The 64,863-nt window shown below is 39.0% G+C and overlaps 3 protein-coding genes across 4 annotated transcripts; 2 read left to right on the top strand and 1 right to left on the bottom strand.

The window, feature by feature from the left end:
• The first annotated feature begins 7,581 nt into the window (after positions 1-7,581).
• On the top strand, positions 7,582-17,775 carry LOC107100266 (DNA topoisomerase 1-like). The gene is made up of 21 exons (XM_015398694.1): positions 7,582-7,732; positions 8,139-8,163; positions 9,659-9,755; positions 9,837-9,948; positions 10,435-10,487; positions 10,580-10,669; positions 10,751-10,823; positions 10,928-11,019; positions 11,103-11,218; positions 11,307-11,428; positions 11,526-11,648; positions 12,483-12,670; positions 12,749-12,893; positions 12,978-13,121; positions 13,233-13,418; positions 13,506-13,574; positions 13,666-13,780; positions 13,927-14,054; positions 16,267-16,361; positions 16,476-16,625; positions 16,754-17,775. The coding sequence occupies exons 1-21, from the start codon at positions 7,700-7,702 to the stop codon at positions 16,854-16,856; spliced, it is 2,259 nt and encodes a 752-aa protein (XP_015254180.1). The 5' UTR covers positions 7,582-7,699; the 3' UTR covers positions 16,857-17,775.
• A 2,162-nt stretch (positions 17,776-19,937) lies between these two features.
• On the bottom strand, positions 19,938-41,654 carry LOC107100253 (zinc fingers and homeoboxes protein 3-like). Of its 2 annotated transcripts, XM_015398675.1 has the most exons (3): positions 41,351-41,654; positions 21,451-24,286; positions 19,938-20,427 (listed from the first exon to the last, which is right to left on the bottom strand). In XM_015398675.1, exons 2-3 carry the CDS (start codon positions 24,102-24,104, stop codon positions 20,394-20,396), a joined length of 2,688 nt encoding a protein of 895 aa, XP_015254161.1. In that variant the 5' UTR covers positions 24,105-24,286; positions 41,351-41,654; the 3' UTR covers positions 19,938-20,393. The 2 variants fall into 2 exon arrangements, with proteins under 2 accessions (XP_015254161.1, XP_015254168.1); XM_015398682.1 differs by lacking the exon at positions 19,938-20,427 and having other exon boundaries at positions 21,447-24,286.
• A 3,343-nt stretch (positions 41,655-44,997) lies between these two features.
• On the top strand, positions 44,998-51,523 carry fam83d (family with sequence similarity 83 member D). The gene is made up of 4 exons (XM_015398267.1): positions 44,998-45,589; positions 49,779-49,946; positions 50,045-50,169; positions 50,332-51,523. Exons 1-4 carry the CDS (start codon positions 45,107-45,109, stop codon positions 51,137-51,139), a joined length of 1,584 nt encoding a protein of 527 aa, XP_015253753.1. The 5' UTR covers positions 44,998-45,106; the 3' UTR covers positions 51,140-51,523.
• Positions 51,524-64,863: the final 13,340 nt, after the last annotated feature.

The raw sequence follows: 64,863 nt of genomic DNA, 5'->3' as shown, positions 1-64,863 counted from the left end.
AGAGAACTTTCCCAACACTGTATATATATATATATATATATATATATATATATATATATATGCATGCAGATAATTATGGAAACTCTAATAATAACAATCTGTGGACTTGTCTCTATGCATTAATGTTGATGTATCCAATGAACTGTTCTGTTTATACTGTATGTCCACATTATTTTTAAAATTTGATGCAAGCCCTGTTGTAGATATGGCACTAGAGATATGATATGGACTGTCAGAGATCAACCCACTTGGCAGCAGGGAAAGAAATAGCCTTCAAGTCTGTGTGCTGTGCAGAAGTCAACGATGCTCCTGTTATATAAGCTCTAAAGCGATGCCAAATTAACCAGAGCGTCCGTGTAAACTTCTTGGAAGTAGAACAACAAGAAACAGTTTTTTTTATTAGCGATCATTTCCTCTCCCTGGGCTTGTGCATCCGTTCCGGGGTTTTTTTTATCCACCATCCACCTGTACGGTTCTCTTTGACCACCAAGACAGGCTGCTTTAGAGCTTGAGCGACATCTACATGGATTCTTTGAAAGCTTCCAAGATCAAGGAGAACAAAACTGCCAGGAACTAGAGTTAAATAGAACAACCAGCACAGAAAAAGGGAGGGAGAAGGGAGGTCTTGTGTAACACCCTGTGCAGGATGTTAAATGACTAAAAAGCAATGGGCGGGGGGGCATTTAATTATAAATGGAAATAAAATGCTGTAAATCTTCATAGAACTGTGGTAGAGGCTGATGGCGGTCAACATTACAGCCAATCTGAAGAAACTTCTTACTAGAACAGATTTTTTCTACAACAGTATCATAAAATAAGGCCCGTGCACCATGTTTTTTTCTCACACAATGTTTACATGTAATCACTGTTGCACTGTATAAAACTTAATTTTGTTTTGTATACACTCTGTGTATACAAAACGACAATAAAAGTTGTTTAAGTCTAAGTCTAACAATACATTTGGAAAGCTCTGCATTTAATAATTGAATTCTTTTTTGTGTGTTTTGTATTGTAACTTTAAGCATCTCACATTTTTTTGTTTTTTTTTAATCTTTTTTTTCATCTTGCATAATTCATCGTTACAACAGGTTTTCTATTTGAAGCCAAGTTTAACAAATTAAAATGTCTCATCTGGGAGCTGATAATTATTTTTCACCTTCTGTCTAAGTGGTAGTTTAAAAATTATACAATTTTCACGTACTAATAAAAACTTGAAATTTGATTAAGGGTTTTGGATCTTTTCCATCCTTTCCTGTTAAGCTAGTGCTTTATGGCACTTTGTTTCTGCTCATCATCTATGCACTGCTGATTAGAACATCCCCACAGAGAGAGCCGTACGGCCATTCATTCAGGTTTCAATGGCAATGACGCAGATCCCTGTCTTGTTTGGTGGGCCGTGGCCCAGGCATGTTCTCTTGGACTAAGGCCCTCATGCCTCAACACACCAACAGTCTGGCACTCACACAAAACAGAACAGCTGAGACACAGGAGGAGCCCCCAGTGTGCCAGCAGAGCTCCAAAAGACATAAGAGTGTTTTTAATGTCATAAATCACTAAAAAACAAAAGTGAATTTTAATATTTTAATTTTCAAGTCAAGTTCTTTGAGCTGCATGAAGCACATAAAGATTATTTACATACGTGTTGTTGTTCTACAATACCCAAGGTATGGTGTTTTAACCAAAACGTTCAATTCCAAAGACTGCTGATACCCAGGATTAAACCAGGGACCTTTCCGAACTCAGCTATTAGTTCTCTGCTTCCTTCTTGTGGACAGTATTATGTTTGCATCACCAATAATGACACATTTAAAAAAATATTTTTTTAAAAACGGTACAGTTGTCCAGTCCCTTTAACAGACATAAGGACAAACCGTTTGAATTTGTTTTCTTTTTTTTTTATGCAAAACTAATTTAAGAAAATTCACCTTTTGTATACATGTTAATTAGATATGTATGGAGTTTAGACCACTTTAACTGCATTATTGAGATTGGAGACGGAAAAAATAAGTAATAATAACAATGTCTGGAAGGGTTGGTTCCAAAACAGACCTGACTTGGTATGAAGCATGTGAGCTGCTGAGAGGTAAGGGTTATTTTGTGGAGGTATTGAAGTGGAATAAGCAAGAAAACCATAAAGTATATATAACGCACCCTGGTTCGATGCTAAATGTTCAGTGATTATTTTTTCATTTTGAACCTTTTGTTAGATCAGTTTGAATTTAGTCTTTAGTTATTAGGAATGTTGGTCATCTTATGAGTATGTGCATTTATGGACAGTCAACTTTGACTTAAGTTTCTTAGATCTAAAGTTTCTTATGTATATATGACTTGTAAGATTTATAATGTGGAAAACACAATAAAATACTAATAAAAAAAGATTACAAACTCTTATCATTGTTCTTTCTTATCTTTATGTCACAGTGAGTAAGGGACAAGGGGGGGGGGGGGTGAGGAAGTGGGTTTACTGGATAAATAAAGTTGGGTGTCATCCACATAACAGTGAAAGTGAATGTTGAATAGATGCTGGGCTGGCACATTTCCTTGCTACACCCAAGTTTTCATTTAAAGCTGCACCATGGGACCCACCATACCACGTCATTGTAAACTGACAGAAAGATAAAATAACTTTATGTGAAACACTTTAAAATATTATAGCATATGATAACAGAAATATCTGAAAAGACACTTACAGATACCAACGTCAGGCTTTACAGGTTTCTTCACTGATAGCGACTGCCCTGCTGTTACTGGTTGTAACGTGGATGGTGTGGATGACTCAGGGACCACAGGGGCCAAATTGGAAGGCTAGAGTTTTACGGGAAGGGAAATTTATTTAAAAAATAAACAATATACTGTCAATCCATTATAGTTTTATGAAACATGTTTTAACCTTTTTTCATATGAAAACAACACTGGCATGTCTGTGTCCCCCCAAAAAGACATGTTTTCTCCCTTTGTTGCAGTGGACACTTCTCAATCTGTTAAATATGACAGTGAATCATAACAAGCTGTTCTCACTAAATATGGCCTGACCTTGCTGTGTTTATATACTGTACATTTTAAACACCTTCTGGTACAGGTCATGCTAATACTTCTGATCAGATGGTGGTCTGTTTCCAGCTGCAGAAGGCCAGAACCCCTGCGTGGCAAATCTATGCAAATGAACCATCCATTCATCGTCACTCATAGCCCTCTGTTTCTAGTGCTTGGAAGTCATCTTCCAATAGAAGATAAGAGTGTGGCAAAACACAAAATTTAAAAAGAGTTATGACAATTTAAAACTGAGTAGTTAATCTGTTCCATACATTTATTCCACATATGCCATCTTTATGTTTTTGAACAGGGATGGAGGAAGGAATAATGTGATTTGTGTGGGTATGATAATATGACATAACACCATGACAATCAGATTATTGCTCACTAATTTGATTACATAGGGTTGCAATTTCCCTACATCTTATTGATGAAATAGCAAATATTACACTTTTATTACACGTCTCTCTGTGAGTGTGCACTCATCAAAATGTGAACATGTTCCACTCAGAAATGTTATGACTTTGTCCCAGCTCAGGTAAACACTCTAGGGAAAACCTCTTCCCCACCACAGCAGACCTAAAATGTTAAAGACTTTACAGCACGATCTCTGCCTCAAATCTTGTGGCCAAATCTATAGGCAACTGATTAACATTAACTCTATGCTTAGATGGACAAGCAAAATCATTTTACCTCACTTGTGCCCAAATAGTGGTACAGTACAAGACGGGCTAGGTCAGGTAATATGTCAGCTCAACTAAACATAACACCGTCATTGTTTCATGCCTTGTGAAGTTTTAACTTTATAATCTCTAAAACACTGGAAACCACATAACCGCTGGTGATGCTTCACCAGGTTGATGGAAAGTTTTTGAAAAAGATGGATAGTGAATGATTGTGAAGCAAAGTTAAGGACACATATTTTTTGGAAATATACTTCTTTGATTGGCTGTGAAGGTTACAGGGCAAAGCTGGAAATACTGGATTGGCTCTTCTGCAGAGACCATTTATTGGATTATGCTTTTCTGATTGTTTGTTCAAAATGGAAAGATGGAAATAGTGACTTCTCTGCTTCCCTCTTGTGGACAGAATTATGTTTGCATCATCAATAATTACACTAAATAAGATATTTTAAAAAAAAGGTACAGTTGTCAAGCCCCATTAACAGACATAAGGACAAACCATTTGATTTTGTATTTTTTATGCAAAACTACTTGAAGAAAATTCACCTTTGTATACATGTTAATTAGTTATGTATAGAGTTTAGACCAGTTTCAATTATTTTGACAATTTCAGTCCAGGTTGGTAAGAATTTCTTTAGAAATATGAGTAAAGATAGAGGTTAGAAATGCAAAAACTTCCATTGATATTTTTTTTCTTCTGTTAACTGTTTGATGCCCACTATTGGGGCCCCCTAGAACATGGTTTTAACACAGGCCGATGTAAAGGGTGTTAAAAAAAAGTCAGGGTGATTACACCTCATATACCTTTGATAACGTTTACTAATTCAACACATGTTTTCATTTGGATTTTTTTCCTAATCAACACATGTTCAAACTTGTTCATAAAAGGTTAATAATCTACATACACCTGCACTAATTGCATAATTCTTATTTGCAAGAAACCACACATGTTGTGTAGCCATCATTGAAACAAGTGATCAGATATCATGACAGAAGCTGTTTTTTAAAGTTATTGATGGAATTTAATGCGTTTTCTGGGAGTGAACCTGCTTTTGACAATGCAATTAAACCTTTCAAAAGGTTGGGGCATTTTAAGTGTAATTTGCATTTTTAGAATATGTTTGGGGTAGATTTCTCTGTTGGAAAACCCAGTTGGACCAGTTTGATCATTTTTGATCTAAGGTTAACTTAGATAACCAGGAGTCAACAAGGCAAGGCACTTTTTGAGGTGTTCCTGAGTATCCTATCCCCCTTCCTCTTGTTCCATTGGGACAATGATCCTAAACAGACATCAGAACTTGCTTTCAAAAGAAAACATCAGATTAATTACCTATTTGAAAATGCCTTGACCTCATCCTTACCAAAAATTGGCAGGGTTAATTAATTTAGCTACGTATATGTAGTTTAAAATTAGAGATTTAATTGTGAATAAGCCAAAATACTCATTCGATTTCAAATTCTGTTATTTAGGACAATAAGTTAGAAAAGGGAATCCAGAATCAACATGGCCAAACATCATAACAGTTATAATTGAAGCCTATAAATCAATGATGAAAACAAAGAGTAATTTCCAAATTATATAAAACTTTGGAGGGCATGAAAGCAAGATGGCAAAGGGAAGCAAATATTGAGGTACTAGAGGAGGACTGGGAGAGGATTAATGAGTATCAATGGAAAACCACATATTCATTATTTTGGAGAGAGTATGGCTTGAAAAACACTATAAGATTCTTTGCTTCTCTAGCACAGAGAAAATATGGGGATACCCAGTACTGGCGATCCTTTTGTGCTGGAAACGCACATCCCTTTCATATATTCGGGTGTTGCCCGTTAATAAAGCAATATTGGATTGAAATAATCAGAGTAATTGAAGAGGATATAACAATTAAAATTCCCTTTCACTTTGAAAATAACTATCTAGGGAATATTGATAGAACAAATCTAAAAAGAGCTGGGAGGACAACGACATTTTGAGAATACTACCTCTGGCTCCTAGAAAAACAATAACCATAAGATGGCATAATAATTTTGTACCTACAGTGGAAGAATGGATTGATATCAAATATTTATGTCATGGAGAAATTAACTGCATCAATAAGATTGGAGTAATCGTAATAAGGTCTGGAAGGGTTCCAATACAGACCTGACTTGGTATGAAGCCTGTGAGCTGTTGAGAGGTAAGGGTTATTTTGTTAGAGGTATTGAAGTGGAATAAGCAAGAAAACCATAAAGTATATTTATAACACACCCTGGTTTGATACTAAATGTCAAGTGATAATTCTTTATTTTGAACCTTTTGTTAGGTCAGTTTGAATTTAGTCTTTAGTTATTAAGAATGTTGGTCATCTTATGAGTATGTGCATTTATGGACAGTCAACTTAGACTAAAGTTTCTTAGTTTTAAAGTTTCTTATGTGTGTGTGACTTGTAAGATTTATAATGTTGAAAAGACAATAAAATACTAATAAAAAAAAGATTACAAACTCTTATCATTGTTCTTTCTTATCTTTATATCACATGATTGTCGTTCTAATGGGGAGTGGTGGCCTAGTGGTTAGGACATACTGTAGAGCTTGGAATCTGGAGGTACTGAGTCAGAGCCCCACACAGGCTGCCACTCTGGATCTCTGAGCAAGGCCCTAAATTCCACATTGTTCCCCGGACGCCCCTCAATGACAGCCCACTGCTCCCCAAGGGGATTGGTTAAATGCAGAGGTAAATTTCAATAAAGTTCAATTATTTATTGTTCTTTGCAAAAACAACATTTTATTTGGATCCACAAAATGTGAAGAGGTGAATGCTGATTTTTAAACTATTTAAATTTCTGAGCTGGATTGTAAACCAAATAAATGCAAGCAAGTGGTCTGCATTTTAAAACAGAAAATCATAAACTAGACTAAAGTAAAGAAAATGTGCTCTCCTTCTCACTTCTTAACAGATAAAAATATGCTTCATTTGTAATTTTCAACACCCAAAGATCATCAGTAATTTAAAGGAACACTTTAAACCAACAGCATAATAGTCTCCTCATATGTTGACCTATTAGGATTTCATGTTTTTTTTTAAGATTTCAAAGGTGTGTATGAGAACACCACATCAGCACCACTTTCATAAAGGCACATTATTGTTATTATTATTATTATTATTATTATTATTATGATTCACTTAAAAAAGTCACACATAGGAAATATCACGACCGAGAGTAACAGAGAGATTGCTACCACTTTTGAATTTTGATATAATAAAATGTATTTTTTTTAACGGGGGATAGAGAATCAAACTATGGTAATAACAATTTAATTCTTTTGGCCAAATTTTTCATACATAAGTGTCGATTTCAAAAAATTACCCCATCTGTCAATATTTTTATAAGTGAGATGCTTTTATTAAAAGAAGTAGGCCTACTAACCCATTGTAAAAACCCTAAAGCCCAATCAATGATGCAATATATTGAGAATTTACTTTAAAATTCAAGAGTACTTTGTTTTTTTTTTTTTGTTTTTTATTTAATTACTTTGTTCAACGATCTGTTATTTTTGTTTTATTATTGTATACAGGTTCTCTGTATGATTCTATTTTTTATATTTTACATACCCTGCTCAGCTTCCTAAGATATTCAATTTACAACTTTGTATAACTGTTTTGATATGCCTTGTAATACTTTCATTCTTCAATTAAAAAAACAAAACAAAAACAAAAAAAAAACAGAGAGATTGCTGCCGTTTTATGGCATGATCTCTGCTGAATATGTGGACTTCCTCCTCTCTCCACGAAGAGCCTCAACAGCAACACGTTTTCAGAAGAGGAGGAGCTACGTAGCTGAGTACCATTTAAACTAATGCGCATGCGCATCAGTGCACAACTGGGACTTAATCTCTTACACAACCCTACCTTTTCTTCATTCTGCTTGCATCTAGCTTGTGTGCGGATATCCACACGTTTCTCACTTTTTAAATTTGTTTTTAGCAGTACAAGGCCTAGGAAATGAGTGGGGACCATTCCCATAACGAGGACCAGGTATTGCTGTTTTATATTCTAATGTTATAGAGTGTATATGGTACAGGTTAGAGCCGTGTATGTTCTTGGTTTGACAGGGTACATTGGGTAAGAGTGGAGATCGCCTAGTAGCTAGCACAATAGCCGGCCGGCTGTGTCCCGTTAACACCTCCATTCGTTGTTTAAAGTGTCTCATATTTCCGGGGATACCCGTTAATAGCTAAACCCAGTTAAACATTTATTTTCTTTGTTAGGTAAATGTAGGGAGGGTGAAGACTAGGTAATTGTGTTGTTTATTAAAAGCTGTGATAGCCGTAGCGAGCTAGCCTAGCACTCTGGCTAACTGTCGCTCTGCTGTTGAGCAAGTTCAAAGTTGGGTAGCCGGCTAGTTAGCCTAATGTAACATACATTTTTTTTCATTTTCCAGATCGACTTCTCCTCTCGAGTCAATGGTAAGTTTCATCACACATAGCTTAAAGTTAATAAAAAAAGTTTTCGTTCCGTTCCTTCTTGTTTTAAACTCTGTTCTTGTAACGTTATCATAGTTTTCAGTAGAGGACAGAAATGGCGTCCAGAGACTAAGTCCGCTGTCTCACTCACAAGCCTCTATTGTTCAAAAGCGAGGCCTCGTTAAAGCCCTTTCGCCTGTCATTTTCCAGATTTTAATCAATATTGACACGCAGCTTGAGGTTTTTTATTAGTCAGTTCACTCAGAAGTTGATATCCGTGAGCGCTTAGCGGCACAATTCTTATCTGAAAGTGAGGGTTTGGGGGTTGAGGACTTAGTCTCTGCGCCATTTTCTTTTTTGGTGTTAGCGGCCTGAACTGAGGCTGTGAAGAGTGGATCGGTTTGGGGAGGAGAAAAGCTAAGGTTAGAGGCTAAAAATTGATTTACTAACAGTAGACATTTTCCACTTGATCTATCGTTTCCGTATTTTGCTTTTATCTTACGTGAACTCTAGGCTTTATGGTTTAAAAGTGATCTTTTTAAGTTGGAATAATACTGAAGATGTCACTACTAACTCTCTTAATTTTAGCTTTCTTTAAAGTGATTTAAGCTTTATTAAATACTCCCACAGCAATAAAGCTTAGGAACCAGACGATATGTGAAGTTTGCTTCGTTAAAAGTAATTCCTTTAAGAGTTGAGGCAATTAAACTGAATCTACCCATACACTTGAAGAGCTTTATATTATTTTTTGCTATAAGGCATGTATAATTCGTTTTTAAATGTTTGCTTGTTTAAGTCCAAATATAGACTTAAATGGCTGGATTATTAGTACGTTTTATGGTGGACAATCTAATATAGTGATTTGCATATGTTTTGAATCCCTTCTTTGGTTAAATTTAATAACAAACTGTTGTAATATTTACCTTATTTAGCTGTGTTAAGTGTATTGCTATAATACCTGGACTTTTATCCTCTCCTTTTGATACAGTTTATGAACTAGACAGCTTCCAGGGAGATCCACTGTTAAAAAGATCTGGAGTATTCATGTTAAAAAATCCTTTTTTCTTTTGTTAGATATCCTTAGACAAACTGGTAAATGCAGGGTATTTGAATGGATGTTTTGTGGTAGAAATCCCTAAAAACATATCTCGTTTAGCTGCCTGTTGGAACATGTCCGTTAATTCATACAGTCCACTAAAAGACTCTGACAGGCTTTAGGCAGTGCTGTGCTACAATGTAATAACTGTTTTATAGCTTGTACATGGAGGTTTTATAAAAAAAAATCTTTATTTTGGAATCAGTTTAAATCCTTACATTTTTTTTCACCTTTTTAATAATGGCAGTTTGACTGAATTGTAGACTGCTTCATCAGTTTCTTTCAGTGTTTCGTAAAAGCTAGTTACATTCGGCAGCAGTCAACATTTCTTCTAGAAATTGCTCATCTTTAATTTAATTGTTATGTATAATTATGAAAGTGATGCAGTATTCTTCTTTTTAGACTCTCATAAGCATAAAGACAAGTATAAAGATAAGGAGTATAAACATAAGGAACACAAGAAGGACAAGGAACGGGAGAAATTAAAGCATGGCAACAGGTAGAGCAACGGTCTCTCCCAAATTTGGTAGCAATGATGTGGTTTTTGTAGTTCAAAAGACTTATGTCTCTTTTACTTCAGTGACCACAAGGACATGGAGAAGAAATACAAGGAAAAGGAGAAAATGAAGCACAAAGATGGCAGCACAGACAAACACAAAGACAAGCACAAGGAAAAGAGAAAAGAGGAGAAGGTAAGTGAACTATATGGATGGACACTCAAGACATTTGGCCTACTATAGTTTTTTAGATTTGTTATCCAGCTTTTTTATTTTATTTTTTTATCCTATTTGTCTAAATTGGAAAAATCACCTAAACTGACACATTTTGTTTGAGAGTTGAACAATAGATGCAGTTATTGGCAAAAGACTGACTGATGTAAATCTTTAGTGCAGAGGAAGTCAGTCTGAAAAGCTTCTATAATCGAACACAACTTAAATGAAATAAAGCGTACATCAGAGGAACCTGCTGAAGCAGCTAAGTCAATCTACGTATGTTGAAGCACAGAGTCTACTAAAACATTAAGGATGTTGTGTCCTGGGGACTGAAAGACACTGCATTGCTCTGCTTCCATATTTCAAAAAAAAGTCATGCTTATAGTAGAACGACAAGGTTTCCCCCAACAAAGACTTCTGTGTTAAAATGAGGATGATGGAGGCAAACTATACTCTTCATTTCAGATGAAGTCCCTTGATGGTAAAATCAAGAAAGAAAAGGAAAACGGCTTTGCCAGGTTTGTCAGGTTTAAATCTTAGTTCCAGAATATCTGCTACATCACTCACGCAGTGACTTGACTAAGTTTTTTGTTTGTTTTTTTCTTTGCAGCCCACCACATGTGAAGTCTGAGCCAGATGATGATTACCACTCTCCTAAATATGAGAAATCTATAAAAAGAGAGAGGGACAATGATTACGAGTACGTCTCTAACATCTAAAGGCCTTCGTCCCAGTGTTGAATGGTTGGTCCTTTAGATTTCTAACGTAGTGTTTGTTTCAGAGAGGAATTCAAGCCTAAGAAGATAAAGACAGAAAACGATAAGAAGGTCAAGAAAAGGAAACAAGAGGATGAGGTGAGCCAAAGCTTTAAGAAAATTACAGGGGAAGCCTGATTGCAGTTGTGAACTATCCTCCATCTTTGGTGTATACTATAAATACTTTCACTTCCTTATTTCAGGACATTAAATCCAAAAAAACAAAAGGCAAAAAAGGAGAAGCAACTGATGGGAAGAAGAAAGCAAAGCAAGAACCAGAGGAGAAGTGGAAATGGTGCGTTAACACCAACTAGCATTCAGATTTCTTCATGCTCGTCTTCATGTTGAATAATAACTAAATGCATTATTTGAGTCCAGGTGGGAAGAAGAGAGATACACCGATGGTGTCAAATGGAAGTTCCTCGAACACAAAGGACCAGTGTTTGCCCCACCCTATGAACCCCTGCCTAGCAATGTCAAGTTTTATTATGATGGTATGTGAGTAGTCGACCCTTGATGCATATGTTCTGGTATTACATATCTAGATTACGTCATTTTATTAAAATTCAAGTCTCACTGCAGGTAAACATATGAAGCTGAGCAAAGAAGCGGAGGAAGTGGCCACCTTCTTTTCTAAGATGTTGGACCACGAGTACACTACCAAGGATATCTTCCGTAAAAATTTCTTTAAGGACTGGAGAAAGGTGAGGGGGAATATTAGCTTGGGTTAATTATAAACCACTGAGATTATTTTTTTTCTTCCTAATTTAACACTCTTTGCTTTGTCTTTGGTAAACACAGGAAATGACTTCTGAGGAAAAATCTGTAATAACAGACCTGAATAAGTGCAACTTCACTGAGATGAGCGAGTATTTTAAAGCTCAGTCTGAAGCAAGGAAAGCCATGACAAAAGAACAAAAACAGGTAAGACACTTTATAAGATTTAAGGTTAAAAAAAAAAAGAACCAGCTTGTGGCCAAGACTAGCTGTGTATTTTAACAGACTAGTTGATCAGATGTGCCTCTATTTAGGCGCCTTTCCTTCTGCAGTGACTTCAGTCTGATCTGTAGGCACTCATTAGTTACTACACTGTGCCATGTGATGAAGCTCTAGTCCAGTTGCTTTTCTTTCCTTGTGACCTTTACATGGAAAAGTTAATATTTTCAACACCAGCTTTTCTGATGATTCTCCATCATTACGGGGTCTGACTGAAAATTGACTGATTTGCCGGGAAGTGGAGTCAACAGTTATGCATGCATTAATAGAAGTCCTTTCTTCAACTGTTAAATCGTTTGATATTGCAACCATTAGCTTACGCTCGCTGCTCCTTTCCTTTTAGATTTTTACAGCTCCTCTCTCCTGTTGTCATACAGATTGCCTTTTCTAGCTGTTCACACCCTTTATCTCCTCCTTACTATACTTGTGATTAAAAGCATTAAAGTGTGTAGAAGGTCTTTGATTGTTTCATTATTTGTATATGGCCTGGACACGATGACCCCGCCTACATTAATTTGGTAATAGGCTATTATGGAAAACCATTGATGTAGAGAAGAGTTTAGCTGATCTCATACAGGGTGTATGGAGCTGGTTCCAATAAAAATTTTACCATAGTCTGTCTTTGTTTTTCACATTTAGATGATCAGTGTTATTCTGTCATAATAATCCACAGATTTTTTTTTTTATAGCATTCTAAAGTACTTCTCTGTTTGAAAAAAAACATCTTTCCAATGTTTGTTTCTATTGTATTTATTTTTAAAGAAAATAAAAGAAGAAAATGAGCGAATCCTGCAGGAGTACGGTTTCTGTATTATGGACAACCACAAGGAGCGCATCGCAAACTTCCGCATTGAGCCGCCCGGCCTGTTTCGTGGTCGAGGAGACCATCCAAAAATGGGGATGCTCAAAAGGCGCATTAGGCCTGAGGATATCATCATAAACTGTAGCAAGTGTGTGATTTTATTAATGGTTTGATGCATTGACTGCCGGGGAATGTTTGGATGCTTAGCTTGATGTCCTTGTTTTAGGGACTCAAAGTACCCCACACCTCCTCCGGGCACTAAATGGAAAGAAGTTCGCCACGACAACAAAGTGACTTGGTTGGTTTCGTGGACAGAGAACATCCAGGGCTCCACCAAGTACATTATGTTGAACCCTAGCTCCAGAATCAAGGTAGGTGCACTAAAGACCATTTCTGAAAACCCCATTCTGTTCTTCTCATAGGTTCAGAAGTTAACTCTTGTTTATTGTGTTCAGGGGGAGAAGGATTGGCAGAAGTATGAAACGGCTCGTCGACTGAAGAAGTGTGTGGACCGTCTCAGGGCACAGTACCGGGAAGATTGGAAGTCCAAGGAGATGAGAGTCAGACAAAGGGCCGTGGCGCTCTACTTCATTGACAAGGTGAGCATCAGGTTGGTTTAGAGAGTGTGAACGGTTCCTTTTCTATGTATCATAACTGCTTGATTGTTGGCATTAGTAAACGGTGTGATAACGCGTTCCTCCTTCCACCAGCTGGCTCTGAGAGCAGGAAATGAGAAAGAAGAAGGTGAAACAGCAGATACGGTGGGCTGCTGCTCCCTAAGAGTCGAACATCTCAAACTGCACCCAGAAAATGAAGGTCAGGAGTATGTGGTGGAGTTTGACTTCTTGGGTAAAGACTCGATCCGCTACTACAACAGGGTCCCTGTGGAGAAAAGGGTGAGGATGAGTCTGCTAATTTAACTGGGATTTAATTTTATCCATTGCTTGTGTTTATAACTTTTCTTCTATTTGTGTGTTTTTTAGGTTTTCAAGAACCTTCAGTTGTTCATGGAAAACAAAGAACCTGATGATGACCTTTTTGATCGTCTAAACGTAAGCCATATTTTCCCGTTCAAACCGTTTTGCTCTGGAAAACCAGGAGCTTTCATTGCAGCCATAAAGAGATGCATTGATTTTCTTGCAGACTTCTATTCTGAACAAGCACCTTCAGGAGTTGATGGATGGTCTCACTGCTAAAGTTTTCCGTACATATAACGCTTCAATAACCCTGCAGCAACAACTGAAGGAGCTCACTACTGGTGTGTAATAACGTTTTTAACACTTAAAGGATTTTGATGCTTTAATCTTTCTTTTTTTTGCATGTTAAATGGAGTGCATGCTTTCACTGTATGAGCTCTACGTTTTTGCTTTCAGCCTTCTGAGATCTCCTGTCTTATCTTTGTAGCTGACGACAACATTCCAGCTAAGATCCTGTCCTACAACCGGGCCAACAGGGCTGTGGCCATTCTGTGTAACCATCAGAGAGCCCCTCCAAAGACATTTGAGAAGTCTATGCAGAACCTGCAGGCTAAGGTAGATGTGGTTGGGAGTACCTCCCATGCTTTAAGGTTGTTTATTTAAATTTCATTTGGGCTATTTGTAGAGCACTTTTCACAGTGTATAGGGGAGATGATTAATGGCACATAGAGCATGCAGGCAAGTATAATAAAACATAAATATAAACCACAAAAATTGAAATAAAATGCAGTTAAAGACCTAAATATTGGTTAGTGATAAGAATAATGCTAATAAATGTGAATTGCTGTAAGCTAAAGGGAGCCTTGATGAAATTAAACATTTCCCTAATTTAGTTGCATCATTGCAATACTAGTGTGAATGCTACTACCTGTGCTGACCAGAGGGAAGACAATAGTTACAATCTGCAATTTGAATGCTTGGATTTGAGAGGCTTTAAGGTGACATTGACTGACGCAAGCATTTGGAAAAACTTTAGCTTTTAGTGACTCCAGTAGCTACTTGCATTATTTACATGGTTGAAAGGAGACCAGTAGGGTATTTTACTGCAAACCACTGAGGCCTGTTGCCCAGTAGTGAGAAGAGGGAACTCCCTGTTGTAGTTTATGGTTTATTTTTTTTACTTTTTTTTGTGTGTGTTTTGTTTTCTTGTACCACCTAATTTCAGCACACAGCTGCCTATCACACTGGAGAGGAAGACTGGTGTGCAGTCTGATTTCATACATACTGAACTTTAACAAACTCTACTCAGCTGGTTGTGCATGAGCTGAACTAAACTGCCATTGTGTGCAGCTAACTTTTAAATGATTAGTTTCTAACATCAGCTGTGCACTTGACTGTCCATGCTCGCAAAGTGTAAACCAATGATTTTCCCATTGCAATGCCTGAACTATATCCAGAGTAAATATTTTATGTTACAGTAAAGTTTTGGCATATTGACCTTCCTTGACTAGCTTTCATAATTCCATTTTTATTTAGTCAAATGAGTTGATCCTTGTCTTTTGATGGAAAAACTTGTGCATGCCGCATTTATAGTTTACGTTTAATAGCGAAGACATGTCAGCATTATGTCTAATATAATTTATGTAGGAAGGGTGGAGGGCTACACGGTCAGGATGCCTTATTCTGCCTATGTTGTCAAATAAAGTGAAGTCTGTAAAATGTATTAATAGTACTACTAAAACTGTTGTACTCCAGTGAAGTAGAAATTGTCTTTCACAAAATTACTTGATAAGAAAGGCTCAAACAGGCTTTCTATATTTGGATTAAATGTTTAAACGTACTTAAAATGAAATGATCAGGTAGAAATGCATATAAATATGTGCATTGTGAAATTTTAAAGACTTGAATAAGAAAAGGTAAAGAACAAAAAAGCTACAATTACACAATTTAGGCAGAATACTGTGCCACCATTCCGTTAGATAAACTAAATAGTGGATTAGAATTTAATGTGTCATTGTACTCGTATATGTGGAGGAAAAAAGGTTGTTGAATTAAGGTGTTCAATTATAATCTGATTAATAACAGACCCTATAATTAACTTGATTAAAGCTTTCGACTTGTTTCCCACTGCTAAAGTAACCACCCCTGGCAAGTTGCATTGCCATAACGCCAATAAGGGCTTTTATATCAGCGGCTTAACAGGGTGAGAAAATAAGTGGTGACAATCATTTAATATTTTAAAAAATAAAAAAATTTATGAATTGGAGGAAGGCAAGAATTATAAGAAATGATTGGGGGGGGAAATAAAGAATACAAATCCAGTGAGAAAACAATAGGTCAATTACTTTAATATAGATTAATATACTTTGTTGTATATTCATAGTGTCCTGTAAAGTAGATATGTTCTATAAAAGTGCATTAGATTAGTGTTTTTCAATATAATTGTACGAGGGATTTAATTCTTTTTATCTGTGACCCATTGTCATTTCTGTGGGAGGCCTTAAACGATAGTAGTGAAACGTGATTGACAGATCATAAGGGTCCTTTTAGACTTAAAACTTAATATAACTTGAAGACCCATAGTTTGTAATCTCTTAGATCAGTAAATCCAGCTTTCTGAAACCACTGTGTTTGGTTTTTTTCCTACTTGCTGAGATGTTGTGCTTGAAGAGTTGGTAATACAAATGGACTAGTTCAGTTACATGCATGTAGTGAGAAGCAGTTGGCTGTTACTGCACCAAAGGGGTGGGTGTCAAGGATTTTAATCTTTACCATATTTTTTTCCTCTCCTGTTGTAGTTGTAACACTGTTTTCTTTTGTTTGTCAGATCGATGCCAAGAAGGATCAGCTATGTGATGCTAAGAGAGAACTAAAGAGCGCTAAGGCTGATGCCAAAGTACGGAGAGATGAAAAATCCAAAAAGTAAGGAGCAGATGGGTTCTTCTTGATGTTTATTGCTGCAGATGTTTTTCTTTTGATACAGAGACCAAAATTGGCATAATTTTTACTAAAGCCCCTGTTGTGTCATTTCTGCAGGGCAGTAGAAACCAAGAGAAAGGCTGTTCAGAGGATAGAGGAGCAGCTGATGAAGCTGGAGGTTCAGGCAACTGATCGTGAAGAGAACAAGCAGATTGCCCTGGGGACTTCCAAACTCAACTACTTGGACCCACGCATTTCTGTGGCCTGGTAAGATCACACTGGGTTGTATTTATCTGTAAAACCAGCATAGCTGGGGTTACCGAATGTAGTTCACTTAAACTGCTTCTTTGTTGATTTAAGAAATGTTTTTTTTTTTGTTTTTTTTTCTGTTTTAGGTGTAAGAAATGGGGTGTTCCCATTGAGAAGATCTATAATAAAACTCAGCGTGAGAAATTTGCTTGGGCAATTGACATGGCTGACGAAGACTATGAATTTTAAATCCTGGTTTATTTATCAATGATGGACGTTTTTTTTATTGACTACTTGTGTTTTTTAGCCTTCATAAATTTCGCTGTGGCCAGAACCTTACGAGGAATTTTAAAGCTTGTGCAGGGAATAATGGAAGAAATGAGGCCATTTTTGTGGATATCCAGAAACCTCTGATCTAGCGTCTGGTACCGAGACTGAACTGCGTCCACAATGGAGAGTCGAGGCATAGTCCCAGTAATTTGAAGACTCCCTGACTTTTCTCTCTGTCCCTCCTCAGGGACAAAACTTGACAGTGCTTTGAATTCTGTGGTCCTATCGCTTCTGTGTTACGCAAAAAAAACCTCTAAATGCTTTGTACCATTTTATTTTTGTTCACTTGCTCTGTATTTTAGCCCGACCATGTATTATTGATATATTCTATATTTTGTTAGAGAAAGTAAAATGAAAAAGAAATCCTTAACTGCACCCACACGCCTTCGATGAAAGTGGAATCATGAGCATGTGTGTGTGTGTTTGTGTGTAACCAAGGCGCTGCAGCGGCAAAATCTGTCTGGGTGATTATTTTAAACTGGACTATGTTGATAGAGAGAGAGAGAGGGAATGTCTGCGCAGGCAAAGGGGAAATATTGCAACTATGTCAATATTTACTTAGGCAAGCAGAATGTGAATATATTATTTTACAGTTTCTATCAGGGACTTTTTCTGTTACTTCACTGTAAATGTGAACTCATCATTTTCTCTCATTTCCCTCCATGTTAGCAGCATCCTCTCAATCTCTGCATATGTATGATTTTATTTTTTTTAAGGTAGTTTAGCTGTTGTTCAAAATACTTCCAACTTCCATATCTCTTACTTGAACGTCACAGATTCAAAGTCGGTGAAGAAATGTGTTGAGGTATGTTAACTTTGCCAAAAAAAACAACAACAATAAAACTAATTGTTGAATAATAGAAGTCCCCAAGCTGTAATGAGAGCAGGCAAGTTTTGATTGTGATTAAGAATGATGTAACATTTAATGTGAAATATTGTTCAATTCCACTCTAACCCACTTATGATAGGAAAGTTGATATGAGCTGCTGTAAAGTCAACATCCTATTCATGTTTTACCTTTTGTCATAGCATTTGCTCATGGTTTTGAATTTTAAACTCATTGTAGGTTGGGAAAAAAAAAATAAAATCCTACAAATTGATATACTGTACTTGTCTTTAGTAAATCCCCTTTTTCCACTTATTTTTTTTTTTTTTTAAAGCCTGATATTTAGGTTAGGTCAGGTTAATTGTTGTAATTCTCCACCAGCTTTGCAAATCTACCTTTGGATTTGACTGTGTATAAAGACTTGATACTGTAGGCTTGCCATGATTTCTCAGTTTTAAGTTTGGATTCTGATTGGGCCACTTCTACTCAATCTTCAAGAGTCAAGTTTCTTGAAGATTGGTTGATTCTCTCCCAGGGTTGCCCTGCATTTTCCTTTTATTCTTATTTTCTTTATTTCTAAGAACTGTTTTGGTCCCACATGACCAGTGCACCTTAGATATTTCATGCCCGCCCCCTAAACTTTAAACCTCTGACATGTAGCTTAAGGTCTCTACCTAAGCTGTGGATCTCTGCAGCTCCTCCAGGGTACCAATAGGCCTTCTTGCTGCTAATAATGTAATTTTTGAAAGAGGTGCTCACTGTGCATTTAATTTGGAAGTTAAGATTTATTAATTAGAATAACTGACAACATCCTTTTCTTTCAATGTGGCACTAATGTACTACTTCAGATCTATGGCATTCAATTCCAAAATAATAAATCCTGTTTAAAGTTTCACAAACTTTAATTTTATTTTTAGGACAAACTGTATTAACCTCTTCTCGCCAGCAGATGGCTCTGCATTCCTCCACATGGCCTGTCAAGCACTCAATCGTTTCAGAAGGTGATGGAGTTTCTTCATGAATAAACAAAGACTTTTGCTGCTTGTTGAGTAATCGGTTTATTTTGTAAAGACTGAGAAGTGTAGAAAGGATGATACAACAGTGCTTTATGATCAAGACCATTTTCATAAAAGTTGAAGTGATCATTAACACCGCAAGTCCAGATTTCTTTTTTATCTCAAACCAAAAGCAATTTGTAACATCAGACACAAGTGCATACACTGCTGGTAGGAGACACTTAAATAAGAAAAAACTCCCAATTTGGATGGTATAGCACCGTTCTTTGCTATTAGCAGCTTCAGGATGCAGCTTGAGATTAATGTAGTGAATTTATGCTTCAATATAAACAAGGAAAAATTCAGAGGAGAGCCACTATCTCCTTTTGGATCTCTAGCCAACATTCTGTAAGTGTTTAGGGATCAAATGAAGATTTTCCTTTAAAACATTTCTTATTTCTGCCAGTTAGCAATAATCAATACAATTACAGCTTAAAATTGAACATCTCCAAGTGTACAGAAAGCAGCACAATATTTTTTTCACAGATAAAAGACCAACAGTGACCATCAATGCACTGGCAAGTTATTTTTATTTATTTTTTTGATGCTTTTTTTTATTTCTGGACAGCACAGTAGCTCGAAAGCAAGGTGATGAACAAACGAGTCATATAAACACACAGAGCTGAGTAAGGCAAACGGTAGCGTGACAGGCTTCTCTCTGTTCAGTTTGCAGGGCAGTGTAGTGTATTGATCTTGACAGCCGTCAATACATTTAACAGTGAAGCAGAGTGATTTCTCTTTATTTTTAAGCATCGCTGTCTTTATTAGTGCATCGTAGATAGCCTCTCGCGTATAGCTGAACTGCAAAGTGATCACCAACATTTATACAGATCTGAATAAAACATTTGATTGCATCTGGACTTACAGTGACTATAGTAGAGTAGATAGAATTGAAAACCCAACTAACAGAAGTAAAATTCAAGGCAGTGCTGAAGTACTGGTTGCTAAAAAAAAAAAAGAAAAAGTATAAAATATCACAAAAGCCAACAATAACATTTCCTTAACACATCTTTTGTTTGTCCAGTCAGCACAAACCATCTTTTTTTAGTGCAGTTTTGACCATATATATAGATATATATATATATATATATCTATATATATATATCTATATATATATATATAGATATATATATATATATATCCCTACGGCCCAGACACAATACAACTCGGCCCTATCCTAACCTAGCTTTGCTCATTCAAGTCAGTTTTCCAGTCAGTGTGCGTCTTTTCTTTCTGTCCTTTGATCCCTAGTACTGACCTCGATGTGCACCCTCCCCACACAACCACAGAGAAGCATAAAAGGCTTAAACATCACAGGACTCAAAAGGTGAGAAGTTCTTTTTCTTTCTTCGGGGGCAGGAAGTGATGGCAGATGGAAGAAGAAGAAGAAGAGGAAGAGGCAGACGAGGGGGTGGGGGGGTATTCACAGTTTCAGTCTGAGTCCAGCTACAATCACATCTGCTGTCATTATGAACACACTTTTTTTTTCTTTAGAAATAAAAAAAAAGAGAAGAAAAAAAAAATCACAGCCAGTGGAGCGGGCCAGCGTTAAAACGTCACTTCTCCGCCGCTTCATCACACCTCCAGCAGCTCCATCCTCAGGCGGTCCCTGTCAGAAACATAAACATGAACAAAACATGAGCAGAATCCCAGTAGGACGGATGGTGGCATTATTACCTAGACACGTGTTAGTGCATAGGTAAGTGGCTTTCCGAGCTTCGTCTCAAAGACATTTGTGTTGATTTATTCCCATATATTAGCATGCACGCTCAATCTATAATTCAGTGCTAGGAGCCCTACTTCTCTAAAAATAGCTTGTAAAACACAGACCTTTGATTGCTGGAGAAAGCGTCTCAGCATGAGTACCTGTACAGACTTCTTTTTTTACTGTACATCACACAGCTCCTACTACAAACAACAAGCTGTCATGCTTTTATCACCACACCTGACTTACATCAGTTTTGCTTTCTTGGCTGATAAACAGCACTGAGCTTGTAAAAGTGTCACAGTGAATGAGAAGTTTATTTTTATTTCGTACACATTGTTAAACCACTGTGTCCGATATTGTATTCCAGTATTTTCATGTATTACAATGATTTCTTCAACAATGTTTCTCACATTCAGTTTGTTTGAATTATATATTATCTTTCCAAAAGTGGTTCTGGAAAGATATTTATAAGGTGGCAATATTTTGTTATAAAGTATTGATAGTTACAAGAACAAGAATTTTGGTTCATGGTTTAGAAAAATATAATTTTACTTCTGATTTGTGCTTTTAGCCCAAACCATATTGGTTTTGGTGGTGATGGTGTATTAGCATGAAATTGTACCTGTTTATATTGATTAGTTGGTGTTTTTATTTTTTAGTGCTTCTAACTGGGCGGACAAAATATCATGGCTCTGATCCCATTTGAAAATTTAAAACCTATTATTACAATCTATTCAAATTCATTTAGGTTTTGATTCCTTTTCATAAGCAGAGTATTGATGTATAGTTGGTATAAAACATTACGCTGTAGATGGAACCGCTCAATACCTAAACAATTTGGGTAAAAACCAACCATAGTGGCCAAAGGGCCAACATGAGAAGTATGTTTTATTTTGCACCAATATACTAGAGTTGAGGATTTACCTGGCCTGATTGGTGTCTGCCTCTTGTTCAATCAGTGAATGTCTCGCCACTGGCTGCTGGTGCTCCCCTCCTCTTCTTTCTAACCAGGGATCCTGCATCTCTCCTGCCTCCTCAGGTCTGTTATGCTTACCGCCATCAGCCACGGACCCTGTGAGATTCAGCAGCGGCTCGCATGAATCCTGCCACCCAAGCCGCTGCCCTGCTTCTCCTTCCAGCTGTTCGGTTGTTTCTTTCTCAACCAGTTTCTTCTTTGCCTGAGAAGGCTCTTCCTGTGACTCCCCCTCAGGGTCTTGGCGGCCCCTTGTGTCTTCTGACTCTCCTGAAGGGCGTTGATAGGTGTCCAACCATTTCAGCTGCCCATTCTTGTGGCTGTAGCGACTGTCACTGAACCAGCGCACAACTTCTGGCTTAGGAAGTCCTGTCTGAATGCTTAGCTCTTCGTACTGAAGGCTGCTTGGCCAGCGGGTGTTGGAAAAAGCCTGGCGGAGGATTTGCAGCTGTTTTGGGGTCTTGTTGCTCCAGGGTGGTGAGAAAGATGTCTGACAGGTAGACACCTCAATATCACTCTTGGGTTCTTGAATAACGTCTGACGTAGTCTGTGGCTCGTTCATCTTCAACCTTTTAAAATTGATCTTAATGGGGTCAATTCTAAGCTCTTTTCTTGCCCTCTCTCCGATAATAAGGTCCTCCTGCTTAATGAGCTTCTGTAAGATTGATATCCCTTTTATGGGAAAGTCTTTGTTACTTCCACCCTCATCTATAATGGATGAGTTGCTTTTTGTAATGACAGTAGTGCTGGTGCTTTCAGTTGGAGATTTGCTGGCATGATTCTTGTTAGGGACGCTGTCATCACTAGTAGAACTGGAGTTATCACTGCTAATACTGCTGTTGTCTGTCTTATGTGTATAGCTGTTGTTTTCATCATCAGCCCTGTTGGCATGAGCCCCATCGGCCTCACAGACGATGCTGCTGTGATGATTGTTACAGCTGGAGTTTGATTTGCTGGTGTTGTCTATTGTTGCTTGACTCGTAGAGGCGTCCGGAGCTTCCGCTCCTGTTGTTAAGCTGTTGACGCTTGGCTTGCCATTGGTGTCAGCAATGCAGTGCTCACTGTTATTGCTAATGAACCCGGAGCACGCGGCAATGCTATTGGCGGTGTTGATCTGGCTGCTGTTGCTGTTGACCGGTTTTCTGCTCTCAACACCGTTGGTAATGCTGGAATAGCTGCTGATGCTGCTGCTACTGCTGCTTCGACTGCTGCTGGTGCTACTGACACAACCGCTGCCTCCAGCTGCATCAAGACCATTGCTCTTCTCTGGCTCAGCGGAGATTTCAGTACTTCTGGTAGGCTCCTGTGTTGTTCGGACAGCAGGTGGAAACTTTGGTGGGGCAGCTAGAGAAGAATACGAGACCCTTGTGACATTAGGCTTGGTTGACAAGCTGGCCTGTGTGGCTATGACTCCGACTGACCTTTGTTTCATACCTCCGTATGGAACTTTGGCCATTTGAAAATTTGGTCCTTTTAAGCCCGGAAGGCCAGTGACAGTGTGGTGGGTTACAATGTGATTGACTTGTTGAGCTGTCACAGGCTGCTTCTGTGGTGCTCCTCCTTGAAAAACAGTGTTAAACATCTTTCTCCTGGCCTCCTCGATCTCTTCTGGAGACCAGCTGATGCCCTGTTTGAGCCTTTGGGCAGTAAACCAGAGTTTGATTTGCTCTTCAGGGAACTCTGAAACCACCGTCAGGTAGCAGAGCTCAGCTTTGGTTGGGTAGGGAAACTTGCCAAACGATGTCTTGAGAAAACTGCTGGTGTCCATGGCGGCATTGTAGGTGGGGATACTGCTGAGAGGGATCATCACCTTTGGAAGATCTTTATTAACGTCAGAGGAAGTGGGGGAGTAAAGGGGGGGATTGTGCTGGTGAAAGACTTGGTTGGACACTGTCGTTATCACATGAGTGACAGTAGTCCTCGGCATAGCTGGGGCCCCAGAGGTACTGAGAGCCCCGTTTTGGAGTTCAGGCACATTAGTCAGCATGTTGGAGTCTAGCTCCTTTCCAGTGTCTATCTTCCGTACCTCCACAGTGTGGGATACAACAATCTTTTTGTGCTCCCCCTTGGCTTTCATCATCTTTGCGATCGGTGTTTTGGTGAGGGAGATCCCGCATTCTTTGTAGTCTTCTCCACTGTCTGTAAATAGGCTTTGCTCCACAGTCGTCACTCCATCTCTTTTGTTGACACTTAGGGAGGCGGTAACCAGGCCCTCCATAATCTTGGGATGGATCTTAGCATTGTGCAGAGCAAGAGCCTCGAAACGGACAACTGACACCCCGCAGTTCAGGCAGTAGAAGGTGGGCTGGGCTCTGAAGTCTAAGTGGCAGTTATGCATGTGATCCAAAAAGTAGTTAAGATCTCTGGACTCGAATCGGCAAGTGACACAGCTGTAAGTACCTCCTTTTGGTGTTTCACTGTTGCTTTCAGATTTGGAGGAGCTTTGAGAGAAGTGGCCAGACTCATCCCCAGAGATGCTAAGTATGCTGTCTTCTGGGATTGTTGGCAGAAGTTCTGGTAGCGAGCCCAGAACGATTTCCTCACGTGCATGTTTGGATTTGGATGGTATCATGCAGGGCACAGTGGATTTCCTCTTGCTGGCCATACTGGAACTTGGTGTAAATGTAAATGATTGTTAGTCCGGTGTGATGAGAACAAGGGGTATGTGGATAGTGGAAAGGTTTTAATGGGGTTTGGTGTCATGGACCAGCCACAGAGATATCACAGTGTTTCTTCATGCATTCTGGATTCCTGTCACATGGACAAGTTAAACAGCTCTGGTGGAACCTAAACAAGGACAAAAGAAACAAGCAGGTTATCAGGGATTTTTTTTGTTTCAAATTTTACATTTCACATACCTAAGATGACCATACCTTAATACAATTTAGGAATGCCCAAATGATGATGTATTGACAAATCACAGCTTCTGTATTTTAACTAACTAAATGCACACCTATAGATGTATTACAAGGCAACACGGAAACAGTGCTTCCTTGTATAAAACCACTGAAAAAATATAAAAATAAATAAGGCAATATATCAGAAAAATGGCTGTCAATCTCCACAACTCTAACGAAGGCCTGGGAAAAAAATTTGACTTTTACGTTTCATGCTCTTTCATTCAAACATTAAAAAATTATTTGCAGTTGTTCCTTTCACGAAGGAGAAAATCATTTTTGGTGTAAAGTGATTGAATTAACACCAGAACAAAAACAAAACACACAATCACAATACTAGCTGAACCTTCCACAAAAATAGGTGACAGCTTCCAAATGTCATGGATGGCACAGACCTTAATATTTAGAGTTATGTCCTGTACAGAGTTTATACAGGAATAAATAACTCAAATTTAATGCTTTTTAATGCTCTTAGAAATAATTTTAATGCCACCAACAGGTACCCATCAACAGGCTGCAGACATGTCCCGAATTCCTCGTTTTCCAAGCACTTTTGTTGAAATTTGCTTTTTTCCCCTCATTCTCTAGCTTTTTTTCCGACTCAAGCTTCTTTTCTGAACATAAAGCTTTGCGATCAACCGGAAGCAGTTCCACGCAAATATATTGTGATATATGTCTGACGAAATTGTTTTTATAAACATTTTTTTTAATAAAGCATTTTAAATGCCACGATAAACACATTTAATGAATTGTAATGACAATTAAGGCCTTACTTTTAAAAATAATAATTTAATGACTTTCAGTGATTTTTTAATGACCCCCGGAAACCCTGCTGTAGTCAGATTAAGAAAAAATACAAGGGTTTGGGCACATTTGTGAAAACGCTCCCAGTATTGGCAAAATTATGTTGTGAGGATGTTCACTCAAAAAGGAAACTCATTATTTTTTCATTCTTGATGGGTTCAAAATATATATAAATATTTACCCCTGTTTATAATGCCAACATCAAAGAATTCACTACCAACAGGTTAAAATTATTGATTGGCATTGCTAGATCCTAGTAGATAGTGCTGAAGAATGGCTTCTTCTGGGTACTTACTTGAGCTCAGAAACCACACAGAACTTGCCCACTAGCTTTCAAAGAGGTAGGTTAAATGTTTGCTAATAAGGTTAGCATTAGAAAACATTGGTGGATCTATTAACTGGCTAGGAAACAGTACAATTAAAGGTTTGAATGAGAGCAGGCGAGAGGAGGTGCACCCTGCACCACTTACTGGCCAGGAGTTCAACTTTAGCTTCTTCCCTAAACCTTACTTTCAAATGTATTTTTTTGTAGTGTCCTAAACCCTTCAGACAAAGATGTTAACTGGAACCATACCTGACCTCTACTGACACCAAGATAAACCTAATTGGTTTGGATGGTGTTAAGCCTCAGTGGCAGAAACCAGGTGAGGAATACAAAGACACGAGTTTTATGGTTTGAGGCTCTATAAGTGCTGCCAGCTGTAGGTAGTAACAGTTTATTATTGAGGGAACCATGTACATCAATATGTACCATAACATACTGACGCAGAACGTGAACCCCTTTCTTTCTGAAATTGGGCCAAAGCGCAGTAATTCAATGTGTTAATAACCCCAAACATCTCCAGGACGGCCGCCGCCTTCCTGAGGTCTCTAACAATCTAGCAGCTGCGTAATTCGTAACCAGGATTTTGACACCATGGACACGGTTTAGACATTTTCACGGAGGAGTATACTCTCCTTTGTTACTGGTGGTTTATACATTAATGGGTGTGTTGGATTTTTTTGAGTTGAGAGCAATTTGGCAATGTCTACTTTATATTTTATCAAAGTGTCACACCTTCAGTGTTTTCCCATGAAAGATATTACAAAATATTTACGAAAAATGTATGATATCAACTCACTTTTGAGAGATACCATTTAAATGCTTAGAACAACATTTTTACATTTAATCAGAAATGAAGGTCAGATTTAATGAAGAGGAAAGGTCATGTGAATCTCACTGAAGATTTTTTCTCCTTACTGATACTGTAGTTTGTGCACCAGATAGTCATATACTATAATTAGATGAGTCTAATTACTTACGTACTGAAAAACATTTTTTTTTTCTAATTATATGAAGAAAATCATATCAGACAAAGGCTTTCAGTTCAAACAAAAGAGAAGTGAGGATTTTCATTGTGACATACACACACATGCACACACTCCCTTAATCTGTGCCGCCTGTCAGTTTGCTCTGCGCTTTACTTGGATTTATGGACTTCTGAGTAGATGTCCCTTTTTGTGAATTCAAAAAGCAGACTGTAACAATTGACCAGAGCCAGAAATGACAGTTGGTGATGTTTTTTTCTTTTTTTTTTCTCCACCCTCCAGCTGCAGTAGGATTGGCTCTTGTGGTTTTGTGATAGAACATAACCTCTGAATTATTTTTAGCAAAGCTTCATGTTGATCTTTAAAGATGTTGTGCATAAATTCTCCCAATTTCACTTTGGACTGAATTTATAAGCGTCCTGTAAGTGTGACTTGCTACCCTTTAACAAGCACAGGTTACTCTTGTGAACACCTTTTCATAGAGAAGCCTTCAGATTTTCACGCCCATAGAGTGCGACCGAGTCACTCCTCAGAACATCAGGTGTCAAAAAAAGACTCTAACCTCACCAACTGTTTCACATTGTTTCTGAAGCCGCAAATATGCTAAGTATTCACACGGGTTTTACGCCTGCCAAACAAAGAGATAAACCGATCTTTCTTATCGTGTGTGAAGGTGCCATTTTAGAAAGCGTCAGAAGTCAGTGTAAACATCAAAGCATGGTTCCTGTGCAGTCACACTGTTCACATTTGTGGTGATGGTCTAATGGCGTGGAGGATTATTTCCTGACACACTTTGGGCCCCTTTAGTAAAAATAAACCCAAGAAGCCACCTGAGTACTTCTGTAACATTCTGACCACAGTGTGATAACCCTTTTGAGGGTTACCTCCAGCAGAATTGTGTGAATCGAAAATCAAATCAACACATCATGGATGTACAACCGAAGGCCAAGAGGGGGCCCAACCTGCTACTGGCAATTCTTACATGATAAAGTGGCCATCAAGTATATAATGTATATATTAACCCTTTGTCCTTTTTTTCTGAAATCATGATGTATGGTGCTGTTTACTTATGCATTTACTCACAAAAAGCTAAGCAACTCAAACTAGATCCATGATTTCTGTTAAAAATATAAAGGAAAAATCTATTATAATTATTACCACCATGCTTGTAATTATACATTTGGAATTCATTGGACATAATGGAGAGTTAATATAAAGTTATGGTTGTCTTGCCTTAACAAGCACCGTTATTCTGAGGATAACTAGAATCTTCCTAGCACATGGCTTAACCAGTAAAAAAGCCACACATACAACCACAGAATACATCTAAAGGACATAACTTTGAGTTAGAAATCAATTGACAAACCAGTTCCATAGGCGTCAGCATGTAAAACATATTTCCATAGGCGTCATGTTATGTTTTTCTTTTTTTTTGTAAAAAAAAAAAAAAAAAAGGTGATCAAATGAGAAATGAGTATCAAAGTGGATGGGGGCAGGGCAGTGCAGCCCGTGCCCTCTGCTTGAACTCCTGACACACACTTGCACTCTCATGCAGCCACTGACTGTATATCACTCTCGTCCTCATTTCAGTCTGGAGATGCACTGAAGTGCACAACGCTGCTGGAAACCAGCCTCGTCCCATTCTCCTCTTTACCCCTCTCTCATACTTTGCTTTTATAATGCACGTTCTTCCTCCTGCTCACCAACCGCACCATCCTGAGCCAGCTCTGTGTTGAAACTCAACATCTTGTTCTGCACTGTGATTGATCCACAAACTTTCAGCTGTTTGTTATATTTATCTAATTTATTGTTTTAGCATGCTGTTTGTTTAAATGGGGAGCTTTTCCACAGACATTAACTTGCATGGTCTCTGTAACTGGTTACATGTTAAATAAAAGATGAACCTGTTCCAATGTTAAACCCTCAAATGACTGCACACAGGTACACCATGTTCCCACAGTCTGCGGCCTCCTCCTTCTAACTACCTCTTTTTGTTTTATCATTTCCCACAGAAAGAAAATGTGTGACAAAGAAAACAACAAAAACTAGGTCATCAGCATCTCATGCCGTAATCCCAGTTCTTTGCATCCTGACGTAGGGCTTGTGCTGTATGTTTTACCATCTGAGAGGTCATTATATCCCCTGATGGGGCACACAATTAACCCCCGGCTGAGGACACGGAGGTCGATGAGTTTGTTTTGCTAAGCGAGGGATTTACAGGACAGCTTCCAAGCAATAAACCTCTGCCTTAGACACGGTATAGCAATACCAATGCAGCCTCAGTGGTGGTCATCAATCATGTTATAGTTGATTTTTGTCCAGGTCACCAAACCCTGTTAGTACTTTTTTTAGTTTAGTTTAAAAGTATTTTTCTATCTATTTTCCTTTTTTCTTTTTTCTTCCCTCACTTGAGGTAATACTCTAGTTCTGCCAGAGTCCTGAATCGGATAGTCTATGATGATTATGATCCATACTTGATACTTTTCTGATATCAGAACTCTGCTTAAATATTACCATCAATACTGTTGTTTATTTTAATAAACTGTCATGAACTCCTCACTAAAAGCAACTATATGACATAATGTACTCATGTACATCTCAAAAATGAATAGTTAGATTAGTACAAGGTCAGAAAATAAAGTCATGTCAACTGGACAATTTGCATCTGGAAAAATAAAAACTATGAGAGTTCAGATTGTCTGTTTTTATTAATTAAACACAGTTGTCCATAAAGGGTTAAAACTTTCTGCTTTTCAAAAGATTTTCAGTCTAACTTTATTAGATTGAATAGATCTGCCCCAAAGGATTGCACCCATTTACACAGATTCTGGATCTAGAATATTCATCAATATCAGGACCTAAACAGATACTAAGATTGGATCAGTGCATCTCTAAAAGAAACACGCGAAAACAGTTCAGCGATTGTAAGACGATTTTTCAAATAGTTATTGAGAACATAAAAAGCCTTTGACATGCCAGTTTTCAATAAAATATTAATAAAAACAGAGAAAGTGCTTATTTTAACAGGTATCATCCTTCAAGACTGAAAAAGAGGCTGTTTTGTTATTAAAGACTGCAATGAATGAACGAATGAAAGAACAACAGATCCGCCGGGGCAACTACATGTACCAATGTTTTAAAAAGTTGCTGTTACACACCAATAACATCTTCCACTGATGTGATCCAACATTATGGAACTGCAGATTTTCTCTGGCTGTTTGGAGCACCCTTATTTTAAAAAACTAATGAAGTTCAAAGTAAAGGAGAAAGGTAATGGCGTTGCTTTAGCTTATAAGTAATGAACACCACCGTCTGGAAGACCAATGGTAGAGAAAATTAACTTTAGTTTGAAATCAGACCAATCGAATCTCGTTGCATATTTTTATTTTAAACTTACGTGTAAATGCATTAAAGCCACAGTACTGTGAGAACTTTATACCACAACAGCCTAGATGGGACTGCTGGCTGCAGGGTTGATGGCACTAGCGCCACTAGACGTTCTATCATGGCTTCTCGACAGCAGCGGCCATTAGCCTTCTCTCTGTTTTTACAGAGTTGCAGGTACAGTTGAATGCTTTTTTTATTTTTCATAAACATTTTATCATGATAGCATTGACGACTGATGACTTATATTCCATTTTATTAATTGAGCACTATGCAACAAATCAGTTTATATGGCTCCAATAATTCATATCACCAATAACTAAGGAGTTATTTTGACCACTGATTGGGTTATAAAATGAAAATAGAAAGGGTTTATCTGATTGACTGCTTCAAGGTTCAAAGTTACTTTATTGATATCTGTTGATAGATTAGTACTGCTGTGGTTCCAAACATTCATACATCTATTACCAGAACTGCTCAGATACATCAAAGACTTAAAAATAGGAATAATATGTGAGAAACAGTTTTCTTTTATTTTCAAACCAATAAATAACAACCATAAATCAATTATAATCTAGTCTTAATACAATTAGTTAAATTGACTAAAAGTTGCAATATCATTTCATTTTCTTCAGATTAAAGGTGTTTTAAATTGATCTTTAACTCACATTTAGGAACGAAGAATCCTAATCAGGAGGTTAGAAGCTGAGATTCCCTGTGAAGGGGATGGACGTCATCCTTTTATAGTGGAAGTGGCTATCCACTGTAGCTTCCTGCCATAGAGGGATGTGACTAGTTGCTGGGGTTCCCCGGTCAGGTTTCCCAACCTGCTAAAGGGAACTCCTCTTTCAGAGTTGGATGAGCAAAACATGAACAGGCTCCATCTGATGCACTGCTTTATACAAACACTAAACTCTTTATATATTGATTTTCTTTGCATTTCATACCTCAATTTTATTAATTCTATTAATAAACACATTTTTGCACATCTCTGATGTTGCTGCTATTTTCAAATATCCATTACTGTAAAAATGTCCATAGCTGTATATTGGTTATTTATTCTCCAGGTGCAGTTTATATAGTTAAAACACTTTACAGTACAGTATTATTTTATTTGTTTATTTTTTAACTCTTCACTATTATATTATTCTTATACACTTTTCTAAGATCCACATTTGTGTGACCATTTTATCTATAATCTTTTGGCTGCTGTAAACACCAGAACTTCCCCATTATAGGACAATAAAGGGATTTTCTATTCTATTCTAATGCAGAAAAAAGTTTATAATAAAAAATAATTAATTTTAACACAGAGATTAGTTGTTATTCATATTACTATATTTCAGCTTACAGCTTAGTCGGTTCAAACCACTGTATGGTGGTCTTAAAGGGGCCTAGGCACGTGCTATGTCCATTAAATTAAAAAACGCTAAAATATTTTAATGTTAAAATAACTTTAATTAAAAAATATGCACCAAGCGTTCATGCTGATAGTGTTTATCTTTGTCCTTTTTGAGTTTGAAAATAATTTTTGGACTTGCCGCGATTAGCAGATGTAAACACTGTCGTACGCCGTCGCCATCTGGTGGCAGTACTTACTCATGCATCAATCAACATGTCCGCTTTCAAGGCTTTAGCTATTCATCTTGTACCGGTATCCCTCTTTTTCACACTTTATCTGAGATCTTTCCTCTTTCTTTTCACAACTCCACCAAGGAAATTCAACTCCATTACCTCATTGTTAACTCCTTGTGTGAGTGCATAAAATCACACCTCCAGTCACTTGGTCATGATATGATAAATATAGAAAACAGTTCTTCTAAAAAATGGAGTAACGGAACTCCAAAAAAAAAACCTTGCAGTGCTTGAAGGGATGTTCCAACAATGCAGACAGGTCGGCATTGCACAGTTTTCACTACATCCCCAAAATCAGAGAATAGGAAGGACCACAAATGGAGGAACTGAATGCTGAATTAACCCTGCATTGAGTGTGGCTTCTAAACATCAACAGCAGACAATGGCAATGACCTGCTCCAATCAATTATATTTTGGTAGATTTACATATACTTATAAATTAAGCAATTGTCAACCAGTGTCAGTATTTAAAAAGCTCCTGTGCTGGAAGTAATCAATTCATGATTAGCTACATTACCCCTAAACCTCCACATGGGAAATACTCACTCTGCCATGTGGTATACTGCAAGCTATGAAGGAAATGTATGTGTATGTTATTGTAATCACTTACTCTGCCAGTTAATTATAGGTTGTTAGATCAATATGGTCGGTTAGATCAGGATTTTAGAGCTTACTCTGTTATGTATAAACCAGTTTGTGAATGAATCTTTTGCTGACTAAAGGGTTGTTGCTAACTTTTTTTATTTTTTGCTTTTTTCTCTATAATGAAGGAACCTTTCAAAAAAGTAACAAGTATTGGGAAGTCTTGCTTTCTTTAATGTACACCAATAAATCAAAATAAATAGTATTGGAAAAATAACTGCGGTTCTAATGTTCTGAACTCCTCCTTATATAAAATTCAAACTGTTTTCCATTTAAATGAAGTTCAATCCAGATAAATCTTGTAACTTTTAAGGACAAAGTAGATATCAGACACTGTTATTATTACCTGGTTATCATTTCTGCCAATAGCAGAAAGCACGCTGAATATCAACCGACATCATGCATTTGTAACTAAATGTGTCCTGAGTATCTTGGTGCGAAAGTAACAGAGTAGTTAATATGGGCATGGTTGATTGGCCTAGTACAAAAGCTGGTCTCACGGCATGACAACACTCCACTTCCTGGCTGAAAAAAAGGCCCCAAACAAACCCAAAGTTGAGCGTGGTTACATAAAGAATCAGGTCACCTATGAAAAGAACAGACTGCTTTATGTAGCGGGCAAGGCGTGCCATCGGACACAAGACAAGCGTTGTCCAGACAGGGAGGCGATGAATAGATGCTCCCAAAAAGCCAGACTTTGTGTTTCGGCTCAGCTGTAAGGTAGACGACTGCTCAGACGACGGCCGTCCCTGGTGTGCCGGACGTCCCCACGCTGCCCCGGGCTCTGAGGCACAGAGGGAGGGAACTCCTTTCCTCTCAGCAGATTTGAGGAGCCACGCAGCATCTGAAGTGAGCGAGAAATGGCTCGGCTCTCAGACGGGCTTTTTCTGAACACCCACGCTCAGAGTGAGCGTGGAGGCTGTGTGCGCTAAAACTATGTTTCAACCATTCAGCTTTTCCCAAAACAAGCCTTTTGAAAACAAATGGGATTAAGTTTGGTTTAAATTCTGATGGGGTTTACACGTTCCTCCTGATTTAATAGCAGCTTTAAGATTTATAGCCGAGCTCCCCTCCAGGTTTGCTCTAACACAAAACTTTCTAGAAATAAAATACATTGTACTTTAATGTAATTATATTTGATGCATATTTCATTATTTCACAGTTTCAAAAAGTATTCATAATGTGTGATAAAATAAGCTAAAGTGGTGCATCGTTTTAAAGGGGATAGAAGGAAAATGTTTCACTGTTCTTTCCCTAATCCCGAAACCCCAAAACTTGCATAAACTTGTAATCAGGCACCCCAAGTTATACTTTATAGGAGCACCATTAAGTGTAGTTACTGCTGCAGTTATTTTGAATGTTTCTACCAATTTTACACACTTATATTTCTGTTGATCTTCTCTCCAAGACTGGATGGAGAGCAACTGGGAACTGATTAATGATGATGTACATCTAATACAAGACTGCGCTAATCTAAATAATATGGTTTTGTATTTAGAGGCACTTTCCTGCTGGGAGTTGAAACGCCTTTCTAATCTGGAATACAGTTTCTTCCAGGATTATCCTGTACTTAGGCAAATTCATCTTCCCATCAAACCTGAGCAGCCTCATCCCCCAAAACATAATGCTGCTAGCACCATTTTGTTTGTTTTGTTATACCATGATGTGATGATGGTAGCTACCAGTGAAAGACTGTAGCTAGTGATCATATTAGTATTAAACATTATTTTGATTATTCAGACATTTAATGAGGTAATCGGATTTAAAAGTGAAAATTCTGCAGTTACTGAAGCCATCTTATCAATAACAAGAATGCATTAACATAAAAATGTATGACAACATAAAATGAACATTTAATCATTCAAAAACATAGCATGTCTTTAGTGTACTCTAATATGTGTAGTAAAGGATGCATCTGCAGCTAAAAAAGGACGTTCTGACATCTACGTGTCAAAGGCTCAATCCTTTCTGCTTGACTTCTCATCAATACAGCCCCAGCTGCCTCTTCAGGGAGAAGGCTCCCAAACAAAACAAAATGCATAAAGCTTCTCTTGCAAATTGAAGTCTGGATTTTAAAAGAGAATCATTCAACATTAGAAACCTCAACGTCATCCTAATCCACCCTTGTAGTTTATTTCATTGCAAAAGGACGCCATCTTTGTTTTTTTATTCCACCAATGTGGTAGAACCTGCATGCAAATCCGCTGAACAGAACTTGAAACAAACCGTCCTCCACATGCACTGAAGGACAGACGCGTTGAGTTGGTTTTCAGGCTTTGTTACTACTAACATATTTAAGATGGCCAGTGTTGGCCTAGTGGTTAGAGCAGTGTGCCTGTGCTCTGAGAAGGTTGCAAGTAACTGGTTCAATCCCCACAGCCTTCACTCTGGGTTCCTGAGGGAGACCCTTAACCCCACACTGCTCCCCGGGTTCCGCACAGTGGCAGCCCACTGCTCCCCAAGGAGATGGGTCAAATGCAGAGAGTGAATTCCCCCATTGTGGCACAATAAAGGGATTTACATGATTTACATAGAACTGCAGATTAAATTGCGAAATATATATTTGTTATGGCTCTGAGAAGGTTTAGGGCAGGGGTCTTCAACGTTTTCCAGGCCAAGGGCCCCCAAACTGATGGCGAGATGGAGCAGGGACGTCCTTATTATATATATAGTATGAAATTGTGTTATATCAAACTGGTCCTATAGTCACTTTATTACAGATGGAGTTATATAACAAAAGTAAATTTTCCCTGGGATTATTAAATTATCTCTGATTCTGATTCCTGGTTGATGGGACAGGTGTTGTGAATGAAACAGTGCCCAGCTTGAAAGAGCTCCTGTGTGTCGCTAAATGTGTGCATTGATGACTGAAAGACATCTTCTGCCTCCATTTATCTGTTTACTACAGTGTGTTGAATTCATGTTAATGGACATTTAAAGACATTTCAATTAGTGGAAAAAATTGCAGGGAGGGAATAAAATAAGTACCTCCGTGGACCCCCTAGGGGTCACGGTGCCCTGTTGAAGACCCGGTTTAGGATCATGTTTTAGAGTCTGTATACTCCATCTTATCGGTTGATTTCTAAATCAGTTGGCAATTTTCTTTTTTTGCAGTGGCAGCTTTTCTCACAACACAGTTTTCTCCATAGAGGCCATCTGACCAGAACTCCTTCTTTCATGGCTTGGGGCAAACTGCACACATGACTTCCTATCTTCTTCTTTCGAATACAGTTTTCCTCTTTCCCCTCTTCTCTGAATACCACGTCCATGGAGTACCCATAAGCTGTGCCATACTTTTTTACATTTCAGATAAAAATTTAGCGAAGAACTTCTCCCCGACCATTCCTCGGTCTTCATGACGCCGTTTGCTCAGCAGTGGTCTCTACTGAGATTAAATCACACAGCAGTTGATTCTATTTACCGATAAGATGATTTCTGAAGCCGCACTGGATTTTATCTTGCAAGAGTCAATGTGTTGAATATCAATGAATGCTAAGAAGTTTATTTGTAGAAAGCTGTAACGACACAACATAAAATACCTGAAAGTTTTTGATTGAAGCGGTGTGATAAAGGTAAACTGCTCCTTACCTTTATCAAGGCTGCACTTTAAAAAATGAAAAAAACTCTAGAGAGCAGTACTTAACGAAAATGTCATTTTGTATACTCTTGTGTGTACAAAATGACAATAAAATCTAAGTCTAAAGAATACTTCGGCGATGTTTACTTGAGCGTGTTGTTCCTATTTGAGCAAATCAATTAACAGAAAGCAGTGCGTATTCCCTCTCCTACCCTCATAAACTGCTGCAGTAATTACAATATTACAACGGTAAAAAAAAAAAATATTCCCAACCAACAGCAAGCTGCTACCAGCGGAAAAGAGGAGCAGGGCTGCAAAGTGGCTGCTAGACATTAAAATTTAATTCAAAACAGTCCACTGATTCCGGCACTCCCAGATCGCTGGGTCACCTACGGCTGACGTTAAACCAACGCAGATCTGTGTTTTTGTTGTGCCGCCTGTCACATGAAGGCTGGAGGAGAGAGAAGGACAAAGGAAGACGAAACTCAGACGTTTTTTTGTTTGTTTTTGGGGGTGTGAAGTGAGAGGATGACTGATGATGAGGAGGATGATGACAGGCTGTGCTGTTTTCAATATTCCTCCCCGCTGACACCCTGCGTGGGCACATACTCCCTCCTCACCTCCGCACCATTTAGCACCTGCACGACTCTCCAAATCTTCGCTCTTAGAAGTGAGGAGCCGGGAAAGAGCCTCTCGGCATGACAGCCGCAGAGGGGCGAAAACAAAAACACACACACACAAAAAAAGGCAGAAATCCTCAAGCTCGTAACATTTGTTTTTTTTTGTTTTTTTTTGTGTATAATTTGCTCTGACAGTGATCTGTGGCTGTCTAGAGTGTCTTAAAAAAATGGGAACCTGCCTTGGGGGGTGGGGGGTTGGGGGTGGAGCAAAATGAAAAAAAAAAAGGGGAGGTGGAAAGCTCCTGACGGACACATCTGAATGATCAAAAAAATCTGTTTAGCAAGAAGGTCTCTGCCAAACATCCATTAAACAGATTAATGTCATGTGAGGGGATCAGCTGGACACCCAAATATAAGCCAGGGACACAGAAAAATGACTGTCTTCCACAGAGAGGAGGCTGTGAACAATGGGGCCTCATTTATAAAGAGGAACGTGATCCAGTGCTGGGAGGCTTCAGACGGCTGACTGTCCGACTGCGATTGTTCTGTTTCTCTGCATGTTCGGCTGCTTCCAGTGTCCACTGAGCACCAGTAGGGGGTTCTCACTGACAGGGTGACGGCCAGGGTCACGCTTGGAGCATGAATGCCGTTCGATGGGGTCGCTGCCGCAGCTCCTACAGGTCCCCACTCCTGTCCACCCTGTCAGTGTGTGGTCTGCCTTGTCTTTCCCTTCTCCCCTTCAAGTGGGCGTCTTTGTGTCCATAGTTGTGTCTGAATGTCTGAGACGCAGGTGTTGTTAGCCAGCTTCATCCTTCTCCTAGTCCTCATCACACACACCCTTACACACTCACCCCTCCTGTACCTCCATAACTGCAGCCGCGTCCACTGGGAGACCGGTCGGTGATGCCACTCATGTGTTAACATCGCCATGGCAACTCCACTCTTCCCCTTGCCCACCACACCACACACACACACACACATACACAGTACAAGGCCCACACCCACCATAACAGCAAGACGCAAACACACATGCAGAGTGAATTCCTTGGACTGAGACCGGAGCAGGATGAACCTAATCCCAACGCCCCACCGACCGTGTTTGAAAAGTCCACACCGGGTCTAGGGTTTGAATTTGGTCAAAGTCTGCAATAGCTTCCCTCTGCCGCTGCGTTGGTCTGGTTGAAGGGGCCTGATGGGAGGAATATCACAGCTGAACAAGCTACAATGACCTCCTATCTAGGTCTTTGTCCCAGCAAACCAGCGCTGAGGCCTGCAGGGTGAGATGAAACGGTGCATACCTGCTGCCCTCCACCTGGCTGGCCCAGCAGGGTCGTCCGATGGAAGCCGTCGCGCTAATACGAGCCCCTCGCCATTCCTACTTTCCAAATTTCAGCCCAGATGAATGTCACACACACTAAAGAAAAATGTGAGTCATGCATCCTTTTACATCGCTTCTAATGAATAACTCCCTCCGCTGCATAGCCGAGACCACAGGCCCTTTTAAAAAGGTTTAAGGCAAAAAAAACAATGAAAAAGATGGCGGCACGGCGCCCATTGTACTGTCCATCTTAAAATGGCTGACATTGTAGCCCCTTTATAAAATGCCAAAGCCGGGCACATGCCAGCTCCTGCTCACCAAACCTTTCTTAGATGGGACAGAGAAAAGAGGCAGGGGCTCTTCCACAACCACCTCCACCCCCCCATTAGCCTCAAGGCTTTTTTTTTTTTTTTTTTCAGAGCGCAAACATTTCTTTTGGTTGGAACTATGCAAACATGCTGGTTTAGTGAGGCTCTTGGAGCAGCCTCGGCTTCGATACGGCATTGGTCCGACGACAAAGGCAACACGAAGAGGGATAAAAGACCCAAATAAAAGCGAACTTTTGTAGACTGCCGTCCTTTCAGGAAAGGGGGGAAAAAATGAGACCCTATATTTTCATTTGGAGGATTTTCTGCAAAAATCTGTTTGAATAAAAACAGTTTGAAGATCCAGTTGGCATTAGACTGTAGGTTTTTTCTTTCCTTTTCTTCTCTGAACTCAAGGAATTTTATACACTCCATGTCGGCTAAATCTGCAAATCATGACCATATGACCCTCTCCTCTGTATTCTCTGGCATGGGATTCATTCTGAGCCGTGGAAGCAGACAAAAACATACCTTCTGTTGCTGTTAGGAGTCGGAGCAGCATTATTCCAGGAATATGAGCAGTGGCATGTCGTTGGTAGGGGAATGGGAACTCTTTGCCCGATGCATTTTGTGTCTGTATACAAACACTCAGCCGGGGCCATGACGAAAACTATGAGCTGTGCCTAATTGCAGGGAGTGCAGGATGAAAAGCAATATGCCTGGCCTCATTAGAGCAGTTCCGAGAAGGGAGATGGTAGACTGTTCCCAGGGATCCACAAAAGGGAATTGACATTCCCCCAGTGTAAGCGCCCTACCGGAGTGAAATAAAAAAAACAACAAAACAACAAACCTACACACACTGAGCTCACTGGGGCTGAACTGAGCACACATGGTCTGTCAGAGCGAAACAGTCAGAGCTCATTTCTCTTTGTTTTACTGGACATCGTGCACTCCTGCAAATTAGCTATCGGAGAATAGAAAGCGCCCGACGAAGAGCGAGCTGCAGCCCGGCACAGCTGGAGTCCGAAAACACCTACTTCAACAGTAGCACCTCGTCAACAGAGAGATAACTGCAAAGTCATTTCTGTGACCTACATTATATACATGGAAGGCTTACACAATTAAATAATTAAGACACTTCCCAAAAATGGTCGCTGATTCACGCTCATCAGGCCTCCCGCTTGAATAACTCGGGGTTGTCTATTGAGCTGTGGAGATTGGAGCCACACAATTCACAACGGACGCATTAGTCAGCACCCTAAGGCAGAGGGAGACACATGGCACCCAAAGCTGTGTCAATATTTATGTGCAGATACGAATCGACTGCCTCACTGGTAATCTTCAGTTTCCAAAATATCTGCAGCCTTTCTTGCATACAGCCCGAGGTATGACAGAAATCTGTGATTTCTTAGGCCCTCCTTATTAAAAAAAAATGCAATTGTCTGCATGCTTAAATAAAAACAAAAAGGGTAATTCTTTAAAAGCTGAACTGGTGTTTCCTGCTATGTGCTCTGCAGCTGTTTATAAGCAGATCAAAAGGAAGTATCTAAACATGAAATATCATATCAGTATTTAGAACAAAACATGAACTCTGCCCCTCATCGTTAACTCAATAATAATTTCGACTGGAGTGGCGGCTCGCCCAGAGTGCCTTTTTGTTCTTCTTAAGCATTACGACAAACTAAGATGAAAAGAACTGCAATGTAAAGACTGAAACCTGAATTGAATTATTTTTACTGATAAATAATGAAGGAAGCCTGATAACGGAGAAAAGGAGAGTTACTTTGGGCACTATTCATCCAAACACCACCTCTGTGAAATATACCAGAAGTGGGCTCATATAGAGGGATCAAGCCTGGGCATTTTTAAATCCAGTACCTTTTGGATTGACTTTTAGAAAAAATGTTGCATGCTGATAAGATATTCAACCCGTTGGATGGACACCTACTGTAATAACAGTGTAATTGATGATAGCACCTGATAAATGGTATATTACCGTGTTGGAAAGAGTAATAATGTAAATCCGATTTAATTGTATTGTGCAGCACAAATCCATGAAATACAAGATTTAAAAAAAAAAAAACATTTTACAACATTTTGGATATAATTAATGCTTGAATTTTTTTATTTTGTTCCAACAGCAGCCTATAAAAAATATCAATAGCTTATATTGATATATTTTTGAAAATGTATTATGATTTACCCAACAATAACTTCAGTTGCTTCAGTGGCCTGCAGTTGTTTAGGGGCCCCCGACCTCTTAGGGGCCCCGTCATTAACACCTGGTTGGCCCACCTACGCAATAGTGAACTAGGACATCTCTTTGCAGATGCAATGGTGCAAAAAATTCCTCTTAAACCCACCTGATACAGTGTGGACTGACCGGACCTTATTTATACCCTAACACATGTCAGATTTCAACATGATGTTGAGCCGTTTAAACACGACACCAATAGCAAAGCAGACAGTGGTACTTTTAATTACTATGTTAATAACTGTATATAGTTGGTTAAAAATACACTCATATAATATGTTTCAAACTGCAATAAAGATCTTAAAAGAACAATGTAGTTGAGTATTATTTTTTACACTACAACTTGGAATTATGGGTAATTCAGAGGGTAGGGGATGAGGTGTTGTACTTCATATGGGGCCCACCCAGATAATGTTGCTTTATTGTTGTGTCGTTACGCCATTGGCCTCACATAATGTTGGACCGGCCCTGTGAGTGCGCGCATGGCAGCACATGTTGTTAGGAGGAAGAGAAGGAAATTAGGAAAGCAAATGAATCCAGATATAAAGGGCTAACCTTGTGATGTGAGGGAGAAAGTAAGGAAGGGTGAGAAGGAAACGGTCTGAAGCGTGTATGAGAGGGGAACGCCTGCTAAAGCGCCCTGTTCAAAAGTCTTTCACAACTAGGAGCGCAGTGGAGAAAACACGGCGCGTTGTGCAATAATATAAGCAGATACGCCACATAGTATAGAGAGAGAGCGCAGATCCAGCAGGACTGGTAGGGGGGTGGGGGGGTATGGAGCCCAACTATAACAAACTGCCGAGTTAACCCGTTTCAGTCCGCTCGCAGGGCTGCGGGGCAACACAGCGCCTCGGAGCGCAGCGCTACATATCACCTTATATTCCCCAAAATCCTCCACTCCCCCTTCCTCCACCGACTGTCGCCATTTTATACATTGGCGACTTGATATGTACTGGCTTCACCGCGGAGCCGGCTCAAGATTTAATATTCAACAGCAACATATAAATTCAATAAACAACTTTGGAAACGCGGGGATATACCGAGGTGCGTGTCTGCGCGCGCGTTAGAGAGCGTGCGTCCGTGGGCTGAGAGTGGTTGAGTCCTTACCTTGGCGGCGATGGGAAAGATGGAATCCGACATTAATACATAAATGAATTATTTTTGGCTCCGCTCGTTTCGCTTTGAGAGGAATGAGAAGAAGGAGTCGAGTCAAAAAAAAAAAAAAAAAAAGGGGGCGGCAGCTCTCCTCAAGTAAACCCGGTGAACTGGCGTGAACCCGTCGGTAAGGTATGTTACATTGCACTACCTTCTCCAAACGCCGTCAGCCCCACTGTACGAAAAAAAAAAAAAAACTCAACTATGCTCGGCGGCGCAGGACGAGGGAGCTCCAAAAATTATAGCGAGTGTATTTCCTATGAACACGTGACGCGGAGCGTCATCCAAAATCCAAAAGCCCTTTCATCTAAAAATTTTGGAAAGGGGCGGGGGGTGAGATGGGGATATAAGTGTGTCTGTGTGAGTGAGTGCTTGTGCATAAAAAAAAATTAAAAAAAAAGGAGGGTGCGCTGGTTCCCAGTGAACATTTTGGTTTTTCTTAACAGCAGTGTAGACAGATTTATTGTCTTAATTCGGAATCCGATCTTCATTCGCGCGCTCTGAGCTTCTCCCATCCACAAATCCAATTAATTAAGTCACATGCGTTTCCAATAGATATTTGGGTAGAAGAAGGTTCTTGAACCACTGCATGGGCTGTGCTGTATCGCCGGGTTGGGAGATGTCATTTAAAGCACATGCCTGTACCCACCGGCTCAGATGAACATTTTTACGCACACGCGTAATTATTTGAGAGCAGATTTGAGCAGATGTTCCATAACCGTAGCCCGTTTGCCGGTGTGTGCGTGTCTGAACGCAGGAGGATAATTTCCCTGGAATCAAATTAGAGCTGCTGTACTGATGCGCGCTTTGTAAAATATTATTTGTGCGGATGCGGCCCTCATGACCCCGCTGGCCTCTCTGTGCGTAAAAGCGCTTAGAGAGGAGCGCGCGGGCTCCAAAAAACACAGGAACTAAGTGGGATTAATGTATATTAGGAAAAACGAAAAAAGATGGTGATTCAAATTGAGCTGAATTAAATACCGCATCAGGTAGAAACTGAACAGTGTTTTTGGTAACACGGTGTAACAATAATATTCTGAAAGCCTAAAGTGTTCTTTCGCCCATCTTTCAAACATATATTGATATCACTGATATATTAAAGTGTAAATCTACACATGGATCTTATGTGTAACAAGTGGGTGGACTCTACTGGCCTACCCAGAGGGCCTCTGTGCAGGCAGCATAAATAAACTCTGAGTAGAAGAACACATGGGACCAATAGTTCTATACGCCTCCAGTATCACAAAAATGGATTTACTCTGCCTTTCCATTATGTCCTTACCGGATTCAGAAGTTGCCTCCAGCTGTATACAGCCAGGGAGGGGGGGTGGGGGTGGGGGGGATGAATTATCTATGAGCCAACTGAATCACCCACCATTAAAGAAAAAAAAAACACACTTTGGCTAAACTGTAGAAGAGCATGACCTGGCGAATGGAGACAATCATGTGAGGACTCCACAGAAGAACGGGAATACAATGATATTCACATCTCCTAAAGGTGTGAGAAGCTGGTGGAGTGTAGGGATGGCTTTAATATTTACCTCAATACCTGGTTTGACCTGAGTAGTTTAAAAGAAAACAAAAAACAATTATGTTTTTTTTATATAGCCTAATAAAGCACTCCACACATTAATCAAAACAATGTAATAAGTCAACCTCAAGATAGCTCCTTTGATATATTTTGACATGTTTATGACCCGATCACTGTAAGTTTGTAGAGCTTCCCCATTCTTAAATAAATAAAGGCATTTCTTATCTTAATTTGAAGAAATTTCACCTATTTTTACAAAATTTTACAAAAATGTGCATGTTCTTAGGTTTCTTTTGCCCATCATTTATGTTTAGCCATCCTGACACTATGAAGCCTCCATAAACACATCAGTTTTATATCTTTTCTAAGAACAATGGCCTTCTAACACACATCCGGGGAATTTGGGTGTGAGCTTATTCCCCCTGTTCTCTTTATGTACTTTTGTTTACTTTTTTAAATATTTAGTAAATTATATTTACTTTTCAATAGAAGATGCTATAATTCTGTCCAAGGGAAACTGTTTATATGGCTCATCACTCATGTTCAGCTCAGTCAGGTTTAGACCCAATTTCATTGAGAATCATATAGCATAGAGGGAGCCCTTAACACTGCAGTCTTAAAATTGTATTGAAATTTGACTATTTTTGAAAAAAATATATTAAATATTTTTTGTAAATAAAAGCATTTAGCACTTGCTATCATCTGCTATGTATGTATATTCATACATTTTTACATGTTATTACATTTTCAAGATTCTTTTACTTCCTTTTAAGTATTTCAGCAGTCTGGCACTAAGTTATTTTACTCACTACTGTTCCATTTGCAACATGCCATATAAATGAAACTATATGAACAGAATCCAAGTGGATTATATGTTTTTGAATAAAAATCTGTCTAGACCCTTGTTTGCTTTTTCTGTGGAGCCTTTTGTCCCGTAGTTTGAGTTTAAATTTGTTGTTAACTGCTTATAAAAAACAATATTTGACTGATGTGACATTTCATGTTTAGCCTGCCTGACAAGTTCCATGTCTCTGTAAGAAGCCAAAGTAAACACCCCAATTAGATGCGATTTTCAGATTCTGACTAAGTGGTGGCTTTTTATGCGTGCAAAAATACAGGGCTTTGACAGTGACATCAGCTTTGTGCTGATATTTTATTTTATTTTTTTGTGAAATCTTTTTTTTTTAAACAATGTTGAAGATTTCATTTAATGGTGAGTACAAAAGGGTAGACTTTCAGCTCACCTTTTAAGATTCCTGGCAAAGGTTTTAAAATCCTACAGGGCTACCAGATAACCTGAGTTATCGTATAGAGCACAACAAACCACTCCCCTCCCCTGCTTGTTGCTGCTTTCTCTGTACAGATTTTACTTCCCACTTTCAAGTTCAGTTATTTCATGAATATTTATAGTGTTTAAACTAAATAAGTCTCACCATCATTCCTATTAGAGTGATGCTGTTTTTTTTTTCCTCCAAAATCAAAAGGGCTAAATATTATTGATGACCATAATGAATAGGGTGTTATATTTCTGTAAGAAAAAAAACTAGTTTTGAGTAACGGTACTGTATTATCTTGTGGTTATTTGTTACAATGTTTGACGAAAAGAACTTTCAACTTTAGGTTATCAAACACTAAAAAATCAGACATTTTTCTGACCTGGCAGTCCCTTTAAAGCTTAGAGCAAACCACAATGCTTTTATTTAATCGCCTGCTCTAGTTCATTCCACATGATACATATACACGTAATTATTACACTTTGATTCAACCTTGCTTTGAATTTTTCTTTACAGATAAGTATTTTCTTCAAGCCCTTATAGATTTGTCGCACAGGTTAAAAGAGTCAGTCATGCGAGAAAGCGCGGGAACTTGACTTCTTGGAAGAATTGTCAGAGTGAGAGGTCTTACACTCTCTCAGTTCTTTGCACGGAAAAGGAGGGAGTGTAACAGTTTTGTTTGCCTCCAAACGAGCCAATGAGAGCAGTCAGAGGTTAGACTGACAGGTAAATTAGCCAAACAGAGATCGTCATTCAAGGTATGCCAGAGTCCACTATCCAATAGAGAGGCTGGATGGGTAGAAACTGGGGAAGTGACAAAATACAAAAATTTTCTTCCAGAAGGTGAGAACGTTACCTGTGCTGCTGTTAACGGGGGGAAAGAAAACGAAGTCCCAGGTAGCGATGGCCCTGTCGCAGGTTTTAGACGACTCGCCGTTGAGGCTGTTTCAAAGACCCCCCGTGAACGACGGTCTTAACCCGCAGGAGGTCTACAACGAGAGACACCGGCTGGCTTTGGAGGAGCTTCTCTCCGGGGGGGTCGACAGCTTCCTGGATTTTCTCAGGAAGGAGAAGATCCCCAACTTTCTGTCAGATGATGAGATCCAGCGGATTCGGAGCACCGCGGTTCAGCCGCCGCGGTGCGCGTCATTCCACGGGGAGGATCCGGAGCAGCAGCTCGGCAGCTCCATGGACTGTTCCTCGGTCACTTATTTTCCCGAAGTGTCCGACGTGGAGCCGCCGCTGCTGGAGATCGGATGGCCGGCCTTCACCGCAGGCTCCTACCGGGGAGTGACGCGGGCCGTGGCTCACTTCCAGCCCAGCTATGGAGAGTCCATCTACGCCTGCAAAGAAGCTGCGAGGCGGATGATCAAAAGTGCAAGAGAGGTAAACACCCCAGAAAAAGAAAGAAGGTTTATTAAGCCGATGCTAGGAGTTGTTTATATCCGCACTGCCGGCTGCAGATTTGTTTTAAAAGAGGCTTGTTACTAGGCAGTTGTTGTGTAATAACTAAAATCATCCAATCAAACAGACCTTTCTATTGACACAAGTTCAATTCCATGAAAATTCCTAAATCCTCTTTCATTCTTCCTGGAAGCAACCTGCAGTCCATCCCTATGGATCTGGAGAGATGGATGTTATTATAAATACAGCACTAGCGTGTTTATACTAGAGGCGATCTAAATGCTTTTAGTTTCTCAGAACGATAATCAGTTTAAAAGTGTTTTTTTTAACAGTCTAATCTCTGTTTTTTCTGAGATACTCCTGCAGGTGGAAGAGCACCTCAGGCCTGTGTAGAATCAGATGTGCCTCGACTTGCTTTCCTCTCCTACAAGACAATCTGTGTTCTCTGATTCATCACAAATCTTTAAACACACATTTTTCCTTTGATTTATGCCTTAAGGGAGTTGTGTGTTTCTGATGTCCTCCACTTGTAACTATAAGCAGGTTTCATATGGAGTATGGAAAACAACATTTCATGGTGAATAAGTATGGAAAACAAGCAAAGTATTTGAGTTTCCAGACTATTTCCAGTCATAGTTTTTTAAAATGTGCATCCTTTCATCAATTTAACATTATTCACTCATCCAAGAACTTCTTGCAAAGTTGCACTGGTCCTCCAGGATTTTAAAAATCTACTTTTTCTTATCTCCAGAAATCATGCAACCACAGTTAAATAGGTTTTACCATTACGATACTCCCAAATTTCTCTGTGACATTCAGCATCTTGGAATCCCTTAACTGTGGCAGACAGTATCAGGTAGGGTTTGGTAATTGATTGCATTGCAATATAATTGCCAAAAAAAAGGACGTTTTTAAATCATAGAATGATTAAAAAACGTAATGTTTGGCCACGTTACATTTAAAAAGAGTTGATTTGGTCACATTCACCTTTTTTGCAACTTTCCGAAGTATGGCATTAGAAGAACTTGATGTACACAGCAAAAATTGAAATAGACTTACAAAAGTATTTTACGCTTGCTTAAGGTGGTTTTTGACTTAAGAAAAGTGTAAACGTGTTAAAGAGGAGATGGAAATGCATTTTTTGACAAGTTTTGACATAGCGAATATTTACCTCATATTTTTTTAATAGCTGTTTTCTGCTACTGGCTAATAAGTCACTAGCTTTCTCACTACAGGCAGGAGTATTATGCTTAAAGTTGGTCTGCTGTCACAAGGATTAGAAGAGAGATCTGCAGCTAGCATGCAGATATGTGCATGCAACCCAAAAGGAAGCACTTTTCCACACAAAGTAAAATCCTGCAACAATTAAGTCCTGACAAGAGAACATTCCAGTCCTTTAAAGCCTCAGAGCCAAACAGGAAGATGTTTTTTGTAGAGGAAAACTGAAATAAAACTACAAGAAAAAAACTGAATTAAAACTACAAGAAAAAAACTGAATTAAAATTACCATAAAAAAAAAAAAACTAAACTAAAACTACATACAAAACTGAAATAAAACTACAATTAAAAAAACTAAAATAAAATGGCAATTGCCAGTTTTTTGAAAATAATGATCTGAAGTTTGATTTTTTTTTTTTTTTTTTTGGCAAATTTGCACAGCCCTGGGATATGGTGTAATAATAGTTGGATGACAGACCCCTTTTTTTGTTTTTACATGCTGATTTATGCTTTTTATGTGCCCCAATGAAAAAACCCTGGCCCCCTTGATAAATGTGGTCTAGAGCCGCCACTGGCCCCAGTCCAAAACATCCTTGGAAACATTAATATCACATGCCCTATTATTATTATTATTAATTATTTGCAATATATTGTGCAGCACTGGTTAGAATTCTCTATTTTTATTTCATCATAAGTCAGCCAATAACAGTAATAAGTAATATATATCAAATATATCTTTAAAAGTATCATTAACTATTATATTTGTGGAGTGGATGGGTGAGAAGGAAGTTATCTCAGTTTATCTGTTGGTTAAATAAAGGAAAGCTTGTTTAACTGCTTCAGGAATTAAAGTCTCATGATTATTCCAGCAGTTTGATTGAGAATAGGAAGACTCTCAACTACAGTTCTCTTGGTCCATTAGATCTGTGAGGAGCTGGTAATAAGTTCAATGGATGAAACAGACCAAAAATAAAAGTTAACTTACTTTGAATTAGCTGCAGGAAGAGCGAGTGAAGGACAGGACCTGAGCAATGTTCCTTCCTTCTTTAAAGGTCAGAACATTGTCTACAAGAACAGATCGACTTGTTCCCCCTCTAAGAGGCTATTAGAACAAAATGACGTCATTCTGTTCTCAACACAAGCCAAGTTCTTGTGGAGTAAGAAAAGTCCTGGTTCGAGGGAACTTTGCTTCTTTTCTTTCAATCTTTAGTTTCAAGTGAAAATTTCTCTTTTCTTGTGGAGAACCTGTCCCCCTCAATACGTGAATCAGCAGAACATCCTTTGTTTAAATAAAAACAACAACAAAAAGGCCTGTGCTGGATTAGAGCAAGCGATGCACAGATCTTTACTGGTGTGTAAACTAAATAGCTTCACTCTGAGGTCCAGCATTTCTTTGTCATAATCTATGCATCTTATCTTCGGTTTTGGCAGGATCCGTATTTGAATTTTGACGGCTGGAGGAATGTCAGCCATTTCTGTACTTTTTTTATTACAAAAACAGCTTAAAAAAAATTGCATCAGGAAATCTGAACGTGAAACGCAAAATTTTAATGCAAAAGAACGTAGCATTCAAGCAGGAAAAAAAGGCACTAACCTTAGAATTTGAGATGCACCAATCCATTTTTTTACCGATCCAGTCTGCTACCAATACCTAGACTGCGTGTATCGGCCGATATCGATCTTCTTCAGCAATTAAATGATTGAACCATATATCGTGCCATGTGAGTGAAGGCTTTAGCCATGGCATAAACATTGTTAAAAAAAAGGTAGGGAAGTAACAAATATAAATGCACTTTATATTATTTATTTATAAATAAGCAGCAAGAAGGAAGACATAATGGTTTCATGTAAGGCGCACTGGATTGGATTTTTGATTTTCTACTAATTAGTCACATCTGAGACAATATCCGATCCAGGTATCAGATTGGTGCATCTCTATAAGGAATCGAACGTATTAATAGCAAATATTTATAAATGAAATTCTAAATCTGAAACAACAAAAATCTGTGCCAAAAAAAATAAATAAAAAAGATGGGAGAATTTAGAAGTGAAGATGTATTGGATTCTAAGTATGAGCTGCTTTGATGCTCAAACAGGCCAGTGCAAGTCTAAAGGGTAGAGGTTCATTTTATTCAAACTTAGAAGTACATTTAACATTTTTATTTAGAAATTTAAACTTAAGAGATGAGGAGAAAAAAATATATATATATACACATAGTCTGAAATAGAATAGGCAAAAGCTTATTTTCACATAGAAGCCATCTGTGTTAAGGAACAGCCTTCACCTCGACCTATTAAAACCAAACATCCACTCACAGCAAATGGGCAAGCTGCATTTGAATGACACTGGTTTGAAGTTCTGAATTGAAGATCCAGCCGTTCTAATCCACAACATGCAGCCTTCACTCCAGAGACAGAAAAGACAAAAATCTTAGTGCCAAAAAAAAAGAAAACAAACAAAGAAGAAATTCTTAAGGATAAAGAGGGAAGCCCTACAGCACACCTACGTTTCTTCTCTATAAGAGTCATATTTGCTGACCAAGCATCACGGCTGGTCGCCATGGTAACAGACCGCAGTCAATAGAAAGCTCATCACACACGTTACAGTGGGTGTGTACCGGAGCTTCACAGCTCTGCGTGAAAGAGGCCAAAATCACAATCATGTGCCGCATCTGTAGGCGGCAGCCCTGAAAAGGAATTTTATTTCCTTACCAAGTGAATCTTTATTAGTTTTTCGGCACTAGTGGCTAATTTTTTCGACAGTAGGCTGACAGGAAAGTGGTTATGAGAGAGGGGGAGACGCATGCGGCAAAGGACCACAGGCCGTATTCCAACCCAGGTCAGCTGCGTCGAGGACTAATGCCTCCGTACATGGGTCGTGCTCGCTAACCACTGCTCTACCGGCATGCCCTACAAAGGGATTTCATTTTACTTTTTTGATTCTCCCCTGCAGGTGATCGCCATAGTAACAGACTCCCTCACAGACCTGGACATCTTTAAGGACCTTCAGGAGGCGTGCTCCCACCGCAGTGTCCCCGTCTACATCCTGCTCGACCAGTCATGTGCCGGCGCTTTCCTAAAGATGTGTAAGAACGTCGGTGTACGCCTGGAAGATCTCCAGGTATGCGTTCACTTTGGTTGCCTAACAGGAACTCCAGAAATGTGTAGCAATTAAAAAACAAAACAAAAAAAAAATAATTTTGCCTCTAATCTTTTCAGCACATGAGGGTGCGAACCATCGCTGGTACGACTTATTACATGAGATCCGGAGCCAGGATAACGGGGGAAGTCCATGAACGCTTCATGCTGATCGATGGGAACCGAGTGGCAACAGGTTCCTACAGGTGCAGTATTTGAAATGGATTTATGAATAAAAATCTAAAAAGTGTGGAGTACATAAGAATCAGTTTTTGCTGCGCTTTTAGGAGGAAAGAGGAGCTTAATACAAATGTTTTTCAGTTCCTGTGTTCAGTCAACAGCTTGATTAATCTTCTCTTTGGTTCCAGGTTTAACTGGACCGATGGTAAACTGAACAGCAGCAACCTGATCGAGCTCTCTGGTCAGATATCAGAGAAGTTCGACGAGGAGTTCCGCATCCTCTACGCTCAGTCCCAACCTATAAACATACGTGGGCATCAGAGCAACAGAGGCAGCGGGATCTTTGATCACCTCGGTATCAAACACTTGGTCACCACCTCGCCTAACGCTGTCAGAGAGAAGCTGGCTGAGCGCGCTCATCTCACGAGCACTCCCAGCCGTAAGCCTCCGACGTCACCCCGTCAGCATCTAGGTGACGGTAAAACCAGCCCAACGTCTGACTCCTCCACCATAGACGGGGACATGATGGAGGCTGGTAGTGAAAATGATCGCCCTCCTGCAGACCCAGCAACCATCACTTCTGCCTGCCGCCATGTCTCGACTCAGACCAGCCCGTCAGGGACAGATAGCGACACGCAGACTGACGCTCAGCACCTCAGCCTCGTTACGGCGGCTAAAACCCCACAACGGGACAAATCTGCCAGGCAGGCCTCCCCTTACCAAGCCACTCGGGAGACTCCTTTAAGGGAAGCTTTTCACAAGCTGTCCAGAGAGCGTCAGCACCACTACTCTGCCATCCGCTCCAAACTGGAACACATGGTGACTTCCCTAACAGAGAGGCGAGAGCTGGCAGACGTCACCAACGTGACTCAGGGCCCTGGAGCCCACAGCAGCAGGCAGAGGGTACACAAAGACTGCATGCTGGAAACAAATCCCAGACTGACTGCAGAAAGTGGAGGCATGGGCACGTGGCCAAGAGCCAGATGTGTGCACTAGCTTGTCTGCAGGGATTTTAGCGCTGGAAGGCAGCAGGGAACAATCTGATTAAATACTACTATATCTGTTTACTTCAGAGCTGTGTGTTTTTTTTTTCTAAACATTGTTTTTTTTCATGTGTTGGTGCTGGATGACATTTAATACTAAAGTCATGTTGAAATGTTAACCTAGGATGGTAAAATGAGACCAGTGTAACGAGCCTGAGTCAAATCTGCTGTAGTCTGAGTGGAAACACTCAGAAATGCTGTTTTAGTTATATAATGTGCCTCGGGCTGCTGTAACTACATCCAGAGATCTTTCTGGAGAGCAGCTGGCTCTCACTGTGCCTTAAAAAATAAAAGCAGGTCTATGTAACGACCTCGTCTTCACGTTACCTTTGTCTCCCCATTTTTTTCCCACCTTTCTGCTTTAATTAGTGATTACATTCTTAGGATGAAGAGCGCAGAAAATATTTGCTCAAAGAGTTCCAGGAGACAAAGGAAGCAGAGCACACCAGACTGATTCGACAAAGAGAAGGAGCACCTGCGCCGCCTTCGGCACAGGGCCTTCGCGCGCAATTAGTGGAGAAGACTGCATCTGTGATTCTGGCACCTCTGCTGATTATGTCGCCAATCACAGCTTCAGTCCAGGGCGAATTTAGAGAAGGAGCGCTCGCTCAGATTTACAAGTAAAGACGAGATAAATGCTCAGTAGACACAGATGGGATTTCAAAACAATTTGTGCTTACAGAGCTTTAAAGATTTCTTCGTTTTGGTCATGCTGTGGTGGTGGTCTCAGACTAGTTAATGTTTCGCATCTAGTTTGCGATTTCTATTCACTATTGATGAATGTGTTGAAGTGTGGTGGGGAAGCGGACTAAATCCTAGTCTCTGGGACTGGGGTCTTTGTCCCGGTAGCATCAGGAACAAGGAATCTGCACATGCAGCGACTGATGAATAAATGAAAGGAATCAGTTTGTTTAAAGTGATGCTTTTTAAAGTCTTTCGACCTACCGCAGGTTAGGCCTTCATCTGGTCGTCCAAAAACAGTAATAACAGGGTTTCCGCACGTCATTAAAATTAATTAAAAGTCATTAAATAATTATTTTTTTTAATACAGGCCTGAATTGGCATTAAAATTCATAAAATGTGATTATTAATGGTATTTAAAACTATTTATTTAGAAAAAAAAACAATTTATTAAACGATATATATATTTGCAAATATATTGCGATATATTTGCACGGAACTGCTTCCGGTTGATCGTAAAGCCGTATGTTCGGAAAAGAAGCTTAAGGTTGAGAAAAGGCAAGAGAATGGGAAAATGCTAATTTCAACAAAAGTGGCTGGAAATCGAGGAATTGCAGCTTGTCGACGGTAAAGATGAAGAAGGATTTTGCCATGTATATATGACAGTCATGGGTACTTGTTGGTGGCATTAAAATTATTTCTCAGAGCATTAAAAAGCATTAAATTATAGTTGCTAATTCCTGTATAAACCCTGAATAAAACGTTTTCCTTTTTTAGCAAAGTGTGAATTATATTTTTCTCATGGATTCAGGTTGATTGGTTGGTTAAATTATATTTATCTGATAATAAAGTTTTATAACCTCAAAGTGTCAACAGGACAGACAAAACAGGGCAAATATATTTCAGTGTGCTATAATGGTATGTACATATGTCTTTACAGAGGACCCTTTAAGCAAATTATCACATACAGAAAGCAGCCATCTATCAGACTGTTGTTTAAAAGCAGGCTCTGTGATCCCTGGCCGATGCTAAGCCAGGGACATTCTTCCAGTGTTTAAATTAAGCACAAAGGTCCTACTGTAAATATAAAACAGGGGTAGTGTCTTCATGCTGGCCTGAAAGTGTGCTCAGAGCGCTGAGGGTAATAAATGTATCACTCACACTGAGCTTTATGTGACTAATGTTTAACAACACAGAGGATATGAGCTGTAATAAAAGCATGTACAGATTGCTTTGGTCTTTGAGGAGGTGGATTCAGGATTCATTGAGAACAGGACTGAAGGTGAGAGGATTGTGTTAAAAATATTAGAAATGAACAAACCCCATTCTGCATAGGAGTCGCAGCCCTATTAGTGCCAGAGAAAAGATGCATAATGACACTATTGCTTTAGATTTTCATTTAAACTAAAAACAATAGCTGATAGTAGGGGTGGTGGACACAGTAGATGTTTTTTTTAAAAGATACAACATATGGATTGATTTAGTTTTAGGTACATATTGACTTTAGAATTAGGAGGTGGTGGTGTTTTTAATTGTCTCTATTGTAAAAATGGCCAAAAACCCAAAATTGTTCGAAGAGGGATTCAGCAGCTTATCCAGAAGTTCACATCCCAAAGCTAAATCTTAAATTGTGTTACCTCAGATGAGTGTCCATTTTTAACAACTTTTGGGGAAAACTTTGATTCAACATTGACAACATAGCAGAGATTATTGGCACATTTCCATAGCTGAGGAGCTCAATTCCAGCTTCATTTCGCATATTACATTCATATTCTCTGGTCAAATCAAGCTTCATTTCACTAGAAACCATAAAATATATGATTCACTTTTACTTATGATATAGTATTTGTTAAATGTCCTAATAATTATGTCAGCTGCCATTTTGACTCAAAAACAACAAAAGCCAAGATGGAAGTTCAAGGTGGGAACGTCATGAGTGGGTTGTTTTACAGCATATTCCTCTGGAAAGCTCTCATGTAAGTGAAGGAAAGCTGAATGGAGAAATGCACCAGGAAACAAGATGGGTATATCAAGGATGATATGTATTTAAACATTTAAAATATTTGGAAAGAACCAAAGATTAGATTATAAGGACCCTCAAGGGGTAAGTGGTAAAGGAATGGGGGAAAATCCTGAGCCAAACATGTGACCAGTTTCTTCAAACATTAGATGTCTTATAGCTGGCATTTCTAGATAATAAAAAGGCTTTCCCACAAAGTTTTATTACATTTATATAATAACTTTTTTTTTTAACCTATAAATTAACTTTTGGGCACATTTAGTGGTTGTTTTCCTTAAATGTGTGAATTACTTGGTTTGGAGAGGCGCAGCCAGAAACATTTTTATAAGGGTGGCCAGGCAATGAGGGGTGGCCAAAAGTAGATAAGCACTAAAACCTCAGGGTCAATCTCTACTGTTCCAACACGAAAATTAACGAGCAAAACCTCAATATTTTCTAAATAAAGACAAACTATACTTTCCCACAGCATTTGCTAACAAATATATGCATATATTTAAACAACCGTAATTTCTAACTAAAAGGTATAGTGGATAAAATTCATTCAGGTTTGAGTTTTGGGCGAACATCTTTTCCATTGTCATTACATACCAACTTTTAGCAGTAATTATTCTGCATAAAACTGATATTTACGAGTTCTAATATCTACATAAATTGATTGTTTAATATGTTTTTTTTAAATAGTTATTTGTCTATGATTTCACTGAAGACTCTCAGATGACTGGCAGAGACACATAATTTTCTCTTTACCCCATAATACACAAAATCTATTTCTGAACAGAGCATGAATTCTGTATTTATAATCTTTAATGTTAATATATTGATGTGCATAATTAACCAGTGTCATAGTTGTTAATATAACAAAAATGTAAATGTTTTGCCACCAACTGTATTAGAGGGAAATAAATGGTAGGGGTGGCCAATGATTGGCTCAGGGTGGCCATCGCCACCCCTGGCCCCCCATCTAGCTCCGCCCCTGCTGGGTTGTGTTTGGCATCTGGTTTAAAATATAAGACCATGACCCAATTAGGGAGATTAAAACCAGGGAAAAATGTCTTTAATAAAAAAACTAAAAATATATAAAAAATAAAGATAAAGTAAACTGCAAAAATATAAATATAAAATTAGTGATTTTGGTCCTGCTTTATCCATAATAAGGACAGGGGCAGAGCTAGATGGGGGGCCAGGGGTGGCCATGGCCACCTTTTGCCAATCATTGGCCACACCTGTGGCCACCCCTACCATTTTTTTTCTCTCAAGCAGAAAATTCAAAACATTTTAATTTTATACATATTAACAATTACTTGACAATAGAAACACTGTGGTTAATTATGCACATCAATATACCAACATTAGAGATGATTAGTACAGAATTTAATGCTCTTTTAGAACTAGATTTATCGTTTTATGCCGTAAAGAGAAAAAAATATGTCTCTGCAAGTCATCTAAGAGTCTTCAGTGAAATCATAGATACTGTAAATAACTATTTTATTAAAAACCTATAAAATTATCAATTTATGTAGACATTAGTAGTTGTAAATATCAATTTAATGTAGAATGATATTGATATAGTAGGTAAGTAGGCAAGTAATGACGATGGAAAAGATGTGCGCTCCAGAATTCAAACCTCAAAGAATTTTTTCCAATATAGCCTTTATCTAGACGGCTGTTTAAATATATGCATCTATTTGTTAGCAAAAGCTGTAGGAATCAATAGTTTGGCTATGTTCACACTGCAGCCCTTGATGCTCAATTCCGATTTTTGTGTGAAATCCTATTATTTTTGCGTTGCCGTTAATATTTCCAAATATATGCGACTTGTATTTGATCTCCTGTGTGAACTGCAGTCACACAAAGCAAGTGTCCCACATGCGCAGTAGAGAACACAATGACGTCACATGCCAGTGTGCTCTATGTTTCCGGAAGTAAACATGGACGGTAGTGCCGGCGAGCATCTAGCGGTCTTTTCCAACCATAAAAACACATTCTTTTCAATATGGTTAAACATAAATACTGGTCCCCGCATCATCATCCGCCATGGTTAATGCTTTTCTTGCCGCTTCTGCGTAGCAAGACGCATAATAGTGACCACTGTCGGGTATTAATGACGTTCAGGTCGGATGAAAGGATCAGATTTGTGTTGTTCAGACAGCCATGAAAAGATCAGATCCAGGTCGCATATGGGCAAAAAAATCGGATTGTGGTCACTTCAGGCTGCGGTGTGTGAACGTAGCCTTTGTCTTTATTTAGAAATGTGGACGTTGTGCTTGTTCCTGTTGAAACAGTTTATTGACCCTGAGGTTCTGGCGCCTATCTTCTATCCCCCCCCCCCAGTATATGTACATTGGTTATTGCATGGCCACCCTTATTAAAATTTTGTGGCTACGCCTCTGAATAAGGAACCACTTTAACATAGGGCTGTGTAGACCGCCAAAAATAATATTTGGAGCTTTTCTACTTCCATTGATTGAATACTATAATAATTTACCCACTTGTTTCAGCTAATGGGCTCAGAGACGGCCCACCTAATCTCAGTTAATTAAATAAATGACTAATTGCAAGTTTGAAGAAATTACCCCTCTATGACTTTAAGAAAAGCTGTAACTTCCATTGATCTAGTTTACATGAAAAAAACAAAAACCAAAAACGCTAAAATGTCACAGTTGACAAGAAGAAGCAACTTAACGAGTTAATTTCACGCAAACATCAGCGTTACAAATGTTTCCAAAATGCGAGGCGGGAGCTGAGCAGCAGAGAAAGTGCAGCGCAGCGATGAGATGAGAACAGCAGGCCATCCCCACCCAGGAGAGCCTCTGCTTTCATTATGCAAAGCGGCGCAGCTGAAGGGGAATTGATCTGCAAATAAACACAATGGTGGTAATATGGGAGAGAATGGTATTTGATTTTAATTGGCTGCTGCAAAGCAACCACTGGCTGTAATCAAGGAAGCAGTGGGCGACCAGCGGCACCACAGCCTGAACCCCCAGAATTAGACTCGGCTCAGTGGTAAACAGAGAGGATGGCATATTCCTCCTCAGAAGAGACAATTAAAAAAAGCTAAAACTGTTGTTTGCTTTGTTTTCCTTAATTAAAAGTGTATTTTCGGCACATGTTCTGAGATAACACTCGAGATGTGTTTGCTACAAACACTTCCTACACTCAACCACCAGGGGGAGCTCTGTGCTCAATAAAGCACCCACTAGAGTTCATCTTCAGAGCATAAAAAAGGCAATTTTGTTAATTTTTAATAAATGTCATGATAATACAAAACCTTTTTTTTCATGCATTCTATTTTTCTTACACTGTTTATATAGGCTATTTAAGGTGCGTTAGCAAAGAACAACTGTCCTCATCAGGTCATTTATGATCCCAGGAGATCTGGCTCTCCAGCTGCATGCTGGGAAAAATAACAACCTTGTAGATGTAAGCATGTCTGACAGCAGGTGTTATGGTGTATCTTTACAAATAACCTGGCATGCTCTAATTCCAGTATTACATAAGCTTCCATGGGTTTAGCAAACACCACCCATTCAAATTGAAGGACTCCATCCTGCAGTGATCAGTTCCCACTTAGTGAAGAGTTTCTCAATACGGGACTCTTGAAGGGTCAGAAATAAAGCGATTTATTTTAAGATTTGACAGATTTTGCAACAGAGGTTTTAGATGCTGTCTTCCCTCAAGGTCTTCAGGTTTATTCCTTTGTTTATTTGGGCGTCCTTTTGAGTGTTTGAACACTTTAAACTTGATCAATACATCAGCAAAGGTCAGTTTATTTTGTTTAATTTTATGCAATAGTTCCAATTAATTACGGCTTATTATTCAGCCCCTTAAGTTAATAATTTGTATTACTGACCCTCACTTTTGATGTATTTTCAACCAGCTTTCCATATCTACAGCCTGAAACCTGCTGTTCTGATAGCTGTAGGTCAGTCAGATTGGGTGGAAACACAGGCGTAACTTTCTGAAGGACTCATTTCAATACATAGTCTTTAGCAATATGTGGTCCAAATGTCTAAATTAGATTTTTCTGCCTTTGAAGGAGGATAATCACTAATGTAGCTGAAAGAAAAAATATTAATCAATTCATCCACATTTTTCTGGATGGATTGATGGATGGATGGATGAATGAAGCTGAAATTGTGTACATAGTAGGGCGGCATGATATACTGCTGTTGGCAACGGAATCGTCTGTTATTCATCCAATGGCGTAAATATCGGTAAGCAGAGACTGCAGTTGCTTACGGGCCCACAACCTCTCAGGGGCCCCATCACTGACACCTGGTAGGCTCCCTACGGAAATTGTAGACTGGGATTACGCAGATGTAATGATATGAAAAAAATCCCCTTTGAACCCACCTGATACTTAAGTGAGTGAGCACACCGGACCGTATTTATAACGCAACACAAGCCAGATCTCATCATGATGGTGAGCCATGTAAATGCGACACCAGCAGCAAAGCAGACAGTGGTACTTTTAATTACTATGTTAATAACTGTGTATAGTTCATTAGACGGTTGGTAAAAAAAAAAATAAACTCATATAATATGTTTCAAACCACAATAAAGATCTTAAAAGAACGATGTGTTTGGGTATATTATGTTTTTCACTACACCTTGGAATTATTGGTAACCCAGAGCGTAGATAAGTGTCTCCCTGAAAGGAGTTTTTGGAACTTGGGATGTCTGTAACACGTGGTGGGGCGCTGTAACCAATGAATTGTGATGTGTGATCATATATTACTAAGGCCGATTTATGGAACTGTATGGGGCCCATCCAGATAATGTTGCTTATGGGCCTATTGTTGTGTCGATACGCCATTGTATTCATCCTTTTTTCATATACATTAATGTCTATCTATAAATATAAATATCAGTGTATTTTGATTATTTTGTGATCTCAACAATAGGAACGCATTCAATAAATATATGTTTGAGCTCATTTTTGGAAAATACAAACCGTACTGAAAGCGTTTCTGTGTAAAATAACTGTAGGTCCATCAGCCATCACCCTCAGAGTGTCCCCACCAACTTTCACAGCAAAATTACACCCTTGGGTGGAAATATTCTGTGAAGAAGATTCTTAAAAGTCCTAAATATTGTTGTAGGACTGGACTTTGAGTTTAGGGTCTCCATCCTGATGGAAGCCAGCCCTCCATCCCTGTCTCAACTCAAGCAGATTTTCTTCTAATTTGTTTTGGTGTTTCACATAAAGTACTGGTACGAACATTTAAGTTTTATTGCTTATGCAAGATATTATATATCTGACTCATACCTGTTGCTTATTTCATGCAACAAAAGGTGCAATAATTGTCCAGGATGTCAAAGTGTCTGATTTAGGCAAATATCAGATTTCTAAAACAGACCGAGATGGCTCTCTAGACACTAAACATAAACCTTTTAATTACAGCTAACATGGTTGATGAGTTTGCGGACTGATTACTTGGCCTTCATTAGTCTGATTGAGAGCTATAGTGACTCCCAGAAGAGCTATTTGGCATCTCTAAACTCTGCCAGCTTCTGTGTTAAGCCATCAGATTCACCCTAAAATACACCCTAACAGGTGTGCACACCCACAAACTGCCCACACAGACTGATGGTTGTGCATTCGTGCATTTTATCAGCCTGAATGAGCTGAATGTTAGAATTTCTGTCCGTTCTTTAATTTGCAGAAATGGCCTGACTAAAAAGAAAACAGTGATAAAATGTGCTGAGCTCTGCTCCGTTAAGCTGCTCCTGTCATAGTGACTTCATGTTTGCTGGACCATCTCGGGGGGGTTTGTTTTGCATCAGGACGGCCTGGCGGTTGTCACTGTGCCGGGGAGGGAGTGTTCTGCCTCGGGCCTCACGCAGTGATAACGAACGTTCAGCCCGTCGAAAACAAACTGCGTCTGCATTATGCGGTCAGGATTTGGCCGTTGTTTGGGTGAGTGAATCAGACAGAGTGACACACACGGACGTTCAGTTTGCACAACACTCACTCGCTTCCTGTGTTGTAATGCTGATGCGAGGTCGTGCTCTGGCTAATGCAGGTGGAAAGTATTGTTGATGGGCTCTTTGTGCTAATCTGCAATGTTGAGCTTCAAAATGCCGGCCCCGCAGCAGCGGCAGCCTTGGGGCTATTTTTAGATAACTACAGCTGCTCCTCCGCACCCACCCTAAAACCAGCCATTCCCCCCCAGATTTATGACACAAGGCCATGAGAAACTGTTTTACTGTCTTGCCACCCAGATACCTGAGAAGATACCCTGATGCTTTTTCACAAACAGCTTTGCGCCGCTATTAGAAGGGACTATCACTCATTGATGGACTCCGGAACCACAAGTCCAAAGCATCGGTTGCTGCAGAGATGACTCAGAGTCTAGTCACAGGACCACCTGAGCTAGGGACAAGATCAACACTTGTGGGAGCTGCAGGGACGCCAGCATGTGTCCCTGAATGTTGGCTCAGCAGTACTGGGTAGTATCGGTGACAATAACGGTTCTTTATCAGAGGAAAACACTTCCAGTTCCTCCTGGTGTTTGCTCATACGTCCCATGTGGGACCAGAAAGAGGATTTCTGGGACTTTGTGTTTTGTAGCAAAAACACAGATATGTCTTTTGGTTAGTTTTCTTTGACACTTTGTCTTAGACTGTCACATGTTATGGTTAATGTCATTTCGTGTGTGTTCGTGGGTGAGTGTCATCAGTGGGATTTAAATGAACCTCAGCAGCAGAGAAACCTAAATGGATATTTCATTACTTTTGGAAGAAGCTAAGGCACCATAGTAGATCCTTCTGCAGGCATTTTTGTTTATTATCCCACCGAGCAAAAATCGGTGGAAAAGACATTAACAAGACAACATGATTTACATCCAATGTCTACATTTGTTTGAAAAGTGAAAGATGAAAATGCGCAATTTTCATATCGTCGGAAAGACGTTGCAAACTGGGTTTTCAACGTCCTTTATTGGACTAAATAAGACCGACTAAACACAGGCCGATTTTCAACAAGTATTTCTGGACTAAATTAAGACTATGATGGACTTAACAGATTTAGTGTAAAAACCAATGTCTAAATTACCTCTGGTGCTTAGGGGGACAAATCCAGGTTGAGCTAGGAGCTGGTCAGAGAGAGGCAAAGACCAAAATGAACCTCTAATGTCCTCTAATGAACCTCTAAAACAGCTCAAATATAAAAGGAAAAAACAACAACTTTATATTTATTCTAAAAATAAATAAAATATGTAGATATAATACAAATGTGTGATAACCTTTAACAATTATAACATCAGGGGACCAGTTGCAAATGAAACAAGAGCTTGCCAAAGGTTCGGTCCACACTGAGGCTGTGCCGCCCTAACCCCTAAATCCCTCAATCACTATATAGAGGGGGGTCTATTTAGTGGACTTTATAAAGAACTAATTTAACTGACCATTCAGACAGATGTTCACTACTTTTCGCTCTGTGTTGGTCACATAATTCTGCCTTCCCGCATGGTGCCTGCGCCATCTTTGTTCTTTGTCGCCGCTGTCGGGTAGCAATCACCGTAGGTGACAGTGGGCCGCGGTGACAGCAAATCCCATGATGCTTTGCGAGGAGCTCTCCTCACAAAGTATTCCTGCTAATCTAGTGACCATGGATGATCACGTTTTTTCAAGGTGCATTGTGGAAATTTTGAGTCCCCTACTTTTTCATCTACTAGATATTCGGACACTCATCTAAAATGGCGTAACCACTGTATAGGGCCCTATATTGTGTTTAGGGCGGACGTTCGGACTCAGCCTGAATGTGCAGTAACTGGCACTACATGCTATTTTAGCTGTGCACGCAAAGGGTTTGTTTTATATTTGCAACAATTGGTGTCAAGAGGTTAAATCTTTTTTGTAATTTCCCAAAGAAGGATTAGATTTTTTTTTCATGGGGAAACAGGTAGTTGGGATCTTCCTGTGAATCTAAGAACAGGAAATGTGATGCATTTACATTTATGTTTATGGTGATTTTAAGAAAACAAGTCAGGAAAAATTCAGGATTATTATGAATTATAGAAAATAACTTGTCTACGTTATATCTCTGTCGATTTAAATAGATGTTTTTGTTTTAGTTTTCGCCAGTGCTTCTATACAAGGTTATCTAACTTACATGTTTTCAATGTGTTTTTGCATTATGTGGTCAAACCAGATGTACAGTCATATTAAAGAGGAATAGTAGAAGTTGCCAGATAAGAGCAGAGGAAAAGTTTGTGGCCAATTAAGCTTTCTCAAAATATCCATGAGAAAAAATGTAAACTGCTAATTTGCTTTCTGTAGATTTTGCAAAGGCAGGTGTAACACATGGTAGTTGTGATGCTTATTTATATAATGTTATGACTTTAAAGTACATATCCTTTGCATGTTCAGGGTAAGTGTTGCCCCTTTGGCCTATATGTAGCACATATAGGCCAGTTTCAGAAGGCAGCATTGTTTTGTAGTTTTGTAAGTGTTGCCCCTTTGGCCGTTGTAGCATTTCAGCCGGATGCAGTGTTTGTGCAGTATAGCACTCCTTCACCTTTTGATGCTGCGATGCCTGTTAAAATGTTTTTAACTCTTTCATTACTTGTCACAAAGTCTGCAGATTTCCCTACTCCTTTTCCCTCAGATTTCCCTCCCTGTTCTGTGTGCAAAGCTTCATGCATTTTACAAGCTTGACTCTCATGTCAAGAACAACACACAGATCTTTTATTTTATATCTCCAATATGTTTGTATATAATGTAGCTAATATCCAAATCCTTAAAGGGCTTTAGGTTCTTTGAGCTCCAGTAAGCAATAAATATCCCATTCATTCGATCTGCCTCTTTGTAATACTCCTTCATTCTTGATTAAATACATTTTCTTTTGTATTGCAGCTGTTTTTATTCAATTCTCTATGCCCTCCAAAATAAATTTTATATTTTAAGAAAAATATCAGTTGTTCCCTTTGAATGGCTTTATTAATTACTGTCAGTGTGTCCAATATGGTCACGCATCTGAAGCTTTTGGAATTTGATGAGGTCTGTAAAAACATGACAGGGTTTAACTAACTACTAAAAATTAACTCTTTACTTTTCCATGATGATGAAGCTTATAACATATAAAGTCACAAGAGCATTGTAAGTTTAAATGACCACATATTGGCCAGTTTCAGAAGGAAGGGGCGTATGCATGGGGGTTCACTAAAGTCAAGTTCAAGAAACAAAAATTGAAAATAAATAAATAAAATAGAAGTTTTACAAAACAATGCTACAAAACAATGCTACAAATTAATAATAACCACTATTTTAATAAAAATTAAAGCATAAATAAGCCTTTAGCTTTGAGATTGGTCTTGATAAAGTCTGAAATGTGAAATTGGTTTAAGTTTATGTTTACATTATTGATATCTTCAAACTCTCTTAATTTGAAACTCTGACCAGAAATCCTTTTTCGTGTGTTCAGTTCTCATTAGGAGTTTCTCACAGAAAGACCATTTTAAGACTTACTACCTCATACCTCTAGTCTCAGTTTAAATTATCACCCACTTTTTGTAAAAAAAAAAAAAAAAAAAAAAAAAAACACATTAAAAGAGCGATGAGTGTTAAAATGTTTTCAAAGCATAAACCACTGAGACATTCATATAGACTGGAGCTGATTTAACTAATCAGAAGGGTTAGCTAGTTTGTTTTCTGTTAAATGGGTACTTCAATAAACTGCAGCTAACAACAGATGCCTATAACCCCTTAACATAGTCTGATTTTTAAAATCCTGAACTATTTCTTTAAGTTCAACTTATCAGTGTTTGTCACCTGCATTATTTAAAGGGACAGCTTATCAGCAAGTACCTGCTTGTATTAGCCTCCTCTGCTGCGTGCACAACACAATAATGTTCTACGCTGTTCCACATTAACTCTGGTGTCTATTTCAGCAGCCCTCTATCCATGTATTGATGCATGTCCTTCATCGATCCCAGCAATGATTTGCCATGCAATCCATTACCCATCTGTCTGCTTCAGCTGCCTCTTAAATGATCCATCAGCTCGGGCTATTAACAGGAGTAGTGTTGAAGTCCAAAGGTTGGTGGCAGCTTACATTTAAGGAGAGCAGCCTGTTTTGTTGTGGTGTGCTGTTTACCTTTTCATTCGGAAGATATTCAAGGAGCAATGGTGTACTAATCTGTAATTTAAAAGCTGAATCCAGGGTTTTAGAGGAAATGCTGATAATTCCCCATCTGCAGCTCTGAATAGCAAATTAAGGAAGATGTTCGTGATTTTGTGAATCGTGTGTTGTTGAAAATTGAGTTTCGTAGTTTTAGCAGTTTTATTTATGTACACTTTCTTTACAGTCAGTCAACAACATGACAGGGCATTTTTTTAGTTGGACCTAAAGTGCATTGATGACAGTCTCCAGCAGAGGCCAGAGATGGGACTAATCTGAGCAATCACAAAACCAGACAACTGATTCAGGCTAAAATGAAAGAGATAAAGCAGAAATATCAACAGGATGGATCACAGTAATGTAAAAACTAGTTAGCTCCTTAAAAATTGCTTCTAATTTTCATTATTTCTGTCACACTGTCAGAAATAAGGATTTTTATGCAACATCAAATCCATCTTTGTAAATCCAACAAAAATGAAATAAAAATTTTGTTTTTTTTTAATTATTTTTACAACAAAGAAATAAATTATGAGAATAACTAGGTGTGCCAAACCTGCAAAAAATTAAACAAAAAAAAACAACAAACGTCTGCCATCAAAGACTGTTGAAGGGTTATTTAACACTGCCGCAGAGAAATCATGTCCTGATTTTTTTTTTTTTTTGCAGAATTGTTTTATCTCATCTACACTGGAGGTTTTTCCAAACATCAACCAACTGGTTAGATTCACATTTCAGAATCTTAATCACATTTCATTCTCTAATATAGACCATCCAAAGCCTTCGTTTTGGAGCCATTCAAAAAGACTTTACTTATGTTTAAGGTCCAGAGATTGAGGTCCAGAACTGATGGCCG

Source organism: Cyprinodon variegatus, unplaced genomic scaffold (genome assembly GCF_000732505.1).
Source record: "Cyprinodon variegatus isolate N-32 unplaced genomic scaffold, C_variegatus-1.0 Scaffold29, whole genome shotgun sequence".
NCBI lineage: Eukaryota > Metazoa > Chordata > Actinopteri > Cyprinodontiformes > Cyprinodontidae > Cyprinodon > Cyprinodon variegatus.
The sequence above is the reverse complement of the archived record's forward strand: the minus strand, read 5'-3'. Positions and strand labels throughout refer to the sequence as shown.

Excerpts from the sequence above, each read along its gene's own strand:
- LOC107100253 (XM_015398675.1), bottom strand. The coding sequence starts at position 24,104 with ATGGCCAGCAAGAGGAAATCCACTGTGCCCTGCATGATACCATCCAAA. Across the intron at positions 20,428-21,450 it reads GCAGACACCAATCAGGCCAG|GGACCGCCTGAGGATGGAGC; the intron begins GTAAATCCTCAA and ends TGTTTCTGACAG.
- fam83d (XM_015398267.1), top strand. The coding sequence starts at position 45,107 with ATGGCCCTGTCGCAGGTTTTAGACGACTCGCCGTTGAGGCTGTTTCAA. Across the intron at positions 45,590-49,778 it reads TGATCAAAAGTGCAAGAGAG|GTGATCGCCATAGTAACAGA; the intron begins GTAAACACCCCA and ends TCTCCCCTGCAG. Across the intron at positions 50,170-50,331 it reads GTGGCAACAGGTTCCTACAG|GTTTAACTGGACCGATGGTA; the intron begins GTGCAGTATTTG and ends CTTTGGTTCCAG.
- LOC107100266 (XM_015398694.1), top strand. The coding sequence starts at position 7,700 with ATGAGTGGGGACCATTCCCATAACGAGGACCAG. Across the intron at positions 10,824-10,927 it reads AAAGGAAACAAGAGGATGAG|GACATTAAATCCAAAAAAAC; the intron begins GTGAGCCAAAGC and ends TCCTTATTTCAG. Across the intron at positions 14,055-16,266 it reads TGCAGAACCTGCAGGCTAAG|ATCGATGCCAAGAAGGATCA; the intron begins GTAGATGTGGTT and ends TTTGTTTGTCAG.